At 37.3% G+C, this 72,089-nt stretch overlaps 1 protein-coding gene across 1 annotated transcript; it reads right to left on the bottom strand.

Annotated features, from left to right (window-relative positions):
- Nucleotides 1-8,168: 8,168 nt before the first annotated feature.
- HNMT (histamine N-methyltransferase) lies at nucleotides 8,169-56,568 on the bottom strand. The gene is made up of 7 exons (XM_066232757.1): nucleotides 56,454-56,568; nucleotides 56,147-56,293; nucleotides 47,450-47,502; nucleotides 32,442-32,549; nucleotides 30,632-30,762; nucleotides 27,134-27,227; nucleotides 8,169-8,954 (listed from the first exon to the last, which is right to left on the bottom strand). The coding sequence occupies exons 2-7, from the start codon at nucleotides 56,281-56,283 to the stop codon at nucleotides 8,599-8,601; spliced, it is 879 nt and encodes a 292-aa protein (XP_066088854.1). The 5' UTR covers nucleotides 56,284-56,293; nucleotides 56,454-56,568; the 3' UTR covers nucleotides 8,169-8,598.
- Nucleotides 56,569-72,089: the final 15,521 nt, after the last annotated feature.

Genomic DNA, 72,089 nt, shown 5'->3' on the forward strand with positions numbered 1-72,089 from the left:
TCTGTATTTTTCTGAAGTTGGAAACGGGGAGGCAGTCAGACAGACTCCTGCATGCGCCCAGCCGGGATCCACCCAGCATGCCCACCAGGGGGCAATGCTCTGCCCATCTGGGTCATCGCTCTGTTGCAACCAGAGCCATACTAGCACCTGAGGCAGAGGCCATAGAGCCATCCTTAGTGCCCAGGCCAACTTTGCTCCAATGGAGCCTTGGCTGTGGGAGGGGAAGAGAAAGAGACAGAGAGGAAGGAGAGGGGGAGGGGTGGAGAAGCAGATGGGCACTTCTCTTGTGTGCCCTGGCCAGGAATCGAACCCAGGACTACTGCATGCCAGGCCGATACTCTACCACTGAGCCAACCGGCCAGGGCTGCAATATCTTGATAAATAAGCCAAGTCTGCAATGACCTTGTGCTTTGCAATAAGTAGCATGGAACAACTGCCTCTTCTCCAGAACCCTGAGATTTATGTCCAGTCTGCCTGCACTGGAAACTAGAGAATGAACTCCTGAAACTCATTCATCAACACATGGAGAAAAAGGAATCACAGCATAAAAATGAAATTAATATGGAATTAGTTCGCAATGGGACATAAATAGAAGTACTGACATTTTCCTGCATCTTCTGTGTCAAATATCTTTGGAAAACTCACCCAGTTTAGACTTCAAATTGATGGCCCCTGTGATTTATTTCAACATTTTCTACCCAAGGCAGGTTGTTCACAAAGTCCTTCAAGTGTCATTAGGATGAGTCGGGAAACACAGACAATTCTTCAAGAGAATATGATCAGGGGAAAAAAACTGCTTATCGAGAATATTCACAACATGTCACTGCAGCCTCCAGAAGAGCACATCACTGTATTTATTAATCCATTGCTACAGAGATTACGGCAATCTGACGTGGAGCCCTAATGAATTTTTGGCACGTTTAGAAATTGTGACTGTTGTTGCCCAGGGAGCCTCTTAAATCAACCCCCCTTTTACTGCAGTCTCTTCATGGTGTATATCACAGTAAGAAATAGATTACAAAATCCGTAGCTTTAACTACTCCTACGTTAGATCGCGTACTATGGATGTATGTTGCACAGTGTATAAATCATGGGGGAGCTAGGATATGGAGACAGATAATTTAAACTTGAAATTGGTGATGCCTGGGTCTGGGTAGGAATAATAGAGATATACAAGCAAATGGATGGGAGAATCAAGGTTCTTGCGGTTAGATTAAAACAAACATTAGTGAAGCACAGTGTTTAGAAAAAGTTCTACTTCACCATTCAAGGAAAGGATTTTTTGCACTATACTTTAGCCCTACAATTGCTTCTTCTTGCCTTTGCAGATTCTTTTCAATTTGCAGATAGGCATTTGCGGGCAAAGGTAATTTAGGTCTATGAAGTGTTACTCTTAACTATAAGCTGCATCTAAGATGAAAGTCATAAATTTAACTTGCCCAAAATACAGACACACAATGTAAAGGCAGATGGCATAGGGTCCAGCTTACCTCCTGTTACACACTTGGTTTGAGGTGGGCTAAGCCATTTAACTTACCAGTTATCTCAGCTTCTTCACCACCATAATGGGATACAAACAACCAAACTTTTTTTTTTTTTTTTTTTACAGAGACAGAGAGTCAGAAAGAGGGATAGATAGGGACAGACAGACAGGAACGGACAAAGATGAGAAGCATCAATCATTAGTTTTTCATTGCGACACCTTAGTTGTTCATTGATTGCTTTCTTATATGTGCGTTGACAGGGGTGCTACAGCAGACCAAGTAACCCCTTGCTCGAACCAGCGACCTTGGGTCCAAGCTGGTGAGCTTTTGCTCAAACCAGATGAGCCCACGCTCAAGCTGGCGACCTCGAGGTCTCAAACCTGGGTCCTCTGCATCCCAGTCCGATGCTCTATCCACTGTGCCACCGCCTGGTCAGGAACAACCAATCTTTTAAACTCAGTAATAATAAAATGAAACCTATATACTATTCTAGCTAGGACATTTGGGAGGCAAGAGGCAGACACAAAGTTATCTCAAGAAAAAACATAATTTGTTTTTAGGATAGACTGGAATTGGAAATGACAAGGAGCATAATTTGAGACAGCCAACGCCCAACTCCTATTTAAAGGCTATGTGCTGTTATTCTGTCTGCAAATCAAACTCTGGTATCCTAGTGAGCTCCTCCCACATATGGGCCACAGAAGCAACTTTGGACTTGAATCTATCTCATGACCTTTCAGTTTAGCTACTATAAAAAGCAGTTCATCCTCCTGACTGTTTTCCAAATATGTCATTCTCATTCCTGCTTTCTTCCTCCTGAAATACCCTTTCCCCAACTCTTTGCCTGGCTTGCTTTTTCACTTCATTTAAAACCTCTGTTCAAATCTCACTTTTAAAAAAGATCTTCCCTGATCATTCCAACTAATATACCATCTGGTATTTTTCTCCTTGTCTACTTTTATTTTCTTAATGACTTTCACTGTCTCACTTTTTTTTTCTCTTAATTTGGTCTTTCTGTCCTCTTGATATTGGGTTGAGGTTAGGAACTTTGTTCTTTTTACTGCAGTACCACCCTTGCTTAGAACAATGCCTCACACAACCAATGTCGACTGAATATTTTATGAATAAGTGAGAGAATGAATGTCTGACTTCTCCAGATTTATAATTCCAAATTTCTAAGATAAGAAGTAAATGATGCATTTCATATGTACTGCTCACAAAAAATTAGGGTATATTTCAAAATGAATATGAAACAATAAAAAAAGAAGCATTTGATATTTTTTATTAAACAAGAACATCAGAAAAGCAAATGACAAGTCAAAGAAAGTTGATTATGCCAATGAGATGCAAAATCAACTTTTATTTCATTGGTGAAAATGCACTATACAAAAGGCTGAAAGTACTGGAGGATCTGCAGCTTCTCTGATCCCCTAATTTTTGTGAGCAGTGTATTTCAAAGGGAACCACATTGATCTAATGCTGGCCAGCCTATGAGGTGCCATTCTTATGTTAGTGGCCCCATCCATTTGTCTGTTGGGAGACAGATGAGATGGGATCACTTCACAACATCCAGAGCACAGGGTCTTGCAGTGTTAGGGGCAGACTCCTAAGTGGCCCAGCTGTATGCCACCTTGAGGTCTATGAAGTGCCGGCTCAGCTCTGATAGACACAGAGAGGCCGTATACCTTTAACTAAAACTGTCAAGGCCAAGAACAAGGTTGGCTTCTGTAGGTACTTTCTGGCTTCGGTCATAATTTCCCTTAATTTATTTTATCTGCTCTGAATCTTACATTGAATTTTTATAAATTAATAATAATCATAGTTAATACTTTTGAAATTCCTTAGGAGCCTCCTGCTACTTTATGAGACTATTTATGTAGTTTAAGTCCTGAAATCTCACAACCCTCCTCTGAAGTAGGTACTATGACTGACTACCTTCATTTTGAAAATAGAAGAAATGGGGGAATGGAGAGAAAATAAGTTGCCTGAGTCACTGAGGGCTGAGCAAGGAGAACTTAATTTCTTAGAAATAACATCCTGAGGGGATAAACACATGCAAATAAGCTCTTAGATTGTCAAAGTATTTTGGAGATGCTATTCTTAATAAACATTTAAAATATATCAACTATTCCTTTGGGTCTGTGAGGTTTACAGGCTTAAGATCTAGTATTCTCTATGACCTTTGCATCTGTTTTTGCATATGTACACCAGAAATTTTAAATATTTTACCCAAATTGACAGTTTTCAATAGAGATATTTGGCAATTTTTATAATACACAAATACCCAAGCCCAAAACACTGTGTCCCACTTTAAATAAGTTAAAGTTTATACTACTAAGGGCAACAGTTTTGTTAGGTTTCTTGAGCTATGTTTACAATAAGAATATAAACACATAGGTATAAAAGAGATGCTTGGAGGAGAATTCACTGAACACCCATTATTTAGCATCTTCCACATGCATGACACCATGTTAAACACTTGGAGATATACAGTGATGTATATGGACTGCAATGTTCCAAATTCATGTTGCAGATTTTTTTCCAAACCTCATTTAATGAACTTGAAGTCAGTATGTTACTGCCCTAATATTTTGCTGTATCATGCAGCCAGACCCAATAGTTGCATCTCTTGTATCAATATAGTATAACTTTCCACTAAATTGAAGCAAGGAAGAATTTTTTTATGCTTGTTTTTTATAGCTAAGGTCTGTATAGGGCCGAGGAAAAGCCATATTTACAAATGTGCAGCTATGAATTACTATTTGTTTTCTGTCTTTAAGTAGCATGTTAGTTCTACTATTGTTTTGTTTTGCACATGTGTTTTTTAAAAAGGACATAATTTGCTCTGTCAAGACTTGATTTCCATCTTTTTGGCAAAGTTGCTCAAGGTCACCATGGCCCATATTCATCAATCATGTGTGCTTCATGGATTTCCTCTGTCACTAGTACATATCAGTATGATTAATGGTTCAGGGTTCATATTTAGGAATCTGATTGAATAACTGTCGTTTTATTTGTAGGAACTTATAATTCAAAAAAACATTGATGGAGTTGTCCAAAAAAAGAGGGCAATGCAAGTCAGTTTTACTTCTTATAAACAATAAAGCTTACTCATTCATTAACACAAATAGGCTGTGCACTCCAGCATAGTACCTGAGCCTCAGCTATTAGACTAGAGAAGGACATTACCTCTGTGAGGAGACTCTCCTGCAGCATTAAGGAGAGTGCTGTAATGTGAGACTGTCTATCACACTGCGTTGCAGGCTTCCTTGCTGGAAGATATGGGTTCCTGAGGGCTTTCGCAAACCTAACTTTTATTTCTAACAGGGAGTAATAATTATTTATTTACTTTAAAAATATATTTATTTGTTAACTATAAAATTAATTATTTACTATTTTTATAAGAATTGTAGATGTTTCTTATTAAAAATAAAATAAAGAACAAGAAGTAAAAAGATTTACTGTTTTCTAGAAATTTAGTAAGGGATAAAAGGTACATTTTAAGTCAGTGGACCTTTTTTTTTAGATTTTATTTATTCATTTTTAGAGAGGAGAGAGAGAGAAAGGGGGCAGGAAAAGGAGGAATCAACTCCCATATGTCCTCTGACCAAGCAAGCCCAGGGTTTCGAACCAGAGACCTCAGTGTTCCAGTTCAACACTTTATCCAATGAGCCACCACAGGTCAGGCCAGTTGATTTTTTTCAAGTGAATTGAGATGATATAGGTGGCTTACCTTTTTGAGGGGCAACAGCTTGTTCTCAATCTCACATTAGTTTAATACATCAAAGATTTATATTTTAAATCTGAAACTATAAAATTATTATGATAAAGTAGGTTAATATCTCAAAATGGTTTTAGAAGACCTTTTAAAATATGTCAGAAACCCAGATATTTTTTTTTTTAAATAAATTTTTATTAATGGTAATGGGATGACATTAATAAATCAGGGTACATATATTCAAAGAAAACATGTCTAGGTTATTTTGTCATCAAATTATGTTGCAAACCCCTCGCCCAAAGTCAGATTGTCCTCCGCCACCCTCTATCTAGTTCTCTGTGCCCCTCCCCCTCCCCCTAACTCTCTCCCTCCCTCCCTCCCATGTCCTCCCTCCCCCCCCACCCTTGGTAACCACCACACTCTTGTCCATGTCTCTTAGTCTCATTTTTATGTTCCACCAATGTATGGAATCATGTAGTTCTTGTTTTTTTCTGATTTGCTTATTTCACTCCTTATAATGTTATCAAGATCCCACCATTTTGCTGTAAATGATCTGATGTCATCATTTCTTATGGCTGAGTAGTATTCCATAGTGTATATGTGCCACATCTTCTTTATCCAGTCTTCTATTGAAGGGCTTTTTGGTTGTTTCCATGTCTTGGCCACTGTGAACAGTGCTGCAATGAACATGGGGCTACATGTGTCTTCACGTATCAATGTTTCTGAGGTTTTGGGGTATATACCCAGTAGAGGGATTGCTGGGTCATAAGGTAGTTCTATTTGCAGTTTTTTGAGGAACCACCATACTTTCCTCCATAATGGTTGTACTACTTTACAGTCCCACCAACAGTGAATGAGGGTTCCTTTTTCTCCACAGCCTCTCCAACATTTGCTATTACCCGTCTTGTTGATAATAGCTAATCTAACAGGAGTGAGGTGGTATCTCATTGTAGTTTTGATTTGCATTTCTCTAATAACTAATGAAGCTGAGCATCTTTTCATATATCTGTTGGCCATTTGTATCTCTTCCTGGGAGAAGTGTCTGTTCATGTCCTCTTCCCATTTTTTTATTGGATTGTTTGTTTGTTTGTTGTTGAGTTTTATGAGTTCTTTGTAAATTTTGGATATTAGGCCCTTATCTGAGCTGTCGTTTGAAAATATCAGTTCCCATATAGTTGGCTGTCTGTTTATTTTGATATCAGTTTCTCTTGCTGAGCAAAAACTTTTAATTCTGATGTAGTCCCATTCATTTATCTTTGCCTTCACTTCTCTTGCCATTGGAGTCAAGTTCATAAAATGTTCTTTAAAACCCAGGTCCATGATTTTAGTACCTATGTCTTCTTCTATGTACTTTATTGTTTCAGGTCTTATATTTAGGTCTTTGATCCATTTTGAATTAATTTTAGTACACGGGGACAGGCTGTAGTCGAGTTTCATTCTTTTGCATGTGGCTTTCCAGTTTTCCCAACACCATTTGTTGAAGAGGCTTTCTTTTCTCCATTGTGTGTTGTTGGCCCCTTTATCAAAGATTATTTGACCATATATATGTGGTTTTATTTCTGGGCTTTCTATTCTGTTCCATTGGTCTGAGTGTCTATTTTTTTGCCAATACCATGCTGTTTTGATTATCGTGGCCCTATAATATAGTTTAAAGTCAGGTATTGTAATGCCCCCAGCTTCATTCTTTTTCCTTAGGATTGTTTTGGCTATTCGGGGTTTTTTATAGTTCCATATAAATCTGATGATTTTTTGTTCCATTTCTTTAAAAAATCTCATAGGGATTTTGATGGGAATTGCATTAAATTTGTATATTGCTTTGGGTAATATGGCCATTTTGATTATATTTATTCTTCCTATCCAAGAACAAGGAATATTTTTCCATCTCATTGTATCTTTTTCGATTTCCCTTAACAATGCTTTGTAATTTTCATTATATAGGTCCTTTACGTTCTTTGTTATGTTTATTCCTAGGTATTTTATTTTTTTTGTTGCAATCGTGAAGGGGATTATTTTTTTGAGTTCGTTTTCTAATATTTCATTGTTGGCATATAGAAAGGCTATGGACTTTTGTATGTTAATTTTGTATCCTGTGACCTTACTGTATTGGTTTATTGTTTCTAATAATCTTTTTGTGGAGTCCTTCGGGTTTTCGATGTATAGGATCATATCATCAGCAAAAAGTGATAGCTTTACTTCTTCTTTTCCGATATGGATGCCTTTTATTTCTTTGTCTTGTCTGATTGCTCTGGCCAGAACTTCTAGCACCACGTTGAATAAGAGTGGAGAGAGTGGACAACCCTGTCTTGTTCCTGATTTAAGGTAGAAAGTCCTCAGTTTTATGCCGTTTAATAGGATGTTGGCTGATGGTTTATCATATATAGAAACCCAGATATTAAAAAAGAAAAAAAATATCTTGATTGAATAAAATAGAAAAAATTCAGTATATAAGAAAAAAAAACACTATGAAAATCATAGATGAGCCTGACCAGGAGGTGGCGCAGTGGATGGAGCATCGGACTGGGATGCAGAAGACCCAGGTTCAAGACCCCGAGGTCGCCAGCTTGACGCGGGCTCATCTGGCTTGAGCAAAAGCTTGCAAGCTTGGACCCAGGGTCGCTGGCTTGAGTGGGGGGGGGGTTGCTCAGTCTGCTGAGGGCCCATGGTGAGGGCACATGTGAGAAAGCAATCAATGAGCAACTAAGATGTTGAAATGAAAAACTGATGATTGATGCTTCTCATCTCTCTCCGTTCCTGTCTGTCTGTTCCTATCTGTCCCTCTCTCTGTTTTTGTAAAAAAAAAAAAAAAAAAGAAAAAGAAATAAAATCAGACTAAAAAGAAAACAAAATAAGAGACAATGGCAACATATGACATTTAGGATATTATAAAATATCCTAAATGTGTTTACTTTTAACAATCAATAAAAATTTGATAGAAACTACAACAGAAGAATGTAAAAGACAAATACTTCATAAAAGGGGAAAAATCAATAAACATATGCTTTATTAGTGTTCAAAGTAACAATCAGCACATATTTTTCTAGTATTTAAAGAATCCATAATACAGTCTTTTTAGTGTTCTGGGAAATCCCACTAAAATCAACAAATGGAAAGGATTTTGTTGTCAATAGCCAGTGAAACTTAGTAGTCTAATTTTTCCAGCTCAGGTGATCTTTAGCCTGCAATGTGGTCTCTTTGCCTAGAGAAGAAATGGGATAAGACCAGCAATATCATATATGATTGTATGTAGAAGTCCAAGAATGTATTGGAAATCTCTAAATTTTACATATGAGACAATGCTCTATTCATATTATAAAATGTATTTGTAATTTTAATACAAAAAGAAATGATCAACATTGTTTAAAATATAATTTTTGAATATATTCTCTTGATTATTATTTATGCTTCCACTACTATGAAACTCAAATTATTATTAAAAAGAACTTTTCCATCTTTCTTTACACTGAATTCAGGCTCTTGCAGATCTTTTACAATTTCTGCTCTGAGATCACCTGGTGCTGTTGTATTAAAGTGGCAGGTTTCTGTCAAAAAATCCAAAAGCAAGTCTCCATTTTCATTGCCATCAATAAAACAGTCAGATATATCCATGGTGGACAGAAAGTCGTAACACTCATACTGAAGTCCCATCTTGTCCAGCATCTGAGTGAGATCAGTCGATGTGATATACAGGCAGAGGTCATCCCGGGGTAAGCGGGATCCATATTTTTTCCATAGCTTGCCCCAGCTACTGGTTCCTGTGAGACAGAACAAAAGTCATGCATTCATTTATTCTTTCTTTCATTTACCCACTCTGCCTGGCAATACATTAGGTACTTGGGATAAAGGAATCAATTAAAAAAATAAAATCTTGCCTTTGTGTAGCTTAATTCAAGGAGTGAAGGGTTTGGGGTAAGGATAAAGTTAATAAATAAATTGTATATCAAATATTGCTAAGTGCTAATGAAAAACAAAGCAGAGCAAAGAATAAAAAGGGTCAAAGAGTTGAATGGGTTGCTATTTTATATAAGCTGGTCATAGACAGTCTCTCTTACTATGTGACATTTGAGCACAGACATGACAAGCCACATAGCTGTACCAGAGAGAAGGTTACTCCAAGATGAGGAAAGAATAACTGAAAAGGACCTGAGGCAGAAACATGTCTGGCATGCTTAGGAGCTAGCTAGCAAGCCAGTGATATTGGAATTGAGTGGACAAGGAAAGTGGTAGAGATGGGAAGCCACTGAGGTGCTGACTCAGAAACTTCTGGACTGATGGACATATTCTCCATCTTCATTGTCATGTATGGTAGCCACTTGTGGCTATGGAACCTTTTAATTGTGGCTAGTGTGACTGAGGAAATGCATTTTGTTATATTTCATCTTAAGTCATTTAAATTTAAATTTCAATAGCCAAATGTGGCTTCCATATTGAACAATAGAGTTACTTATCCTGATTTGCATTTTACTAAGGTCACTTTGGCGGCACAGATAAGCATCAAGTATAGGGGCATAAGGACAGAAGAAGGAAGAACAGTAAGAAGGCTACTGTAATAACCTGGGTGACAGATGATGATAACTTGGACCAGTGAGCTTGGAGGTGCTGAGAAATGGTTGGATATTTTATATCTTACACTACTAGATTCATTTCCATTGACCAACAATTTGGATACTAAGTGTGAGTAAAAAAAAAAAAAAGTCAGTGATGATCTCACTAATTTTTGTCCAAGCACCTAAAAAGAGAGAACTGCCTTTATTAGAAATGAAAAAAATGAGAGGAGCAGTTTTAAAAAATCATCAGGCATGATTTTAGAAATGTAAATTTGATCAAACTTGATCATGATGTATTATTTTTTTAAATGTATTGTTATATTTGGTTTGCTATTATTTTAAGACTTTTGCATCTGTATTCATTAGAGATATTGGTCTGTAGTTTTCTTTTTTGTGTTGTCCTTGCTAAGTTTTGGTGTCAGGGTTATGTTGGCCTCATACAATATATTATGAAGTATTGCCTCTTCTTTAATTTTTTTGGAAGACTTTGAGAAGGCTATGTACCAAATCATTAGTGTAGCCATCTGGTCCTGGATTTTTATTTTTTTAGGAGGTTTTTGGTAGTTGTTTCTATATCTTCACTGCTTACTGGTCTATTTAGGTTTTCTACTTCTTTGTGCCTCACTCTAGGAAGACTATAGTTCTAGAAACTTATCCATTTCTTCTAGATTGTTGAATTTGGTGGCATATAATCTTTCATGATATTCTAGTATGATCCTTCATATATCTATGATATCTGTGTTAATTTCTCCTCTTTCATTTCATATTTTGTCTATATGAGTCCTTCCTTTTTTTTCCTTAATGAGTCTGGCCAGGGGTTTGTCAATTTTATCAATTTTGTCAAAGAACCAACTTGGGAGTACAAGGATGGTTCAACATATGCAAATCTTTCAACGTGATACACCTCATCAACAAAACAGGAGACAAAAACCATATGATCCTATCAACAGATGAAGAAAAGGCATTTGAAAAGTTACAACATCACTTATGATTAAAACACTCAATAAAATGGGTATAGAAGGAAAGTACCTCAACATAATAAAGGCCATATATGACAACCCCTCCCTCAATACCATACTAAATGGTAAAAAACTAAATACCCTTCCTCTAAAATCAGGAACAAGACAAAGCTGCCCACTCTCTCCGCTCTTATTCAACACAGTACTGGAAGTTTAGTCAGAGCAATAAGGCACAAGAAAGAAATTAAAGGTATCCATATCAGGAAAGAAGAAGTAAAGGTATCACTTTTTGGAGATGACATGATTCTGTATATAGAAAACACCAAAGATGCCACCAAAAAACCATTAGAAACAATAAAGAAACACAATAAAATCACAGGATACAAAATCAATATACAAAAGTCTGCTGCTTTCCTATATGCCAACAACAAAACTTCAGAAAATGAACTGAATAAAACAATTCCTTGTATAATAGCAGCAACAACAAAGTACCTAGGAATAAACTTAACAAAGGATGTGAAGGACCTATATACTGAAAACTACAAAGCATTACTAAAAGAAATTGAAAAAGACACATTGAAATGAAAAAATATTCCATGTTCATTGATCAAAAGAATCAACATAGTAAAAACGGCCATATTACCCAAAGCAATATACAAATTTAATGCAATCATTAGTAAAATCCCAATGTCATATTTTAAATAAATAGAACAAAAATTCACCAGATTTGTATGGAACCATAAAAGACCTCAAATAGCCAAAGCAATCCTGACAAAAAAGAATAAAGCTGGAGGTATCATACTACCTGGTTTCAAATAATACTAGAGAGCCATGATAATCAAAGCAGCATGGTATTGGCAGAAAAACAGACATAAAGACTAGTGGAAAAGAATCAAGAGCCCAGAAATGAAACCACTTACATATAAGCAATCATCTTTGACAAAGAAGCCAAAAGCACACAATAGAAAAAAGAAAGCCTCTTTAATAAATGGTGCCGACAAAATTGAAAAGCCACATGCAAAAGAATTAAACTTGACTACATCTTGTCCTCATGCACAAACATTAATTAAAAATGGATCAAAGACCTAAATATAAGTTCTGAAATAATAAATTACTTAGAAGAAAATATATGTACTAAACTTTGGACCTTGGCCGTAAAGAACATTTTATGAACTTGACCCTAAAGGCAAGGGAAGTAAAGGCAAAAATAAATAAATGGGACTATCTTAAACTATGATTCTTCTGCAGAGGAAAAGAAACTGACCACAAAACAGAAAGGCAGCCAACCAAATGGGAGTTGATATTCACAAACAACAGTTCTGACAAGGGATTAATATCCCAAATATATAAAGAACTCACGAAGCTCAACAACAAACAACCAAACAATCCAATTAAAAAATGGAGAGAAGATCTGAACAGACATTTCTCTCATGAATAGATATATGAAGAGATGCTCATCTTCACTAGCTATTAGTGAAATGCACATCAAAACTACAATGAGATACCTCCTCTCACCTGTTAGATAGGCTGTTATCAAGAAGACAGTTAATAACATGTGCTGGAAAGGCAGAGGAAAAAAAATCCTCATTCACTCCTGATGGGAATGTAAACTGGTAGAAAGTATGGTGGGTCCTCAATAAATTAAGAATAGAGCTACCGTATAACCCAGCAATCCCTCTACTGAGTGGCTATCCGAAAAACTAAAAAACATTGGTATGTGAAGACACATGCACATTCATTGTGTTCATTTGCAGCATTACTCATGGTGGCCAAGACATGAAAACAACCAAACATTTCCTCAATAGAGGGTTGGATAAAGAAGATACACTACATATATGCAATGGGATATTACTCAGCCATAAGAAATGATGATAGATTGCCATTTATGACAACATGGATGGATCTTGAGAACATTGTACTAAGTGAAATAAGTAAATCCAAAAAAAGCCAAGAACTATATGATTTCACACATAAGTGGGATATAAAACAGAGACTCGTGGACATAGATAAAAATGAAGGGGTTACCAGGGGGAGAGGGGCTGGGAGGAGGGGAGTAAAGAGGGACAAATATATGATGACAGAAAATGATTTCACTTCGGGTGATGGGCACACAACATAATCAACATTTTAAATGCAATAGAGATGTTTACCTGAAACTTATGTGTTCTTATGGACCAACATCACACAATTAAATTTAATTCCCCAACTCACCCCTAAAAAGTTATCACTAAAGCCTGACTGATTGAGTGTGAAGCCTAGTTTTTCCTCTTCTAACTTTTTTTTTTTTTTTACAGAGACAGAGAGAATCAGAGAGAGGAATAGATAGTGACAGACAGACAGGAACAGAGAGAGATGAGAAGCATCAATTATCAGTTTTTCGTTGTGATACCTTAGTTGTTCATTGATTGCTTTCTCATATGTGCCTTGACCGTGGGGCTACAGCAGACCAAGTAACCCCTTGCTCAAGCCTGTGACCTGGGGGTCCAAGCTGGTGAGCTTTGCTCAAACCAGATTAGCCTGCGCTCAAACTGGCAACCTCAGGGTCTCAAACCTGGGTCTTCTGCATCCCAGTCCAATGCTTTATCCACTGTGCCACCACCTGGTCAGGCCTCTTACTAACTTTTTGAAACTGCACTTCAGTTTCATTAACTGTTAAACAAGAATAATAATAGAATCTATTCACAGAATTTCTGGAAAGATAAACTGAGTTAAAAAAGTAAAGCACCACAAGCATCCCAAGATGGCCAACTTGGAGGATCGGGTGTCGGATGAAGAGAAGATCATTCTGGATTGCCTGTAGCTACAAGAAGGTTGCTAAAGGCCAGTCAAAAGCAGTGACTCCCACTGGTCTTCACCAGTTTCCAGCCATGGAGGTCCAGGGCTGGTACATCCAGTGGCCAGATACAGAGAGAATCAGCTCAAGACCTAACAACCATAGTTAGAGTGGTATCTAAAGGAAAGGCTCCTCACACTTGACCCAGCTAAGGCATAGAAAATGTTGTTACAAACAGCAAAAAGAGTAGTAGCAGCAGACAAGTAGCCTACAGCGGATTACAAATAGCTGAATTCATCCCAGGAAGATTTAGAAATTTCACAACTGAAAGCTGGAGTCAGACAACAACAACCCTATACTCAGCTACACAAACAACATATTTGAATGAGCAGTCTATATAGAGACAAAATGGGAAGACAGAGAAGTGCAATTCAAATGAACCAACAAGAGAAATCTCCAGAAAAAGAAGAGAATAAAATGGAAATAACTAAGATGCCAGATGCAGAGTTTAGAATAATGATTGTTAGGATGCTCAAGAATCTTAGAGCAACCATAGATAGACAACATGAACACCTAAACAAAGAGATATCTGGCATCAAAGAGGACACTGAAATCATAAAAAAGAATCAGGCAGAAATGACAAACACAATTTCAGAAATGAAGACTACACTAGAAGGAATGAAAAGCAGGCAAGATGAAAGAGAGGACTGAATCAGCAATTTAGAGGACAAGATAAGCAAAAGCACAGAAGCAGAACAGCAAAAAAAAAAGGAGGATCAAAATGTCTGAGAAAGCTCTAAGACAGCTCTGTGACAATAAGAAAAGAAACAACTTCCGCTTCATAGGGGTTCCTGAAGAAGAAGAGAAAGAACAAGGGATAGAGAACCTGATTGAAGAAATTATAGATGAAAAAATGTCTGAATTTGATGCAGGAAAAAGTTACACAAGTTCAAGAAGCACAGAGAATTAAAAGGAGCCCAAATGAGCCTACACAAGATACATCATAATTAAAATACCAAAGCTAAGAAATAAGAAAGAATATTAAAAGCTGCAAGAGAAAAGCAGTCAATCACCTACAAAGGAGTCCCCAAAAGGATGATATCCGACTTCTCAACAAAAACACTTGAGGCGAGAAGGGAATGGCAAGAAATATTCAAATTAATGCAGAACAAGAGCCTACAACCAAGACTTCTTTATCCAGCAAGGCTATCATTTAAAATAGGAGAAATAAAAAGCTTCCCATACAAAAACAAAAAACAAAAAAACCCTCAAGTAATTTATTACAACCAAACCAATGATGTAAGAAATGTTAAGGGTCCTGTTGTAAACAGAACAAGGGGGGAGCGGGGAATCTACTAGTAAAAGAGGAATGTAGCCCTGGCCGGTTGGCTCAGCAGTAGAGCGTCGGCCTAGCGTGCGGAGGACCCGGGTTCGATTCCTGGCCAGGGCACATAGGAGAAGCGCCCATTTGCTTCTCCACCCCTCCGCCGCGCTTTCCTCTCTGTCTCTCTCTTCCCCTCCTGCAGCCAAGGCTCCATTGGAGCAAAGATGGCCCAGGCGCTGGGCATGGCTCTGTGGCCTCTGCCTCAGGCGCTAGAGTGGCTCTGGTCGCAATATGGCGACGCCCAGGATGGGCAGAGCATCGCCCCCTGGGGGGCAGAGCACCGCCCCTGGTGGGCGTGCCGGGTGGATCCCGGTCGGGCGCATGCGGGAGTCTGTCTGACTGTCTCTCCCTGTTTCCAGCTTCAGAAAAATGAAGAAAAAAAAAAAAGAGGAATGTAGATTTAAGATTTTAGAGATGCATCCAAATTGGAAAAGAAGAAGTAAAACTATCATTATTTGCTGATGATATGATACTGTACATAGAAAATCTTAAAGTCTCAGTCAAAAAACTACTGGACCTGATAAATGAGTTCAGCAAGGTGGCAGGATATAAAATTAATATTCAGAAATCAGTGGCATTTTTATGCACCAACAATGAACTGTCTGAAAGAGAAATTAAGAAAACCCCTTCACTATTGCAACAACAACAAAGAAAGTACCGAGGAGTAAATTTAACCAAGGAGATTAAAGACTTGTACTCGGAAAATTATAAAACATTAATAAGAGAAATCAAGGAAGATACAAACAAGTGGAAGCATATACCATGTTCAAGGATAAGAAGAATAAATTAAGCATTATTAAAATGTCTATATTACCTAAAGCAACTTATAAATTCAATGCAATTTCCATTAAAATACCAATGACATACTTCAAAGATATATACTAGAATAAATATTCCAAAAATTTATAGGGAACCAAAAAAGAACATGAATAGCCTCAGCAATCTAGAAGAAGAAGAATAAAGTTAGAGGTATCACACTTCCTGATATCAAGTTATACTACAAGGCCATTGTACTTAAAACAGCTTGATACTGGCATAAGAATAGGCATACAGATCAATGGAACAGAACAGAGAACCCAGAAATAAACCCACACCTTTATGGACAACTGATATTTGACAAAGGAGGTATGAGCATACAATGGAGTAAAGACAGTCTCTTTAACAAGTGGTGTTAGGAAAATTGGAGAGCTACTTGCAAAATAATAAAAGTAGACCACCAACTTACACCATTCACAGAAATAAACTCAAAATGGATAAAAGAATTAATGTAATTCATGAAACCCTAAGCATCTTAGAAGAAAACATAGGCAGTAAGCTCACCAACATCTCTCACAACAATATATTTGCTGATTTATCTCCACGGGCAAGTGAAATAAAAGACAGGATGAACAAATGGGACTATATCAAACTAAAAATCTTTTGCACAGCTAACGACAATATGAACAAAATAAAAAGATAAACCACACAATGGGATAACATATTTGAAAATATGTCTGATAAGGGGTTAATAACCAAAATTTATAAAGAACATAAAAACTCTACACCAGTGATATAATCCAATCAAAAATGGGCAAAAGAAATGTATAGACACTTCAAACGGGACATACACATGCCCACTAGCAAAAGAAAAAATGTTCAACATCACTAATCATTAGAGAAATGCAAATTAAAATCACATGAGATATCACCACACACCAGTCAGAATGACACTCATTAACAAAACAAAACATAATAAGTGCTGGCAAGGCTGTGGAGTAAAGGGAACCCTCCTGCACTGCTGGTGGGAATGCAGACTGGTGCAACCACTGCAGAAAACGGTATGGAGACTCCTCAAAAAATTAAAAATGGAACTGCCTTTTGACCCAGCCATCCCACTTTTAGGTATATATCCTAAGAATACCAAATCACTGATTCAAAAGAAGAAATGCACCCCCATGTTTATGTCAGCATTGTTTACAATAGCCAAGATCTAGAAACAGCCCAAGTGTCTGTCAGTGGACGAGTGGATTAAAAAGCTGTAGTACATATACACAATGGAATACTATGGGGCCATGAAAAAGAAGGAAATACTACCTTTTGTGACAACATGGATGGACCTGGAAACTATTATGTTAAGTGAAATAAGCCAGGTAAGAAATAAAAATATCATATACCTCACTCATATGAGGAATCCAAAGAACAATGTGAACTGAGGAACAGAATAGAGACAGAGGAGGGATCAAAGGGACCAGTGGGAAAGGGGATGAGAGGATGAGATTAGAGAAGGAAAATAGATTGGTGCAATTATATATACATAACACAGCATTATAGAGAACAGAAAAGCAAATCCTGGAGGGAAGGGGGGAGTGTGTTTGGGGGAGGGGGACAAGGGGATTGTTGAGGGGAATTCAGGGATGGGGAGGATGTATTCGGTGGGACACTTGAATCTCTGTAAACACAATAAATTTAAATAAATAAAAAAAAAATCATAAAAAAAAGTAAAGCACCTGGAACCATGACTGGCACATAGTAAACACTGTTGAAGTATTAGATAATGAAGTTGGACTTAGCCAAAGCATATAAAAAAAAACCCTACATTTTCTATGAACTTCCAGACTTAAAAGTGAAGATTTCAAAGGTTTGATTTTTTTTCAGTTCCCAAACATCTTTTATGATCTAATAAAAGTAAATGAGACTCCAGAAAAGTAAACAAACAAGACACACCCATATAGTTGTGCATATAGTCACAAATTGTGCAAAGACTCCTGACCCTCATCTCTGAACTAGGCTAAAGTTTCCATTTTAACTCAAAAGCATACTATCCCAAGCAAGTAGTAAATATATATAAATGGACTATTTCAGGGGTCGGGAACCTTTTTGGCTGAGAAAGCCATGAATGCCACACATTTTAAAATGTAATTCTGTGAGAGCCATACAATATGTTTAACACTAAATACAAGTAAATGTGTGCATTTTATGTAAGACCAACACTTTTAAAGTACAATAAGTCTCTGAATTCTTTTTAATAACATTGTTATGCTGTTGCTAACCAATGATGAATAAAGTACTTCTTACCATTAATGAGACTTTTGGTGCTGCATGGTTTTGCTGATGGCTTTGTAGTCTGGTTGATAAGTGGTGAGGTTAAGTTTCATGCAGGCGTTGAGACTTCCATCCATTAAACGTGATTGTAGGTTGGTCTTAATGTGCTTTAGTTGTAAGAAAGACTGCTCACATGCATACGTAGAGCCAAACATTGTCAGTACAGCAATACTCACATGCTGCAGTGTGTGGTATATGAAGGGAAGCACATTTTAAGTTTTGACAATCAGCTGGTCCATGGGTTGAAGTTTTTTCATTTCTCCCCACTTGTGTTTGCTCGCCAACTCTGCTTGCTGTTGTGCGAGTCTTTCCAAATCTTCATTCAGTGGACTTGAACTTATTCACTCACATGTCTGAGGCCTTCAGGTCAGCAGCTTGTAGCTCAAAATCTCTGACAGAGACACCGGGGATGTAACTCAGGTCGGTGCTGTCCACTGCACACTCATGTGAATGGGAGATGAACTTAAAAAGATGTGTACTCATGAAATTCTCCAAAGCACGCTTTGAATGACTGCAGGAGATTTGATGTGAAGCTCGCTAGCAGCTGGAGATCAAGATGTTGAGCAGGGTCACTTGCTGTGCATACATCTTTAAACTTTCCCAGTTTTTCAAAGTGTAGTAAACGACCTGTTTCAGTGTCAGCGATGAAGAGTTCCAGCTTGCTTTCAAATGCAAACACTGCTTGTTGAAGGGATAAGCGTGTATTTCCAACGCCTTGCATTTTCACATTGAGCTGGTTCAGATGTTCAGTTATGTCCACGAGATAGTAGAACTTCAGGAGCCACTCAGTGTTAGCTAACTCAGGACGCTCGACATTTCTCATTTCAAGAAAAGTCCAGATTTTGCTCAGACAAGCCATGAAATGGCTGAGCACCTTCCCTCCTGACAACCAAAGCACATGCTGTGCAGAAGCAGACCAGGATAATTATTCCCAACTTCATCCAGCAGTGTTTTAAATTGGCAATCATTTAAAGCTCGGGCAACAATAACGTTGACCAGCTGAATGACCAGTGACATCACCTCACCAAGCTGCTCACCACACATCTGAGCACAAAGCGCCCCTGATGTAGGATGCAGTGAAAACTTAGGATGGGTCTCTTCTCATGTTTACGAAGAAGCACTATGAATCCTCTGTTTTTCTCCACAATGCACGGAGCACCATCAGTACACACCGAAATAAGTTTATCCATCAGTAGATTTTTTTCTTTAGTGAACTCAGTAAAAGACTTGAATAAATCCTCCCTTCTTGTTGTCTCTTTCATAGGCAAAACAGCAAGACTTTCCTCACGTAGTGTATCACCGACAGCATACCTTGCAATCACGCTGAACTGGGATAAATGGCTTACATCAGTTGACTCATCCAAAGAGAGAAAAGAATGGTGCTGCATTTATGTCCTTCACTGTGTTGTCTCAATTTGATTTGCCATCATGATGGTACGATCATGAACAGTTCCTGCCGACAGAGGCATGTCTTTTTTTTTTTTCTTTTTTTTTTTCTTTTTTCTGAAGGGCATGTCTTTTATTCATTTGATTATCTTGTCTTTATCCAAAAAGTTGTCAAAAAGTTCATTGGCAACATCAAGCATGAATGTGTTGGCATACTCTCCATCTGTGAATGGCTTTCCATTTCTCACAATTGCTAAAGCACCAGCAAAGGTAGCTGAATTCCAGTCACCTTGTTGGGTCCAAACATGGACTAGCTTGCACTCTGCACAGTAGTTCTTGACATGCTTTCTTCCTGCTGTCCCCTGCTGGATATTTCGATGCAAGTGTAGTATGGCATATGTTGAAGTGCTGCTTTATATTTGACTGTTTCATCGATGCAATTTTATCATTGCATATTAGACACACTGCAGAACCTGCTCTCTCCACAAAGGCGAATTCCTCTGTCCATTCCTGCTGAAAAGTATGATACTCCTCATCCTTTTTTCTTTTAGCCATCTTCTTCGTCAAAAGGGTTTCTGCAATTAGCTAGCTGACTACTTGATTAAAAGGAGGGAAGTTTACTTCCTGACCTCACAATGACCTGTGTACATTTACACATTATCCAATAAAAATTTGGTGTTGTCCCAGAGGACAGCTGTGATTGGCTCCAGCCAACCGCAACCATGAACATGAGTGGTAGGAAATGAATGGATTGTAATACATGAGACTGTTTTATATTTTTAACGTTATTAATTTTTTTTATTAAAGATTTGCCTGCGAGCCAGATGCAGCCATCAAAAGAGCCACATCTGGCTCACAAGCTATAGGTTCCCAACCCCTGGCCTAGATCCCTGGTTGGCTCACGAGCCACATACAGCTCTTGAGTGTGGCTCTTTCACAAAATACCATATGCAGGTGTTACCTTGATAAGGAATATACCTACCTATATAGTTTAAGTTTAAAAAATTTGGCTCTCAAAAGAAATTTCAATTGTTGTACTGTTGATATTTGGCTCTGTTGACTAATGAATTTGCTGACCACTGGCCTAGATAAATAACATTCCACTTATATTTCAGAAGAGGAAGTGATAACTGCAGAATATGCTCTAGAAATTGGATTGAATCAGGAAAATTCAACCTCAGTTCAACAAAAATAAATGGTCTTGAGTGCATACTGAAAGATCTTTCATTCTAAATACAGTGATTATCTTCCCAAATAAAAATTTTCCCAAATACAAGATTTTATAAGAAAATAAATATTTCAGAGCTTGAGCAGAGGCTCTGTTATCATTATTTTCTTAACCAGGCAGGGACAACAGAACAAAACAGTAATTGCAGAAAATTTGCTAGTGTCAGTGTTCTGTGACTGTTCCATTTCTGAGCTGAGCAATTATACACTTTCTGACTGGTACATTATCATAATGGCTTTCTATAGGCACAACATATAGTGTTACTTTTGTTTTCAACATGATGTAAACCAGGTCCTCTTTTCCCAATATATTAATAATAGCACACCATAATTTGCCTCCTTTCTTACTCAGGTAAGGAGAGGGAAGGACAGGAAACTATAATGATCTCCTTCTGGATAATCTCCCTTACTCAAATAGATTGCATTTTAGTTAGCAACTCATTCAACTAGTACCTGGCTACTAATTTACAGGAAAACATGTCACTGACATCATTTTAATGTGTGATACATCTCTTTTTTTTTTATTTCTCCTCTTTTTACTTCTCAATCAAATCTTTTTATCTTCATAATCAGGAACTTCTGTTTGTTATAAGTATATGAATGTTTACTGAGCTGGGCTAGATCTGTAATGGATACTTAGGAACACAGAGGAAAGCCTCTCTTACTGAAGCAACATGTATTCTAATAGGCTGCCCTACAAATACTGTCATTTTATTCTGATTTTAATTTTTCTGACTTTTCCTAACTAGTTCCGCTTGCCCACCCACCATTGCTTTTGTCCATCTATTTCAGTGCGCACTGTGTGTACGAATATGTGTATCTTCTTTATTGTCTTTTATTTCTCTTTATTAAAGCTATCTTCAAATCTCCAGAACTTTTTGTGTTATAGGATTCCATATCAATCATGCAGTAAAAAACATAGCTTTTTTTTTTTTTGGAAAAACATTCAGAATTAGTTGTAGTTTGGATATCTTTTTTTTTTCTTTACTCTTTTTTTTAAATTATTTATTTATTTATTTATTTATTTATTCATTCATTCATTTTTAGAGAGGAAAGAGAGAGGGCGAGAGAGAGACAGAGAGAGAATACTGGGGAGGAGCTGAAGCATCAACTCCCATATGTGCCTTGACCAGGCAAGCCCAGGGTTTCGAACCGGCGACCTCAGCATTTCCAGGTCGACACTTTATCCACTGCACCACCACAGGTCAGGCTAGTTTGGATATCTTAAAGGAGAAATAATAGGCAATATTCTGTTCAATTTAAACACATTTGCTGGGTGTCTTCTAGGTGCCAAAGGCTTTGCAAAGATCTGGGACTAGAGATAAGAGGCAGAGCCCTTGCTCTCATGCAGTAAACGCTCCTTAGATTCTCCTTAGGCAGCTGGTAGGAAACTGAACACACTTCTGAAAGTGTTTACTTGTCTGAATCCCCCATTAAATTAGAGCCTTTTAAAGGCAAGGAAAAAGTACCTTTTGCAACCTTCAGAGCCTAGCAGTTACTGACTATAGGAACTCAGTATAAACTGGATGAACCAAATCTACACAATGACTATCCTGTGCAGCCAACACAGAACTGAGTCCAGTCTGTATTTTGAATATGGCTGAATACACATAGCTCTTTAGCCAAGCTAGGTACTTTGCGTAATTAAATCTAAAAACTGACCCTATATTTCATTATCTTATAATCTAATAAATTATGAAAATGTGGATCTATATAGTCCTCAAATAACCGAGTAATTCAACTATTCAGAGAAATAACTGGTCAGTTCAGTAATAGGTCAGTGTCTGACTGAGATGGACAGGCAAGGACCTCAGTTGTGACATTTAAGATGACCATGAGCAAGATGTTAATCCAGACATACCTTTATCTGCCTAGATAAGACATTGGCTGGATGAGAGCTCTTATTTAATTTAATGACAAATTTTAATTTAGGCTTTCTGAATCTGTCTTCATACAACAAGCACTCAGTTTTCTGTGTAGCTACGAATGACAACATTGCTCTTAAAGGAATATACAAACAAGTAACTTCCAGGAATTATCAAGGGGATTCTATTTAGAAAGTGACTGTGAGAAACCCGATAAAAACAGAGCTTAATGTGAACCATTTCGGCGTAGGTGTTCCAAGTTTTACAGCAATATTTAAATTTAAGGAATATTTTCATTGGACAAGTACAGAGAAGGGAGGTATTGAGAATCACATTTTGGGCTGCAAAGGCTGTTTAGGACCATAGCTTTATATAGGAGTGAGGAGGGAAGTTGACTAGGCCCCTCGGATAAATGGGAGAGCTTTCTCAAACTTGTTTACTAGCCACAGAACAGTCTGGCAGATAGGGATTTGAAGTGAAAATAAAAAAAAAGATTAGTAATAAAAATGTGGATCAATCCAATACATATTGATGGACAATGATATAAGAGAAATCTGATTAGAAATTTCTCATGATTAAATTTGTTTCTACTGTTGGAAAGTGATCATGACTATTTTTCTAAAAGCTGACCCCATACATCTATATTGGCTTTATAAATACAATAAAGCAACCACTGCTCTTTTTTATAAAGGAAACTGCAGCCACGTCTATACACTTCTATACACTGAGGGGGCAACAGAATTTATCTTGGGGAATATATTGTTATTAAGACAAGTCTGTAAGTGCACAGATTTATAGAGGTGAGAGAGAGCAAAAGGGAGTTTTCTCTATGTAATAAATAAGATGTGTGAATGCGGGAAGTGCAGGAGTTGGTACCTTAACAAGAGTACTGAGCTAAGAGGATATGTGTGAGGTCTGAGAGAAGTTATGAGTAGGTGCAAGGGAAGTGGGTTCCACTTCCCACTTCACTGAGCCTGCTTTAGTTTTCACATTTCTTGATGGCAATAAACTATGGACTATATTAACTTACTCATGATATAGACAGCAGAATTCTATATCCTATCCATAAGGGCACCTAGTCAATTCTCAGTACTGCTCATGAGAGTTTCTAAACCTTAGGCTGGCTTTTTCTTATGGGTAGACATTTACTCATAGAAAGCTGCTTTTTTGACACTCCAATACTTAACTTCTAAAAATAATTAAGAATAAACCAAATATAAGTAAGCATGGATCTTTTATGGATATCAGTGGGGAACAAAATTTTTGTTGCATCCACAAAACACTTGTTCTTACCTAATTCAGGTGTGCTGATCTCAAATCTGACATTCATTTTTCTCTGTAAGCTACAGTTTTTTTGCAATACAAGATTTTAGGTTTTCATCTTATTGTAAAATTTTCAACATTTAATTTAACATAATGAAGTAGAATGTCTTCTTGGGCATCATCTTTGTGAAAATATAATAATTTATATAATGCAGTAAATACACTAATATATAATATACTAAAAGATATGACTGCATCAGAATTTGTCTACAGTTTCGAAATAGAACATATTAAACACTTATTTTAATCATAAAATTTGTGCAAAACTTACTTAAATTCTATGCAGGCAAAAATTTGCATTTGTAGCTCTTGTGTACTTGTTGAGGACAATCTCGTTTGATGCTCCAGCAGTAGTTTGCTCATCACTAACAGCTCCAAGATTTTCAGGAAACTTATTAAAGTGACTGTTCAGGAAGTGAATCTTAAAGCTCATGTTACATCCAATGTTGCGGAAAGCCAACAGCATCCTTTGAACCAGAAGTTTATAGTTTTCTGCTTTTTTGTTGCCAAGGAAGTTCTTTTTAACTGCCACAAAAGACTGCCATGCTGCTTTCTACTCCATATTCATCTTCCTGGCAAATTCTTCGTTATGTATGAGGGTTTTAATTTGAGGTCCATTGAATACACCTACTTTTACCTTCTTGAAAGACAAGGCAGAAAAAAGCAGAAATAATATGTTGAAAGCATTCAATTTCTCTATTCAAAGCCTGAACAAACTGCTTCATTAAGCCAAGTTTGATGTGAAGTGGAGCAAAAACGATCCTGTCTCAATTAACTACAGGTTCATTCACAATATTTTTCATCCCTACTTCCAGAGTTTCACATTTTGACCACTCCTGTGTCCAGTGTTTCTCCCGAGCTCAGCTGTCACACAAACACAGAAAGCAAGGATACTTTGTGAAACCTCTCTGTTGTCCTAGCAGGAAATTTACCATTTTAAGATCCACACAAATGATCCAGTTATGCTCCTCATACTTCAGAAAGTTGAGGACAATTTTTATGTCATTATAATCTTCTCACAGATGAGTTGAATAACCAATTGGAACCGCTGCATAAACATTACCATTGTGTAGAAGAACAAATTTCAGACTCCACTTAGAGCTGTCAAGAAAGAGCCACCATTCTGTTGGACTGTAAGTGGTAATACCTAGCTGGCCGAGAAGACTACTGATATCATGACAATAAATAAAGTCTTTGTCTTCAAAAAAAAAAGTCCACAAAAACTTGTTCAGGCTTCCTGAAATGGGATGCTTTAGCTGACTGGTAAAATACAATCTTTTCTTGAAGCCTGGAGGCTAATAACTCAGCTGTTTTCTTTAATAGGCTCAAATCTCTTACTAAGTCATTCAATTCAGGTTGGCTAAACTGCTGAGGGGTTAATGACTGCTTGGCATCAGAAGAAGACCCTTCAGATTCTACAACCATTATTCATGCATCTTATCAAAATATACTTGATCACCAAGTTCACTTTCTTCATCCTTAGAAGAAATAAAACCATTGAAAACTGGAACCAGGAGTGTCTCAGAGTGTGGGATAGGTCATATTGCTGAAGAAATATTGGGATATGAGATCATATGCCATTTTTTCTTGCCGATGCCCTTTGTAGGATCAGACAGAAATAACAGTCACTGCTGTGGTCCTTAGGTTTATGCCAAACTATGGGAATGCCAAAAGGCATTCCTTTGCATTTTCCTTTTGTCCAGTCATGAAGCATTTTCTCACAATTATGACACACAATATGAGGAGCCCAATTCTTGTGTGATCGCCAAGGGGAACTTGAAAATAGGCAATATATGCACGTGTCACAAATGATGAAATATTGCACCTTTGACATTGAAGTGTGTAACAGTCACATATATAACAGAAGGTGTCAGGACTATTCTTACATTTACGCCTACTCGAAGAAGCCATTATTCAATCTTAAAATAAAATAAGATGTTGTTTTTATCAGATAATATTTTTTTTACATTTAAAAACAACTACAACTATGTAAAAGTGATGTTTGTAAAACATCAATTGCCTTGTGGTTATGTTCAATCCAAGAGTCGTTGCCCTTTAACTACAATTTTAAAACCAATGCATACCATTAACTGTAACAAAGATAAATTAAAATTGCATAAAAACTCGAGCATGCACCAAAAATTGGATTTCAGATTTGGAATCAGCGATGCAGAAATATATAGAAACAGTTCTAAAACTTCATGCAACAGAAAATGAAAAAAAAATTGTTCTCCAGTGTATTCAATATGTTCTAAAATCAAACACATGACTTCTGGATGGATTTGTTTTTGTCAGCAATAGTTTTTCTGTTTTGATATAGCTATCAAAAATAGATGGCCTTCCATGTTGGTAACCAAGTTTACTTTTGCATTCCTAAATGCAGAACAAAGTGCTTTACCTACTTATCCTAATTTAGAGAGAGATTAGCAAGAAGCACTCAAGTTCCATAAGCATTTCTAAATGGGAAGACAGAACTCTTCTATCTAAATGATTATTTTAACTAACCTGAGATAAAAATAGTATATCAAATGGTCCCTTGGTGAAGAGGTTGTATACAGGAGCTCTCATCTACCATCTACCAAAATCCCACATGAGGTCAAAAGCATGATTAAGGATAACAACTATGTCTGTCCTCCTTAAAGTTACCATTCATATTTAAGGAAAAATGAATTCTGAGACATAGGGTTTTTTGAATACAGGGTTAGTATTAGTTTAGAAAGATAGAAACTGTTGTATAACTCCAATCAACCTGCCTAGACCTGCATGAACAGTCCATAAAGACTGATGAATGAAAGAAGTTATGAATTAATGAATTCAACAATGTCAGTGTTTCATTTGTCAATGTGTTTACTTATGCTCTCTGTGTGGTACTTATCATAACTCTGGAAGCAACACAAGGGGATCAAATGAGAGAAAAGTGAAACAAAATACAACAAAATAAGTGAACTATTTATAATAGTTCATAGAGAAAACCTACAACAAACAACGTTGATAATGGCTCTAAAAATGCAAATTAGCCAAATATGATAGCATTCCAAATATTTAAACCTTTTATTAATTATTAATAAACATCACAGAGCGGAAAGAGACAGTCAAGGGACAAAAAGGAAGTAAATAGAAATATTTATTATTTTAGGTCTCAATTAAAAAATTACTAGCATTTGTATTTGCTCTATGTTTTATAAAAAAGAATTTATATATAGATAACAACAACATCAAATTAACAAATTTTCTCAGGATAAAGAAGTAAATAGACATTTAATTTCACTAGATGCCCTAAATTGGGAGCTGTTGTGAAGGACTTTCCTAACAAGGCCTTCAAACACATGCATCCACACATATATGCATGATTGTTGTTTTAAAATTGAGACCAAGTAAAAATAACTTACCTGACACAATAATAATAAGAATCTTAGCATTGGTAGCTAAGAGACTATGGAAGAATTTCAGGGTAGCTGGGATGTCTTTTACATAATACAGCACCTAGAAATAAAAGAAAAGAGAAATGAGACACTTTCTATGTCAGCATCTTTGTGTGCTTACACTAGCTACTCACTAGAAAGTTTGATTTTTAAGTTGAGTAGATTTTACTGAACAAAAACACTTAAGAAATTTAAATATTAAAGATGTTATATGGAGAGATAGAATAATAATGTGAGAAAATTTTTGAGGAAAGAGAAACTGTTATTTGCTCAACTAGAGCCAAATGGTTTTAAATTTACTCTTTCTGGCTTTACTAACACAAACATCTATGGCTGTAAACACTTAGTGTCCACTCTTCATGGAGGCAATGATTCTATACTTACTCTATATATTGTGAATTTTAGTTCTTCTGGGAGAAAATGATGCTGGCACCATAAACACAAGCTCCATTTCATGGAATGTTGTTTTAAGTTAAGCCCTTTGTACTAGCATCACCATTTGCTCACAGATGCTTTTTATTAAATCACAGAAGATGTGACAGGCTCTGATGTTGACAGGTTCTCTACAAAAGTACTAGATAAAGCATGAGAATACATGCATGGTCACAAGGTGCTAGGAGTCAGTCCACCCATATTTAAGCATCTCTGGACCATCTCCGTTGAATTGCAGGGAGAAACCTTTATACCTAACAGACAGAATACATTGGCAGTGGGAATTTTTCCCTGAAGGCTTATATCCTTAGAATGTACCTCATAGACACTTATTTCGTTTCCTTTTTTTTTTTTTCTGAAGTGAAAAGTGGGGAGGTGGACAGAGAGACTTCTGTATGTGCCCAACCAAAATCCACCCAGCGAGCCCACTAGGGGGTGATGCTCTACCCATCTGGGGTGTTGCTCCATTGCAATCGGAGTCATTCTAGCACTTGAGGCAGAGGCCATGGAGCCATCCTCAGCACCCAGGCCAACACTGCTCCAATGGAGCCTTGGCTGCGGGAGGGGAAGAGAGAGACAGAGAGGAAGGAGAGGGGAGGGTGGAGAGGCAGATGGGCACTTCTCCTGTGTGCCAGGAATCGAACCTGGGACTCCTGCATGCCAGGCCAATGGTCTACCACTGAGCCAACTGGCCAGGGCTTTAGACACTTATTTCTTATATCTCATCCTCATCTCTCTTGGCTAATAATTCTATATTCTATGTAGATTCCCATGAGAGAATTTATTGCATAAAGCAAAACCAACTTATATGCCCCTCTCACTTGAGTAATAAAATAAAATGGACCTGCACATGGTCTATGCCAGGGGTCGGGAACCTTTTTGGTTGAGAGTGCCATGAACGCCACATATTTTAAAATGTAATTCCGTGAGAGCTATAAAACGACCCCGTACAACAATGTACACTACACATTATCCAATAAAAATTTGGTGTTGTCCCGGAGGACAGCTGTGATTGGCTCCAGCCACCTGCAACCATGAACATTAGCAGTAGGAAATGAATGAATTGTTAATACATGAGAAGGTTTTATATTTTTAACATTATTGTTTATTTTTATTAAAGATTTGTCTGCAAGCTAGATGCAGCCATCAAAAGAGCCACATCTGGCTCGTCAGCCATAGGTTCCCAACCCCTGGTCTATGCTGTCTCAGCAACCATATTTGGTATTATGTAATTCCATAAGATTCACCAATGGGACCATACTTAGATAGGTTCCAGACATAGTGAATCCACAAGATGGTTAAAATCTATGACATAGCCTGGTGAAAAAAGTGGAGCATCCACAGCAGATGCTATAAAATTGGACCTGATAGACAATGAGATTCTCAGTAGTTGACTGTGAATATTAAGTGGACAGAATGTATGATAGTGTTAAGACTATGAGGAACAATGAAGAGATAGAGACATAGTACAGAAAAATGCAGAGCACACAGGGAATAAGAGAGGAATGGAGTAACACTGCAGAGGAAGCAGAGTTGCTGTAAGAAAAACCAAACATGGAAGTGTTAAGAGAAATGGAAGAATGACCTCTGAAGCTGCAAAATTTCATAACAGAGTGGGTACAGAGTACAAATGGAGGGACTGGCTTTTGGTGAAAGGAAGACATGATGGATACAGTTGCAGCTTTGTTTGTAAATGTGGAGGGTAAAGAAAGATGAGTTTCCATCTTATGGTTTCTCTTTTTCTTATTCAGTATGAAGTGAGGCCATCAGTTGGGGGTGAGTGGTGGAGAAAGGGGTTGGAAGAGGTGTAAGGACAGAGAGAGAAGTATGAAATCACTGTATAAGGGGATGGGAAGTGTGTGTCTCTAATAGAGAAATTATCACAGGCTTGCCGGGCACTCCCATACACATAAATGAGTTTGTCAGCTAATAGAGCAGAGATGTAGGACTTCCTAAATATACCAATCTTGGAGTCATTTTTTTCTTTAATATTTAATTTCTTTTAAGTTTATTCCTTTGAGGTAATTATACTTGTGGACTATAGAAAATAAGAAACATCATGTTGTTAATTGTGGTATTTCTAAAATATAAACATCTTCAGCCTGACCAATGGTGGTGCAGGTGATAGAACATTAACCTGGAATGCTGAGGTCCCTGGTTCGAAACCCCAAGGTTGCCAGATTGAGCACAGGGTCGCTGGCTTGAGCATAGGGATCATCAACATGATCTCAAGGTCTCTGGCTTGAAGCCCAAGGTCTCCATCTTGAGCCCAAAGTCACTTGCTTGAGCTTAAAGTTGATCAAGGGCTCAATGGCTCACCTTGAACTCCCCAGTCAAGGCACGCATGAGAAGCAATCAATGAACAACTAAAGTGAAGCAACTACAAGTTGATGCTTCTCATCTCTCTCCTCCCTCCCTCTCTCTCCCTTCCTTATGGATGCCTATACTCCCTATGCTATCTAGAAATATCAGGGGAAATATGTCCCTGCCCCATACCATCTACTGAATGGTCATCTGTTTTCCAAGAAATACACTATCTATCTAGACCACAGAAATAAATTCCTACTGAATGACTAACTGATATTAACAAAACTTCATTAACCTAAGGATACATCTAATTTTCCCCTTTTGTCATGTGCACACTAGCCAGGTCATCAACAAAAGGCAAAAGTGGGAGGATTCAGAAAAGCTCTGAGACATTGCTCCATCCAGACCATTAGAGCTGCAAGAGAACTGTGCTAGGAAATGCTACACTATACTGTCCTCAAATCTACCCAAGAACTTTCAGTCCTAGGTAAACTAATTAAGCCAACATTGAAAAAAATCAATAACTCTGGAAGTATTTTGAATAGAGAAAAGTGCCTTTTAAAATGTTACAGAGAATTCTTAGTATTATCAACATCTTTACCCGCAATTTGAATGTGCTCACTTATAAAATCAGAAATCGGATTCTCATTTTTCTCATCAGGCTCTCTTCATACATATTTCTGAAAATCGCCTTACTGAATATATATAATAACAAATATTTCTTACCTGAACCATATGAATAAAGTCCCACTTCTGAAGTTCCTTTTTCTCTATCATTCTGTTTTGATATTCGGATGCTGTCTCGTTATGCCAAGCAAACTTTATGTTCTTGAGATTTGATGACTTGGCTACTAACTCTAAAATCCAGAAAAGAGGTAGCACACCATCAATTTTAAATGCAAATTCCATTTTCATTTAGAATTTTAATGCAATCAATGTTATATACATACCAAATATAAAACACATTTTTCTTTTTTATGGAGCTATGGAAAACCAGAGAGTTCATCATGATTTTTTAATAGCATTAAATAAAATTAGAAAGGAAACAGTCAATAAGAAATAATTATGAGGACCCTGATCAAACATAGGTTATATTATCTCAGTATTAACAGAGAATCAACTGGTGGTTTTTATTGATGAAAAACTGATAAAAAAAACAGGTGATATTATTTTGTAACCCAGAAGTCAGCAAATCACAGCTCATGAGCCATATCTGACCCAATACCTATTTTTAAATGAACTGCAAGCTAAAAACATACATACTATTTTGCCCTGTCAGATAGCTCAGTTGGTTGGAGCATCATCCAAAGAGCAGAGGTTGCTGGTTCAGTCCTGGTCAGGGCACATACAGAATGATTTTTCTTTCTCTCTCTTTCTCTCTCCCTTCTTCTCTTTATAATCAATATACATTTAATAAAATAAAATAAAAACATTATTTTACTTTCTGACTTTGTGCTTCTCTTTCATATCTCACACTATTACTCTTTCTTTCTCTTTCTTTCTTTTCTTTCTTTCTTTCTTTCTTTCTCTTTCCTCCCTCTCTCCCTCCCTCCCTTTCTCCCCCCTTGCTTTCTTCCTCTTTTCTTTCTTCTTCCCTCCCTCCCTCCCTTCCTTCCTTTCTTCTTTTCTAAGTGAGATACGGGGAGATAGTGAGACAGGCTTCCGACTTCCACATTTGCCCTGACCAGGATCCACTTGGCAACCCACGTCCAGGGCTGATGTTCATGCTTGAATCAATCGATCCATCCTCAGTGCCTGGGGTAATGGTCAAACCAATCGAGCCATGGGCTAAGGGAAAGGGAAGAGAGTGAGAAGGGGGAGAGAGGGGAGGAGAGAAGCAGATGATCAGATGATCACTTCTCTTGTGTCCCCTGCTGGGAATCGACCCAGGATGTCCATACACTGGGCCCACGCTCTATCCACTGTGCAAACTGGCCAGGGCCACCATGACACTTTTAAATGAACAAAATCAAAAGAAAAATATCATTTTGTTATATGAGAAAACAATATCAAATTTGAGTTTTACTGTTTATAAAGAAAATTTTATTGGAACATACACACAGTTATTAGTTAACGTGTTATTTATGATTGCTTATAGTGTTACTGTGGCAGAGTTGAGAGTTGTGACAGAGAATTTATAGCCTTCTAAATTTAAAATATTTACTACTATGTCCTTTTTCAGAAAAAGTTTGCAGATTTCTACTGTAACCTAATAAACATAAGCTCTTTAAGGATGGGAATTCTGATTAAATACTTCTAAATGAATTATTAATTCTGTCTCTAAGAATTAATTTTAAAAATAATAGTTGATGACCAGTGAATAGATGGAAAGTCAATAAATAAATGAGTTTAATTATTCACTGTTCATATTCTGAGGTGTTTAGTTATCCCTGCCAAACAAATTAATTAAGTTCTTCTAATAAGCTTACAAAGAACATATCATAGTAATAATGCTTTTAATGAATAAAGGGACAAATATGAGATGAAAAGCATTTTGAGAATGAATTTGACATAGAGCACCATGGGTTACAGGTACCTTTGTACTTGGCAATTTGTTCAGCACTCGGTTCAACAACTTCATTGTTGATATGAATTCCTGAGTATTGAGCCTGCACTTTGGAGAGAATCTGAAGATCAATTTCACCTAGAATACAAGCATAGGAAACAGATCACATCAGTCCAGAAAGAAATGGTTAAGAATAATATGAGCTAGTTTATTTGTCTTAGATTTACTAAGAAAGCCCAACATATATAAGGAATAATGCTCAATTGTTGCCCAGTATTGTCTGATGCAGAATAGCTAGGTTGTAAGTGGAATAATAATGTAATTTGAGGAGGGCTATGATTGCTATTCATTCATTCATTCATTCATTTATGTAACATCTGTTTAATATCTATTATTGTATTACATTAAGTCTAGGATGCCATTGATTATAGGATGCATTCTACCCTTTCTTTTGTATCACTAAGTCAGGAAAAAAAAACACTTTCAACTATGATTTTAAGGTATCATTAACTGGAAAATGTATCCTAATTTCATAGATATTAAAATATGAAAAAATGCACCTTAGAATAAAAAAGACTAGCTTGACTGGGTGGGGGTGCAGTGGATAGAGTGTTGGCCTGGGACACTGAAGACCCAGGTTGAAAACCCCAAGGTGGCCAACTTGAGCACAGGCTCATCAGCTTGAGCGCAGGGTTGCCAGCTTGAGCATGGTATCACAGACATGACCTCACGGTCGCTGGTTTGAGCCCAAAGGTCGCTGGCTTGAGCAAGGGGTCACTCATCTGGAGCGCCCCGGTCAAGGCACATATTAGAAGCAGTCAATGAACAACTAAAGTGCTGCAACTATAAGTTGATGCTTCTCATCTCTCTCCCTTCCTCTCTCTTTCTCTTTCTCTCAATAAAAAAAAAAAAAAAGTCTGTCCAGACAGTGGCGTAGTGGATAGTATCAGACTTGGACATGGAGGACCCAGGTTCAAGACCCGGAGGTCACCAGCTTGAGCGTGGGCTCATCTGCTTTGAGCAAAGCTCACCAGCTTGGACCCAAGGTCGCTGGCTTGAGCAAGGGGTTACTCGGTCTGCTGTAGCACCCCAGTCAATCTGCTGTAGCACCCCAGTCAAGGGACATATGAGAAAGCAATCAATGAACAACTAAGGTGCCACAATGAAAAATTGATGCTTCTCATCTCTCTCCCTTCCTGTCTGCCCCTATCTGTCCCTCTCTCCATCTCTCTCTCTGTCTCTGTCTCTCTCACACACACACACACACACACACACACACACACACACACACACAGTAATAAACAAGGCTAGGCCAGAAAAATTTAAAAAATATGTCAGGTAAAAAAAAGATACAAAAATATGTCAGACATCTATTTTCATAAAACACCATGGTAAAGGAAGAGATAGACATGGAAAGAACCACGATGGGGTTGGGCTGTGGCAGGAAGAGGAAAGGAAATGGTGAGGGAAAGGACATGAAGAGAGGCCAGAGAGATAGAAAGATTCATGGAGAAAGATCACCCCTGAGCTCTGTATCACGAGTAAGTGGCACTTAGCCCATAGACTTTTGGGGAAATGAGGACTTCCCCAAGGTAGAGAGGACAGGAAGATGGAGGCATAAAGTCAGGAAACAGCGGAGTACGTGGCACTACTGGCAGTACAGAGTTTTGAAATATTGGACAAAGCACAGCCTTCAAGAAAGAGGTGATACTGGAGAAATAAATGCACAGGAGGTTTTAGAACAGATATTTATTCATTAATTCATGCATCAACTATTAATTGATTGTTTACTATGTGCCAGACACTGCACTAGGTTCTAGCAAATGATAAAAACAGATATAAATACCTGATCTGATGAAAATTTAACCTGTGATTGCATGAGAAAGATGGTGTTAAGTTGAATGGACTTGCGTCCCAGCCTTGTTTTTCTCGCTTACTAGGAATATATGACCTTTGGCACTTTGCTTTACCTTTCCAAGCTGTATTCTCTTCATCATGAATATATCAATGATGGCACATAATTTATCGGTTGTGAGGTTATATAAAGCAAGACATATATGGCACATTGCAAGATAGACTTGGCATCCAATAAATGTTAGCTATTTTTTAAATTAATATTACTAAATTTCTCTCTTTAAAAATCTCTTCTCTTCCTATCACTGATGCCTCCAACTTAAGTTTGGCACTTTTACTCTCTTAGGTTGTGATATTAACACCTTCACTAAAGCAGACCTATGGGCTGGTATACGTTTTGACATAAATTACATTAACAGACCTTTTCAAGGTTAGATATGGCAGGCAACACAAGCACAAATCATAAGACTGGGAGTTCTGGAAGAAAGGAGAGGAGGAAGATAAAGAACAAAACATGCTGATGTAGGAAAAGAAAGTAATATAATGACATAATGAGACCCCAAGTAATGGTAATAGGAGATGGGGGGGGGGAGAAGGAGTGGGACGGAAGCTGTGACAGAGGATGGAGGAGCCTATGTGACAGTTTCCTCTGGAGCTGACCCCACCAACACGAGACATTTCATTTCTTCCTTATTAATTCTAGCTGCCATTCATTGGCCAGCTACTATTTGTCAAACATTATACTTGGGACTTTCTTGAATATCTCATTTAATCCTGACCACAATACTATTCTAAACTCTACAAGATTATTCCCAACCAGAAATGGTGATTTGAATAATTTGACACTTGGGGGATAATAATATGCCTAACTATGTCATACTAAAAAATAGGAAGATACCAAATACTAAAAAGATATAGGAAGTTTTTATTCTTCTCTTCAGTAACTATTTTTGAAGGGTAAATAAAATGACTAAGGCAAAGGCTGCTAAGAAAAGCTGTATAAAAAAATGTGTGTGTGTGTGTGTGTGTGTATCTAACCTCTTAAGTTTTATTTATGATAGTAGTTTGTAAACAGTACCTCACCCATGAGTAATTTAATTATTTTTTAAATTTAGGAATTAATTTAGATAATAGCCACTCTAACTAGTGTGAGGTGGTATCTCGTAGTTTTGATGTGCATTTCTCTAATAGCTAACAGAGATAAGTGTCTTTTCATGTATCTGTTGGCCATTCGTATGTCTTCTTGGTAGAACTGTCTATTCAGACCCTCCCCCATTTTTTAATTGGATGTTTGCTTGTTTGTTGCTGAGCTCTGTGAGTTCCTTATATACTTTGGATATTAACACCTTATCAGAGCTGTTGTTTGTAAATATCTCCTGTTTGGTTGGCAGCCTTTTTGTTTTGTTGTCAGTTTTCTTTTGCTGTGAAAAGCTTTTTAGTTTAATATAGTCCCATTAATTTATTTTTGCCTTTACTTCCCTTGCCTTTGGGGTCAAGTTCATAAAATGTTCTTTACAGCAAAGGTCCATAAGTTTAGTACCTATGTTTTCTTCTAAGTAATTTATTGTTTCAGATCTTATATTTAGGTCTTTGACCCATTTTTAATTAATGTTTGTGCATGAGGACAAGGTGTAGCCAAGTTTTGGGGATTTTTGCATGTGGCTTTCCACCACTTATTGAAGGGCTTTTTCTTCTCCATTGTGTGCTTTGGCTCCTCTGTCAAAGATTATTTGCCTATATATATGTGGTTTGATTTCTGGGCTCTTGATTCTTTTCCACTGGTTAGTATGTCTGTTTTTCTACTAATACCATGCTATTTTGCCTATCATGCCTCTGTAGTATATAATTTGCAGTCAGGTATAATACTCCGGCTTCATTCCTTTTTTTCAGGATTGCTTTGGCTATTGGGGTTTTTAATGGTTTCATACAAATCAGGTGATTATTTATTCTATTTTTTTCTTTTCTTTTTTTTTTTAAATTAAGTGAGAGGTGCGAGGCAGAGAGACAGACTCCTGCATGCTCCCCAACCGGGATCCACCTGGCAAGGCCCCCTACCAGGTGATGCTCTGCCCATCTAGGACTGCTGTTCCATTGCTCAGAAACCAAGCTATTTTAGTGCCTGAGGCAAGGCCATAGAGTTATCTTCCACACCCAGGGCCAACTCACTCAACCATTAGAACCATGTCTGTGGGAGAAGAAGAAGAGAGAGAGAGAAAATGGGAAGGAGAAAGGGTGGAAAAGCAAATGGGTCTCTTCTCCTGTGTGCCCTATCCAGGAACTAAACCTGGGACTTACACATGCCGAGCAGACGCTCTACCACTGAGCCAACAGGCCAGGGCCTGTTCTATTCTTTAAAACATGACATTGGGATTTTAATGGGCATTGCATTAAATTAGTATATTGCATTGGGTAATATGGCCATTTTAATTATGTTAATTCTTCCAATCCCTGAAAAGATATTTGATAGACAATTCAGAAAAAATAAAATTTTACTTTAACGTTTTTAATTTATAAAATTTAAATGTGTTGATAGTTAAATGCTAGCTACTTCAACTTATACATAGAGAGATAAATAATATGCATATAATATTGTAATATTTCTACTATATTGAGCTACCCGTAAAGAAGTGCTAACATTCTCCTACCTTGTTTGCCAATGACAAGATTTACCAGATGAAACTACTTGAACTGACAAAGACAGTCTAGGGCAGTGGTTCTCAAAGTGTGTACCAGGGCACACTGGTGCACCCTAGATTTCCAGGTGCACCCTATGGTATTTCTGAGAAATATGAGCCTGTAGGGGACCAAAAAACCAACAGGGTTTTTGGAGTTTAGAGTTTTGGGAGATAGAGGTTGTGGGGAATTGGCTATAAGCTGACAGTCAGCCCAACCCCCCACCTCACTTGCCTGATTAGGTTGCAAAAGGCTGTTAAGCTGTGGTGCTGGATTGTTTACACTACCCCCCATGTTCCCCAGAAAGACTGGAGGCAAGTTTCCTCCATCCTTTGTTTGATGTAAAGTTAAGATGATATGTATGGTGGAGGTTTGGATTGATGATTAAACATTAGAAATTGTCTCTTAAAGCTTTTTGGATTTCTAAAGAAGAAGAATATGTGGCAATATCTACAAAACTTTGAACATTTTACAATTTTCAACATCCTATTTATGTGAATTAGGATTTTCTACCCTCAATACAATTAAGAGTAAAAAGAGAGGAATTCTTCATTGTATTGATGAGGAAATGAGAGTTTGCCTTTCAAATATATGCCCAAACATTGAAGAAATTGCTAGGACACATCAGGCTCACGTTTCTCATAAACACAAGAATGAAAAAACTTAACACATTCATGCTGGGACCTGCCAAATTTACTAAATCTTACTAAGAATGTATCTATCTATCTATCTATCTATACATATATATATAGCTTTTTTATCTTTTTTTTTCTTTTTAACCCCTCTTTTTTATGAATTTTAAAAAGCATAACTCAAAAATGTAACAAAAAAATTTTAATGTCAGAATAAATTTAATTTTGCCATATTTCATTTAATTACCATAAAAGCATGCTTGAACTTTATATATTTTTTCATTAATATTTGACTTAATCATTATAACATATTTCTCAGAAATTTGTATATAGTGCATCTATAATTATTTGTAGGATTTTATTTTTAAATGTGCCCCGACTTCAGAAACTTTGAGAACCACTAATCACATAATTGGTGAGCTCATCAATATCAGTGTACCCGTGCTGGCTCTAGCACTCTCTCCCTTACTCACTGGCTCTGTCTCTCTCTCCCTCCAAGAACCCTCACAGTCTTCCCTGAGCTTCATTCACTACATTGGCCCACTACATTAACAGTGCTTAAAATGTAAATGTTACTGAGGATGGTTATTAGCCACAATCTAGTGTAAGTAGAGAGTCTCTAGAGCCTGCTGTCCTTCTGGAATAAGAAGGAAGAAATAATCAACAGAACACTTCAAGAACAGACAGACAGCAGACAGCTACCATCCTTCCCATCACCATCATCCTCAACCCCTCATTGGGCCAACGTGCCCTTGGAGCAGGCATGGGGAAGCTCTATCTGTAGAAAAGCTAGCTACAGCACAGATGAGGTGGCTCTGAAAGCACTTCTTCAGGTATGATACGATTACAGGGGAGTCAAGCATGGCCACTGACACCAGTCTGTCATGAAAACATGCCTCAGGACAGTGTTTTGGGCATCAGTATAGCTGGAGGAGCTGCCAGACCCAGTGAGTCTGTGCTTGACCATCACCTCTCATTAACTAGGAAATCACTGTTTGCATTGGGTTCATTTGTCCTGTGCTTGTATATAAAATTAATATTACATAAAACCTGGGACGCCTGGCCTGTGGTGGCGCAGTGAATAAAGGGTCAACCTAGAATGCTCAGGCTGCTGGTTCGAAACCCTGGGCTTGCCTGGTCAAGGCACATGTGGGAGTTGATGCTTCCTGCTCCTCCCCCTCCTCTCTTCCTTCTCTCTCGCTTCTCTAAAATGAATAAATAAAATTTAAAAAAAAACCAAAAAAAAAACCTGGGACACAGATAGAAGTTTCAGGTAGAAAATAACTACTACTAGAGAAAAAAAAAAGTTAATGTTTGATTTATTTTCCCTAAGGTTATTTTTTATATATTTTTTTATTTTACTTTTTTTCTCTTGAGCAAATAATTTTCTTCAGTTTACACAGGTGAGGTCATTTTATACATATATTATTTTGACTTTTTGACTTTCTCACTTGAGAGTTAAACCACGAATATGTCAAAATTTATCTGAATATTATTTGTAGTGGCCATGCTATTTTCTAAAAATATGTGCAACAATTGATTTAATTATTAACCTTTTTTAAATTCATTAAGAGGAGGAAAGGCAGAGAGATAGACTCCCACATGCGCCTTGACCAGGATCCACCCAGCGAAGTTCACTAGGGGGCGATGTCTACCCATCTGGAGCATTGCTCTGTTGCTTAGCAACCAAGCTCTTCTTAGTTCAGGAGGCCAAAGCCATGGAACCATCCTCAGCACCTGGGGCCAACTCGCTCCAATCAAGCCATGACTGCAGGAGGAGAGAGAGAGAGAGAGAGAGAAAGAGAGAGAGAGAGAGAGAGAAGCAAGAGGGGGTGGGTGGAGAAACAGATGGGCACTGTTCCTGTGTGCTCTGACCAAGAATTAAACCCAGGACATATACACTGTGGGCCAATGCTCTACCACTGAGCCAACAGGCCAGGGTCTAATTATTAACCTTTTATAAATATATTAAATGTATAAAAGTATACATTTATATATAGTTTTAAGTACAGTTTTAAATATTTATGCTTAATTTTAAGTTTATTTTCCTATTATAAGGAGCTTAACAATGAACCATAAATTTTTATGCAAAAAAAAAATCCTTAATATTTTTCAGATTAATTCCAAGAACCCGCATTAATAGTTAGAATGGGATGCCTGATCTTGGGTGATACAGGCAAAAAAACCCCAAAACCCTGGATTGTGCCAGGTGCTGAGAAAGGATCCAGGCTGAAGAACTAGAGCACATTCATAGAGACTCTCTGGGTAGGCAAGACCAGTCCAACTGCTGGAGCCCACCGGGGTGGGGGCTGGGGTCCAGAGCAGGTGGGGGGTGGGATGTCCGGAAGTCAGGGGGAGGGGCTGGAGCAGCAGTTGGGGCTATGGTGAAACAGCAAGGGAGTGGCTCTTTACCAAGTGTGTCAATATTTTAACCAATAGCAGGACCAAGTTTTTGGGCATTAGAATATCAGAACTGTTCTGTGATATACAATTGCACATTATTTTCAGGAACACCTTGCTTCCTTTCGTGTGCTTATCTTTTGTATGGGAATGCTTTCATATCACTAGAACCTCATCACTTCTGCACACTGGCTTTTTAAATCTCAAGTTGTTCTCAGTAAATATTTGAACATTATATAGTTTCTTTATATATATTTTGTAGTAAATATATTTTAGCACAAACTGTTACATCATTTTCATCAGTCTGTGACTGTTAATAGACACTTACTCAGAGGACCCTGGGCACTGACCCCAGTCTCTATAACCCCAAAGCCACTGTGGCATTTATTATGAGGTTCAGTAGGTGTCAAGTGAGGATGACAACAGACCCCTTACAACCAGGTTGCATGAGTGTATTAAGTCACAAAGGTGTTTTTTTAATTTTTATTTATTTTTTACAGAGACAGAGAGTGAGTCAGAGAGAGAGATAGACAGGGACAGACTCTGGGAACGGAGAGAGATGATAAGCATCAATCATTAGTTTTTCATTGCGCATTGCAACACCTTAGTTGTTCATTGATTGCTTTCTCGTATATGCCTTGACCGCAGGCCTTCAGCAGACCGAGTAACCCCTTGCTGGAGCCAGGGACCTTGGGTCCAAGCTGGTGGGCTTTTTGCTCAAACCAGATGAGCCCGTGCTCAAGCTGGCGAGCTCGGGGTCTCGAACCTGGGTCCTCTGCATCCCAGTCTGACGCTCTATCCACTGAGCCACTACCGGGTCAGGCTTAAGTCACAAAGTTTTATCCAACAGCATATGTCAAGTGGAAGCTTATTCACTGAGACACTGTGTCCTAAACTGGCACAAGAACTGGCAAGATACAAATTTTTCCTTCAGCAAAATTACAGATAACCACATGCCAGGGACTTTTGATTACATTGCAAATAATTAAAACTGTGCATGAAAAACACTCAAATGTTAACAACAACAGAGAGAATATGAATCTGCCAAATTTTTTTGCCAAGTTTACCATACTTAAGCCATTAATGCATTCTTATTAATTCTAAGGCTGTACAACTGAGTTTGTTTTTCTAAGTATACAGTCATTTAATCTGCAAATAATGATAGATTTGTCTTTACTCTGCCCATTAGCCCAGGTTTTCCTGTTTCAAGTCTTATTGAATTTGCCAATAGAATATTGTTGACTCTGGTTTTGATGACAATGGGTCTGATGTTATAGCAACAGATTCAGTTCTCTCAAATCGAAAATGTATCTATCTGTCTTTAACAATATTTTCATGTTCACTGAAAGTTTTGTTTTTTTGTTTTTGTTTTTTTGTTTGTTTGTTTTTTTCATTTTTCTGAAGCTGGAAACAGGGAGAGACAGTCAGACAGACTCCCGCATGCGCCCAACCGGGATCCACCCGGCACGCCCACCAGGGGCGATGCTCTGCCCACCAGGGGGCGATGCTCTGCCCATCCTGGGCGTCGCCATATTGCGACCAGAGCCACTCTAGCGCCTGGGGCAGAGGCCACAGAGCCATCCCCAGCGCTCGGGCCATCTTTGCTCCAATGGAGCCTTGGCTGCGGGAGGGGAAGAGAGAGACAGAGAGGGAAAGCGCGGCGGAGGGGTGGAGAAGCAAATGGGCGCTTCTCCTGTGTGCCCTGGCCGGGAATCGAACCCGGGTCCTCCTCACGCTAGGCCGACGCTCTACCGCTGAGCCAACCCGCCAGGGCCACTGAAAGTTTTAAATGCAATACAATGACATAAACTATTTTAGTGTTGAAATATATGTAGAGAATAGTTTATTTTTAAATAATATATACTGCTCACAAAAATTAGGGGATATTTCAAAATGAATATGAAGCAATAAAAAAAAGCATTTGATTTTTTATTAAACAAGAATATCAGAAAAGCAAATGACAAGTCAAAGAAAGTTCAATTATGCAAATGAAATGCAAAATTAACTTTTATTTTATTGGTGAAAATGCACTATACAAAAGGCTGAAAGTACTGGAGTATCTGCATGTTCCCTGATCCCCTAATTTTTGTGAGCAGTGTAGTTATAAATGCCTTTATATCTGAAGCTCCAAACTGATTACCTGAAATAGTCCTAAATTCTGTTATATTAGTAAAATGCTAGCGTAGATATCTAACAATCGAGTAATTGCTAGTATGCTGCACATAGTAAAACAGTTCGTACTTATTTCAAGTTATAAGCAATTAGAATGAAGACTGAAAATTGTCTGCACATCTAGAAGTCCCATATAAACTCCACTTCCTCAATATAACCAAAAATAGTATTAGCCACACCACTATGGAAGAATGCCTACTTCTTTCTAGAAGGTTACACAGAAAATCATACATTTTTTTTAAACTAAAGACATGTTCAACAGCCTAGCCACCAAAACACTCAGTGGCCAAGTGTCTTCCATAGCATGTCTAAAAAGTACACTGCTCACAAAAACCAGGGGGTATTTCAAAACGAATAGGAAGCTATAAAGCATCCTCTAATTTTTGTGAGCAGTATCTTTTTCCAGACTGTGCTGACATTTCTAGAGCAACAGAGAGAGCTCTATACCGCCCAAGATGCGTGTTTTTCATTCTGGACAGGTAACCTCTAACTCTGAACCACCAAATCTCTCTCTTTCACCACTGGACCTTTAGGGGCAAATATCTATAATTTGATCAACAGAAAATATTTTAAAATGACAACAGACACATTCAAATTCTTATTTTCTGGGCAAAAATTCCTTCCATTCTTATATTTCGCCAATCATCGTAATGTGGTGATATAGATTGTTAGCTTACTCTGAACACTAGAAAATATAAAGTTCGCTACTTACCCCCTCCTAGCTGCTGAAGTGGACACGCTGGCTCTTTCAGTTCCTGCTCTAATTATTTGTTTCACGTCTATCTAACTAGCTTAGAAAACTAAACCTTTGTGTAACCTTAACATGTCATTTATGAAAAGAGAGAAGATTAATAATTTGATAAGGTTAGATTTTCAAAGAGTTGGTCATTACTGAATATCTAATCTTTCCTTTGCTAAGTTAAAAATTAAATGTTCCATTATTTAGTACAATTTGTTGAACTGGACTAAATCAGGAGCCCTGAATTTTGTTCTGCCTTGGTGGCTCTCAGTTTTATTTATAAAATGAGGGTGTTAATGGTTTCAAACTCTATTTTAACCTCTGTAGGAATGCTGGTGTCCATATGTTGTAGAAAAGAAAACCATCTAACATCTGTCAACATAATGTCAGAAAAATTGTGAACAACAAAATTGTTATGAGAGAGTTTAAACCAACTGTGTTTCATATGTGAGTTGCTTCAGTGGATTAAGAAACTATCTATAGATATATATATATATGCTATTATATAAGGCATGGCAATTGAGATGATACACAATAGATTAATAAGTAGAAAGCTGGATAAAATAAGATTGAGTTATAGTCCCATCTAACCCTTATAAAACTTTCTGGCATTGGACAGAACTGAACAGTGCAGCAGATAAAATGATTCTCCTTTAAGCAAAGTCCAGAGCAAGGAGAACACACTGGCCACACTACCTTCTGAAACATTTTTCTAGGCATAAGTGTATGCACTAGAAATTTATAGCATTCTTCCTTACCAAAAAGAGCCTGGGATTCTTTTTCTCTGTGTACCATAGGCGACACTCTTTAAAAGCTGAATAATAATGGAGCTCCACTGAATAGCTTCAATTTGGAACCGTCAGTGTCAAAGATAGACCAAAAAGCATAATCTATGAGGTTTAGAATATCATACAATTGCTCTTATTATCTAAAAAACAATGATGAAATGAACTTGACACGAATACTTCAAGTCCTTGAATAAGGCAATCTCAGCTGCTCATTTTATTTCATTAAAACTCATAGCACACAACTTTATACTTCCCAGTTTGACTTCTGGTCTGTATGTCTGTTCATGATTTGCTTTTCTCTTGATATTCTGTCTTTTTTGGGTTTCACATGTTTATTTCATACATTTTCCTGTGTACTCTATGAATGGCAATGCTATTTATCATTTGTATTTTATTGATATGGAAGATTACTTAAAGATGACATTAAAAAGTTTGCCACTGACTTCCTTTCTTTTGTGCTGCTTAGCCCTAATTTTCTCTTGGCTTCTAACCTGAATTTCCCAATACTTCTTCAAATATCTTACATTCTTTCTCAATTGTGAAACCTCTCTCCACACAAACATCCACCTTTACAGAGAGCCAAGAGACAAAAAGGGTACTTACGCACCCCTGCATGTTTCTGAAAAGGAAATCAAATAGGCTACCAAAGCGCAATGATCATTAAGAGATATAAAAGCTATGATTTCATGTGGGAAGGTGTTTAGTTTATTTGCTCTTTGTATGTTTCTTCATTGTTGTGGGAAAAGTGGTAGCACCATTATGAATTCAGAGAGAATATTTAAAACAAAGATATGTGGAATATGACCTGTAGATGTCTGGGCAAAAAGGAAGAGAAGATCCAGGAGGTAAAATGAGAGAGCAGTGTAAGATAAGACTGAAGTAGAACTGAGTTAGATGCATTATAGGAGCTAATCCAAAGGTATCAGACAGGGCCAATGAGTTTGTCTGCCAGGGAATGGAAATCAGTGACAGATTTGGAAGGATACGTAAGCCACAGGATGATGCAAAAGTCTCAGACACAATGTAGAATGAGGAACTTCTAAGATCACTTCTCTAAGGCAAGCACAGGAATTTTCTCACTGATGTTGTTCTTCTACAAGGTACTTACAGTTAGGCAATGGCAGGTTATCAGATGAGCATCTCCCTGGTGCATGTGAACACTCAAACTAACTGAGTGAGGTGCCTTCTCCCCCCAGAACTCTTCTGTGCCAGGGACATCTAGATCTAAGCATTTAAAATACATTGGTTTTGATTTTATGTAGCTTACTCCAACAGTGAAAGCTAGGTACCTATAGCTTGAATTTCTCTTTGAGCTCTTATATTTCTGGCCAATTTCTTATGAAGAGTGCCCTTAATGAGCACCCATATCCTCCCCAAGGCAGAGCCTGTTTTGAGTACAATGTTTAGGCTCAGTCAGAGAACTACTATTGTTCCCTTTGTTTTGAGAAATTCTCTATATTAGCTCATATATCTACCTTTATGTAAGAAATCATGGTGTAGGCCAAATCTTTTCTCCAGATAGCTTATAAGTATCTGGATAAATTTACATAAGAAGTTCAATTAACTTTATATTATAAGGTCAATTAACTTGGCCATGATAAAATTCTTTAATTACTTTTCCTTGTAGGGCGTAGGACTTCTATTCTTGTCCAAGTATAAGTGACACTATCAAATGATAGCATCATTGCCTGTTGGTTGCCTGAAACTCATATGCAAAACACACTGGAAGTGACAAGTGACTATCTTGGTTAAATGAATTAACAGGACACTACAAGCAACTTTTAACTCTTATAATCCTTAGGACTTAAACTACCCATAAGCAATAATAGATTATTTTAGTTCAAACACTCTATAAGATCATTCATGACAAGATGCTTTATTATTTCTCCTTATTCTTTTCTATTTTATGGTGAAAGATGATAATAAAATAAAATGATTATAACGGTTAGTTCTTATTATATTATATTACAGTGTAATTTATGAGAAATGAACAAATAATGACATGAAAAGTAGCTATACCATTTAAGTTTCCTTGGTTTCTTTGTATGAGCCAACAAGTTACTCATTCATGTGTTGCCTAAACGCCTATACTTAAGAGACTCAAGAAATTTCAACTTGTTACTATGTAACATCCACTTATTACCAAGTGGTAATAAATACTAAGCAATGATTGTTTCAAAAGAAAACAGTAAAGAAAGACAAAGGGAGGAAAGGAGGGATCAAGGAAAGGAGGGAGGAACCAAGAAAAGGAGGGAGAGACCAAGGAAAGAAGGGAGGGATATAAAAATAATATATTTGACAGCATTTTATATATAATATATTAACTCAGGCCTCCAGATGAGGAGCAACTTAAAAATGAAGCAACCAACTCAGGAGTTTGATATGAGGCTAAGTCTGGTGATGAAATTTTTTCTTTTGTTTTTGCAAAAAGGATCAGCTCCCACCTTATAGGAGCAGTAACAATGTGCAAACCATTTCACAAATGCTATCTATATAATTCTCCCTACCACTTTATGAGGTATGATACACTGTTCCCATTTTACTGATAAGAAAACTGAAGCCTATGTTTCAGCCAAGGTCACACATTTCATTGGTGCCAGAGTCAGAAACTATATCCACGTCAATCTGCCTTTCCAACTTCCCATTTTTCTCTAAGATAAAACAGCACTGGCGTGAAGAGTAGCGATGCTATGAAAAGCTCATGAAAGGCAACTGTGAGTGTACTGAATTCTTAGAAGGCAGTTTTGGAATTGAATTGGAGGAAGGGAATGGTTTACGCAAGTGCAATTCAAAGAGTAGGGCCACAAGAGGGTAAATGAATGATGTCATGAAGCATATGTGCCTTTTCAATGAACGGAGCTATGCATTTATTTACATCCCAGTGTGTGCTTTCTATCTCCTGTGGGCTGGCAACAGTTTGCAAAACAGCAACCAGTCCACAAACCACATTTTAAGAGGAACAAGCTTAAGAAATGCCTTATGAATTTTTTCTTTTCTGTGAATAGTTAAGTATATTTGGATAAAAGTTAACCAAATATATTCTATATGTCTTTGTACTTATGAAAAAAGAAAGCTACATCTTATCCACATTGTAGATCAGGGGTCCCCAAACTACGGCATGTGGGCCGCATGCGGCCCTTGAGGCCATTTATCTGGCCCCTGCCGCACTTCACTGATGGTCAGTGAGAGGAGCACAGGATGCAGATGCAAAGCACGATGGCGCTCACATACAGTACTACTTCCGGTGACGCATCTCGACTCTGGAAGCTTGTCATATCACTTGTTCCAGCTAGCAGTGACAAATATGGAACCGGACATTGACCATCTCATTAGCCAAAAGTAGGCCCATAGTTCCCATTGAAATACTGGTCAGTTTGTTGATTTAAATTTACTTGTTCTTTATTTTAAATATTGTATTTGTTCCTGTTTTGTTTTTTTACTTTAAAATAAGATATGTGCAGTGTGTATAGGGATTTGTTCATTTTTTTTCATTTGTTCAATTTTTTTTTTATAGTCCAGCCCTCCAATGGTCTGAGGAACAGTTAACTGGCCCCCTGTGTAAAAAGTTTGGGGACCCCTGTTGTAGATAGTAATAAAAGCTGATGTCCTAAACCCTATCAATCTATGGAGACATTTATCTTAGTTGAAGTGGCATTGATCTTACTGGTTTTAATAAGTGAACCTCTTCCAAAAGTAGCTTTTCTAAAGAATGAACAAAATTGCCATCAAACAGCATGACATGTGGAGTGAAATATAAATTTTAAAATGTGTTAATCATACCTGCACCTCCGCCAATGCTTAGAATCTTAATTTCTGATTTTCTATCTCCAATCCTGAAAAAAAAAAGTAGTTTAAGAAAAATGTGCTAGGTGCTCAGGAAAATCTGATTAAGTCTAGTTGAGGCCCTGGCCAGTTTGCTTAGTGGACAGAGCATCGGCCCAGCATATGGACAACCCAAGTTTGATTCCTGGTCAGGGCACACAAGGGAATATCCTTCTGCCCTTCTCTCTCTCTTCTCCTACTGCAACTAGTGGCTTGATTGGTTCTAGCCTGGCCAGGTGCTAAGGATAGCATAAGTCTCAGGTGCTAAAAATAGGCTGGTTGATTTGAGCATTGGCCTCAGATGGGCGTTGCTGGGTGGATCCCAGTCAGTGCGCATGCAGGAGTCTGTCTTACTATCTCCCCTCTTCTCGGAAGGAAGGAAGGAAGGAAGGAAGGAAGGAAGGAAGGAAGAAAGAAAGAAAGAAAGAAAGAAAGAAAGAAAGAAAGAAAGAAAGAAAGAAAGAAAAGAAAGAAAAGTCTAGTTGAAGAGAACAGCCTAAAATTAGAGTGACAGAACTAGGCCAACATAATGATTCAAATTATTTAATTATATTGCTGTCTTTCGAAATACAATCTTGAACTGGCAGGCTTTTAGAAACACACTATAAACATCACAGAGGTAGATAAATGATTTGTTGAGAATTTATTTGGAAAATAAGAACAGAAGAAGTGAGTCCTGGAGTCCTGGGTTATAATGAGTCATGCTCTATATATGGGGAAAGGCTGGGGTGATTTATACTAGCTCTATGATATCTGCCTGCTTTCTTTTTTTCATGCTTCTTTTTAACAAACAGGTGTCTATTAAATTTATTCTATGCCTATTCTAGGCATTGAAACTATAAAACTGAATAAGACACTACTTTGCTCTCAAAGTGAAATGTGAGATAAGGAAGCCTGACAAATAGCTCTAATACCAGAAATGGAGTGGAATTGATGGCTTGGAGAACAACACTATGACTTGCTTTAGGATGATGTAAGGGGGTCAAAAAAAAGTATGAGTGCACCACGACTGCCAAATTTCCAGCAAGGGTGACATGGTAAAGCATGGCGCCAAAGAGGAAACTGGAGAATATAGCTGGACAGCAAGTTCATGTTTTGTCAGGGCTTTTTGTTTGTTCTTTTTTTGTTTTGTTATATTTTCTTTTGATAAATCTGAAATTAACAGATATTTGAATATGCAAGCTTTAATCTGGATGAAAGATGTGTTATATAAATAATGTATTCTGGAGAATTATTGTTATAAAGTAATCAAAAATAGGAAAGAAGATTCCATTATCCAAGGATATTGCAAGTAGAAGAGCAGTAGGATGACAAAGCAATACCAACTTTTTAAACTTACCAGAGGCCCTGGCCAGTTTGCTCAGTGGTAGAGCATCAGCCCAGGTATGGATGTACTGGGTGCAACTGCCAGTCAGGGCACACAGGAGAAGCGACCATCTGCTTCTCCACCCCTCCCCCACCCCCATCTTTCTTTCTCCCCCTCCCTTCTCTTCCTGCAACCATGGCTTGATTGGTTCAAGCATGTTGGTCCTGGGTGCTAAGGATGGCTCCGTGGAGCCTCCACCTCAGGCACTAAAAATAGCTGGGTTGAGAGCATGGCCCCAGATGGGCAGAGCATCAGATCGAGATGGGAGTTGCAAGGTGGGTCCTGATTGGGGCACATGCAGGAATCTGTCTTTCTATCACCCCTCCTCTCATTAGGAAAAGAAGAAAAAACAAAAAGGACAGAGAGGAAACAGCAAAGCTTGGAGATATGATAGGAGCATTAGAGAAGAAGAATGTCATCAGTAATGTCAGAGGTGGGAGGGTGTACTACTAAAAAATATATATAAAGGGAAAAATCTTTATTGAATTTGGTAATTGGCAATATAAATATATTTGATAATAGCAGTTTTAAAAGTAGGTTGTGAGCCAAAGTCAGATGTCATTGTAATTAAAAAGTGAACTTGATGAAAAGGAAAGAGATCTAGAGGGATTGCTGAAATAGGATGAGAGTAACAAGAAAAGGTGTGCCTGCTAGAGGGGAGACATGAATGAAGGATGTTTGTTTGTTGGGCTTTAAGGTAGCAAACAAGTCTGTTATTTGGCTAAAGTTAAAGAACCTGCACAGAGTGATAAGATGAAGACAGAGCTTAAAGTCAGGTTCCAAGGAAATTACAAAGTATAGAGTAAAAGACACCTATGGATGAGTTGCTTTCCTTAGTTCTAATTATCTTCCAACTCATAATCATAGCCTTAATATACCCATTCCTATCTATGTTCTTGGTTACTTTTTTTAAATGTGTGTATTTGTGGATAGAATAGCGAGACCATGAATCAGAGCATAAGGTTGAAATCCCAGTTTACTAATTTGTTATCCTGAGCAAGTTATTTAATTTTGCTGTGTATTTATTACCTATGAAACAGAATAATAACACCACCTACCTTATAGGATTGCAATAATGGCATCTAACAGAAGAGTTAGGAGAATTAAATTATTTAATTCATGTAAATCTCTAAGATATGTGTCTCCTCATGGCAAGCACACAACATATATTAGCAGTTGTTATTATTTCAGGCACAGCTAAGTGATTTAAATGAATTAACTCTTTGAAACTTTACAACTCCTCTGTGAGTTAGATAATATTATTATTTCATTTCATATATTATAATGATACCTAATAATTATTGGAAACTTACTGTTTTTCAGGCAAAGATCTAAATGCATTATATATAACAACAACAAAAACAAAACAAAAGAACACTTTGCTATTGATAGCTATAAAGTAACTCTATCCACCCTACTGTTCACCCCCAGAGAGGGGAATCTCAGTGAATAAACTTACGTATATTGGCACCTGAAAATATCCCAGCAAAGAGCTGAGTCCATATCCAATTGCTACAGCAAGCCACCCACTCAATGAACTCTTCCCTTCCATACACAAGGAGGATCTGGATCCCTTTTAAGTGCCTGATTATTTAATTTGATAGACAACCAAGGTTTATCAGGTAGTTTAAGAGCTCCACTAACATGAAAGACAGAAACCAAAACAAAACCAGAACTCAGAAGAAACATGCAGAGAACAGTGGAAAATTTTATTACAGATAAAAGAAGGTATCACATGTGTGAAAGATGAACAGGATGCTATAAAAAATAACATTTTTGAAAATTAAAAATATAATAGCAAATATGTAATACATTAAAGATAAAATTGTAGAAAACTGAAAATATAAGAAAATTAGAGCATCAATTCAGGAGGTATGGTGTTTGGTGAATACAAGTTCCAGAAAGAGAAAAGGAGAAGATAAGAATGATTTAAAAATATCAAAATTTCCCTGAAGGATCTGAATCCACCCAGGCAATACTAACAAGAAAGGGTGAAAAAGGCCTGCAGCACAACTCATTATCTTAAAATTTATAATACCAGCTTTAAGAGATCTTAAAAGCTTCTAAGTAGGGAAAACAAAAACAAACAAAACAACAAAAAGGTTATAAGGCAAAGATGACCAATTTGAGTGGTATTGGATTTCCCAACAGTAAATCTAGTAGCTAAAAGACAATGAAAGAATATTTTTAAATTTATAATATAACATCATTTCAGCACAGAGTCTTAAACCCAAAGTATCCAAAGATGAACATAAAGTAAAGGCATTTTTAAAGTTAAAAAGTCTCAAAGTCATTAGCTGAAGGGGAAAGAAGGGAGGGAGGGAGGGAGGGAGGGCATGAGATCCAGAATCAGAGAATCTAATATCAGAGAGAGAAGAGAATTTATAGAAGATGAAATAAATTCCCTTATCAATAATTGAAATAAATTCCTTATCAATCAATAGCAGGCCAAGAGTAAATCACCACACTGGGGAAAAAAAGAACAGAGAACTCCTGAAAAGATGTTCCCATGGAGGGAAAGTAACAGATTAATTATTTGATCTCCTGAAATGTACTGCTCACAAACATTAGGGAATATGTTATTGCTTCATATTAATTTTGAAATATCCCCTAATGTTTGTGAGCAGTATATATTGAAAGGAGGTTAATACTTGCTTTGGAGCATAAGTAATGATAGGTTCATAGAAAACTAAAGAAAGAAGCTAAAGTCAAGATAACAACTCTAGGAAAAACAAAAAGTTAGACATGAAATGAAATGAATTGTAGTATAATGCATTGTTCAACTATGAATATTATGTACACAGGCAAAATGTTATAAACACTCAAATTATTTAATCAAAAATTTTGACCTACATGATTGACATGATAGAGAATATGTGCATGGTTAGTTAGCTATTTTAACAGTGTGAATAATGAGTTTTTTTCATGCTTGCTAACCCCCCCAGGAGTGAGTTTTTTTTCAAAAAGTGAAATAGTTCAGCCTGACTAGGCAGTGGCATAGTGGATAGAGCATCAGACTGGGATGTGGAGGACCCAAGTTCAAGGCCCCGAGGTCACCAGCTTGAGCACGGCTTCATCTGGTTTGAGCAAAGCTCAAAGGTTGCTGGCTCGAGCAAGGGTTTACTTGGTCTGCTGAAGGACCACAATCAAGGCACATATGAGAAAGCAATCAATGAACAACCAAGGTGTCACAATGAAAAACTAATGATTGATGCTTCTCATCTCTCTCTGTTCCTCTCTGTCTATCCCTATCTATCCTTCTCTGACTCTCTCTCTGTCTCTGTAAAAAAAAAAAAAAAAAAAAAAAAAAAGAAAGAAATAGTTCATTTACAGTTTTATTAACTTAAAATCATGTTTGTTTGATAACAATTTATGAAACAAGAAGAACATACATTTGATTTTAAATTTGCCTTACACATTTTTAAAATAAATCAATCATACTCTGGATGGTCAGGAGGCATGAGGACATACATGATCATTTGTACTACTCCAAGGGTTAATACAGCAAACTTAGGAAAGAGAAGAATAACATATTATTAAGATTTAGTAAAGAAAATGCCATAAGAAACAACTTAAAGATTTCATTGTTGAAAGTGGTTACCAGGCCCTGGTGGGTTGGTTTAGTAGTAGAGCATCGACCTGGCCTGTGGAAGTCTCCAGTTTGAGTCCCAGTCAGGGCACACAGGAGAAGCAACCATCTGCTTCTCCTCCTCTCACCCTCCTGTTGGGCAGATCAAGTTATTTTTTCTCACACTATTGTTAAAGATGGGGCTGCCCACATGGATAGCTGTGGAGATAACATTAATGCCCTTCTTGCTTGAAAGGAGCATGGTTATGCTAATGTGTGTTGGGGGAGGGCTTTCTCACCAAAAGGTTTTAGAAGGAGAAGAATGATTTATGTTCTAGGAAAATCCCAAGGAGGCAGGGAAGCCACATGTAGAGGCAGCCAAATGGCGGATTAGGAGAAGGAGAAGCCAGTTTGTGGAAGAGAAGAAGATAGGGAACAGAGGTGAAGAAGGCTGGTGGGGCTTGTGCTTCTAGGAATACTCAGATGAGTCAGTGGTTTTGGGAGCCCTGAATGGAAAGGGAAGTGTTTTCCTATTGTGTGTATTTTCTCTCCCACCGGGTGTGAGCTAGGATTAAAGGAAAATGGAACACCAGTTTTCGGCTCAGTTGCCTCTTTACCATCTATCCAAGTCAAACCTGAACATGTGTTGGCCAGGTGGCTTTGATGGCAGCGTGAATACTGGCTATACACTCCTCTTCTTTCTCTCTCTGACTCTCTTTCTTTTCCCCTTCCACAGCTATGGCTCAAATGGTTTGAGCACATGGGCCCATGCACTGAGTATGGCACAATGGAACCTCCACCTCACGCACTAAAAATAGCTCAGTTGCTAGCATGGACAAAGCACTGGCCCCAGATAGAGAAGGCCAGGTGGATCCTGGTTGGGCATGCATGAGGGAGTCTGTCTCTGTATCTCCCCTCTTTTCACTTAAAAAAAGGAAAAAAAAGTGGTTGCCTCCAGGAAGAGAGGGAGTCAGGGCAAGGCTCCAGTAGTTTTATTTATGTATATATTTATTTATTTAGTTGTGTAAAGCCAGTAGCAACGGCCACCATCACAGCCACCGGGCCCATGCAGGCTCGGTTCGCATTTTATTAAGACAGACGGTAATGAAACAACAGAGCCAAGAACTGGTGGGTCATTAGCTTTAATCCTAGCTTGTATGCAGAAAGCAAGAAATACACATAGTGAGAAAACACTTCCCTTTCCATTCAGGGCTCCCAAAGCCACTGACTTATACAAGTTTCCTAGAATCAAAGGTTTCTACCTTACCAGCCTTATTCACCTCTGTTCCCCATCTCCTCTCTCCTCACAAACTCTGCACAAACTGGCTTCTCCTTCAGCACTCCGCCATCTTGGCTGCTTCTCCTCTCCTCCACGTGGCCTTTCTCTGCTCTCTTCCAGCATGGGCTCCTCTGCCCCATTTTATAGTGTAGAAATCAAAACCTTTAATCCAATATACAAACAAGGAAGTCTCTGATACAAAGTCACTTATCTGAGGCATAATGGGATTCTTCATGAGAGTGCACCACACCACATCATGCAACAGTCAAGGGTGTGGGGAAAAGCTTAGTTTTGAAAAGATCTCAGTATTAAAAGGGTGAGAAAGCATTAGTCTTAAAACTAAGCCTTAGGCTATAACAACCCTGACTGCTTCCAGGGGTCTCAAACTCACGCCGCATGCGGCCCACCGAACAATTTTGTGCGGCCCGCAGACTAATCCACGAAGTTCAAAATATTTTGGATAAAATTAAGTAAGCCTAGGGGCTTACTTGTATTTTTCATTTCTCTAGCATCCTAGCTAGATATTAGCTTAGTTAACAGCAGTTGTGATGCGAACTACAGTTTCTGGTCGTTTTGTGACACTGAGTAAACTGCATGTACGATTGTGCTTGTTGTACTGATTTTTTTTTGTTTTCAACTGCAGTGAGAAAAGTGTTGCGTAACAGTTGCCTTTTGTAGACCTAGTGCGGCCCGCCGAATGGCTGTGATCTTGCTCTGCAGCCCACATGCTGAGTTGAGTTTGAGACCCCTGGCTTACACTCTGTCCCCCACACCCAATGCAAACTATAAGGGAGCAAACAAATATATCATTTTTACAAACTTATTTGACCAACAAGCTGTTCTTATAAAATTTTTAGAACCATTTGACTTTTAAAAAAAGTTTTTTAAAATGACAAATAAATCAGGCAGGTTGAATACTTATATAACTTAAAAACAACTCTTAGCAATTTTAAAGGTCCTTCAGCTAAATCATATTCCAAACCCCACCTTCAGGAAAAAAATTACTTTTTAAATAAATGATACTTTTATTTAGATCATTTATAATTATATAGTACCACTACATATAATGCAAACTTCTTTATCTCTTTGAAAGTTCTCCACTCTTTCACTAATTCCACATTTGATATTTCCTACTGGACTGTATAAACCTTGCAAAGAAAGGTCATCATTTATTATGTTATATCCATCCATGTTGCCCCTTCAAACCAAACCGATGGCCAAAGAAAACCAAGTACCTGGATAAGCTATAGACATGAATAAAGACGCTTAGTTCTGCAAAAGAACTCACAAATTAACTCATTACTTTTCATTTAGAATTGAAAAAAAAGACCTAAGGAAGTAAACTAATTATTTACCAGATAAGTCTGTATTTATTGTCTACTTTGATTTTTTTTACATCATTATTGTATTACTTTTTAATTAATAAATTACATTATACTCTGCTTTTAAAAATCACATTTAAACTGTATGGCCACTGTAATTGAAAATGTTTTGAAATTTAAAAAACACATTTAAAAACTACTAAACCATCAAAAATAGAAAGGGTAATAGAATTACATGTACATCCAGCATGTCTGAATTTCAGGCCTATAATAGAGAAGAATTTCAGGCTTATAATAGAGAAAGCCTGCAAAAGATACAATTTCAGTTTCCTTTACTGTTGCTCATTGCATCTCCAGTCGTTTCTTTACAGTTTTCCATCATTATTTCTTGAAGCAGAATAAGTTACAACAATCCACCCCTAGATAAGTAATTTGATTATCTTTAGCATGTGGAATCTGTTCCTCTCATAATGCTTATCAGCCCTGGCACAAATTGAACACATTAATCACCAAACAAAGCAGTCTGCAAGAAGGATAGGAACTAGTGAGTTTCACTGATAAAAGGAAAACGCTTTTTCTTCTGGACCACCACACTGCTAATATTAAGTTGAAAGAAAGACAAAATATATTTTGGAGCGTGATAACTATAATGGATAAGAAAAATGAATTTAAATGGATATTAAGAGAACTGAGAGACACCCACTCACTACTAGGGAGCAAATAGTATTTGGTAATTATTTGTATTTGATTCTAAGGAATAGTAGCCTCCACTGGGGACGTTTTTGAATGAAAAATGTAGAGGAGAGCTGAAAAAAACGGAGCTCCAAGATTTGCATCTTATCTGTTCCAAGCTAACATGGAGTTGTGCCTTCACATGGTTAATGCTTCTATCTCTGTACAGCCGGAAATACCGCACACAAATAGGATCCTTTGACTGTTTAAAACAAATAACTGCAGCGTCACAAGAAAAGGAGCACAGTGGGCGAGGAGGCAGTGGAGCTGCTATCAGTAGCAGGTTCTTATCCCGGAGCCCAGCCTGCAGGGTTGGGCGCAACCCATCTATCACTGAAAAGAAAGCAGCGAGGGTTGTCCCTTACTCAAAAACGTTCTTTTTTGTTACCTTGCTATTATGCCTGGCAGCTTCTTGTCCATGAATTCCTGCATGCACTGATGTTCCGTGGAAGTGTTGAGAAACCTCCGAAAAGATTCAACATATCTGCTGTGATCAGAAAACAAGCTCCTCATGGAAGATGCCATATTTGGTTTTCTGAGGAAGACAGGGAGGGAGTGAAGGTTTAACTTCCCCTTTCCTTCTTTTCCCAGTTCCTTTTTTCTCTCCCCACCCCCACCAGTTCCTATCGAGAAAGAAAAAAAGCTTGCATTGAATTTCACAGGCAAGGGAAAGGGTGGTGTGCAAAGGTCTTTACCAAGTCAGTCTTTGTATGGGACTTTGCACTGATTCTTTAACCCCTGCATAGTTTTTCAGGAATTGCAGGTAGTAAAGCAACGCAGTAAATCCATTGCTGGAACTTGCTTTAAAACTCCCACAATTAAAACAAACATTCTAATCACTTCCTGTTTCGTCAGCAGCTGCCTGCTACTAAGTTCCCAGTTGGAAAAGCGGCTGCTTTCCTGTCCCAAGTTGACAAACACAATAAGCACGGCAGCTACTAAACTACAAAGCGCTTTCTGAAATTTAAAGCTGCTAGAAATTTTGGATACGTGACTGTCCTCACTTTCTTGATTTCTGTGAAGACTTTCATGCCTCATGTCCCTCGACAGTTGAATTTGAAGCTCATCTGTTGCCATTCTTCAAACGTTGATTCATTTGTTTTAATTTAGGAACTAGAACAAACCATCAGAGAAGACCAGAAAACTAGCTAGAAGGTCTCAGAAACCTATGGGGGTGGGGGTGGGGGGAGTAAAGCAGGGACAAATAGTAACAGAAGGAGACTCGACTTTGGGTGGTGAAAACACAATACAATGTACAGACGATGCATTACAGAATTATACACTTGAAACCTGTCTAATTTTATTAACCATTCACACCCCAATAAATTCAATAAAATTTTAAAAAATTAAAAAGAAATAAAAAGAAATTGGAATTGGTTACCTTTCTTTATTTTATTTTATTTTATTTTATTTTTCTCTTTGTTGATTTTAGCGAGAAAGAATCTGTTCCTATATGTGCCCCCACCGGGGATAGAAATAACAACCTATACCTGCACTTCAAGATGAAGCCCTGTAAAGCCAGTAGCCGCAGCCACCATCACAGCAGCCTGACCCATGCATGTTCACATTGGATTCGGACAGTCGGTAAAGAAACAATGGAGCCAAAAACTGATGGGCCATCATTTTTAATCCTCGCTTGCATCTGGTGGGCGAGTAAAAACACACACTGGGCTCCAAAACCCACTCACATTCAGTGCTCACAAAGCTACTGACTTATCCGAGTTTCCTAGAATCAAAGGTTTCTAGCTCACCAGACTTATTCACCTCTGTTCCCCATCTCCTTCCTAATCCCTGCACAAACTCTGCACAAACTGGCTTCTCACTCAGCAATCCATCATCTTGGCTGCTTCTCCTGGCTTCCTCCACGTGGCCTTACTCTGCTCTCCTCTCTACTCTCTCCTCTAATGATAATCTCAGGAACCAAGAGAGCAAGCTCCCGTTCTGCCTCCATTTTATAGTGTAGAAATCCAAACCTTTAATCCAATATACAAAAAGAGAAGTCTCTAATACAAAGTCACTTATCTGGGGCATGATGGGATTGCACCACCCCACATCAAAAGGGGTGGGAAAGGCTTAGTCCTAAAACCAAGCCCCAGGCTACAAGGATTCTGCCTGCCCACAGCCCACCCCCAACACACATTAATATCTCCTGGGTGATGGGCCTCTATGTGGGTAGCGCCATCTTTAACAAAGTGGGCATAATATATTTTATCTGCCCAACATGCCCCAACTAACGGAGTTATCTGGCCACGGTAAAGTTAGCTTTATTTTTTTAAAAAAAGGGGGAAAAACATAACCAAATTAAAGAATGATTATAATAGAATAAATCTCTACTAGATTTAATGGTAAAAAAAAATAGCACTTTTAAACCTTAATTACATTTAAAAACAAATTAAAATGACGTGCTAAACCCTACAATTTTCCTTTAAAAAAGAAAAAGACAAATAGCACAGCAAGTGAAAAAAAAAAAAGATTATCTTAAGCAGCGTGGAAGCAATGAGAATAGAGAGAAAATCCTTAATGAGACTTATGTGAAGATCCAATTGTTGGAAAGATCTGACAAGTGAGGCAGGTTATCGAAGTAGGAGAAGATTGGGTTTTAGTTAAAGGTAGGAACTTTTGAAGATGTGGACAAAAAAGAAGCCACATGCTGAACCTCACAAGCTCAGGGAAATCCTGCATGGTGGTCTTGTAAACTCAGAGAACTAAAGTAAATACAGCCTTTATACCCATTCATCTACCGATGGGCACTCAGGCTGCTTCTGAATCCTGGCTATTGTAAATAACACTGCACATAAGAGTGCATATATTCTTTAGAATTAGTGTTTCCAATTTCTTTAGCTGTATTCCCAGAAGTGGAAATGCTGGGTCATAAGCCCTGTCCGTTTTTAATGTGTTTGAGGTAACGCCATACTGCTTTCCACAGTGGCTGCACCAGTGTGCATTCCCACCAGCAGCACATAAGGTTTCCCTTTTCTCCACACCCTCACCAACACTTGTTGCTTGATGACTTATTAATGATAGCCTTTCTGACAAATGTGAGGTGATATATCATTGTAGTTTTAACTGCATGTTTCTGATGATTAGTGACATTGAGCATCTTTTCATATGTCTATTGGCCATATATGTCTTCTTTGGAGAAGGATCTGGTAAAGTCCTTTGCCTATTTTTTTTAATTGGTTTGTTTGGGATTTTAGTGTTGATTTGTAAAAGGTTTTTTTTAAAATAAATTTTAGATATTAACCCTCTATCAGATTTATCCCATTTCAGTGGGTTTTCTTTTCAACTTTTTGAAGTATCTTTGGCTGTTCAAACAATATTTAGTTTGATGTAGTTGCATTTGTTTAGTTTTTTCTTTGTTTCCCTTGCCCAAGGAGCTATATCAGAAAAAAATATTGCAATGAGCTGTTCTAGGATTTTTATGGTTTCATGCTTTACATTAAAGTCTTTAGTCCATTTTGAGTTAATTCTTGTGTATGGGGTAAGAAGGTGGTTTAGTTTCATTTTTTGCACATTATCTGTCCAATTCTCTCAACACCATTTATTGAATAGAACTGTGGTTTTCAACCACCTGTTTGTGGACTGGTGCTGGTACACCAGAAATTTTGTGCCTGTCTGCAAAAGATTGAACCACCTTGATACTGTATGAAGATTATAGAGTTTATAATCATTGGGTATATAATCTTCATACAACATCAAGGTGGTTAACTCTTTCATAAACAGGCATAAAATTTCTAGTGCACTGGCAGTTGTAAACCACTAGAATTAGACTATTTATACTCCATATATGTCCTTTCTCAAATATTTATTGACCATAAAGGCATGGACTTATTTCTGGGCTCACTGTTCTGTTCTATTGATATGTATATCTATTTTTATGCTAGTACCATGCTATTTTGATTGTTATCACCTTGTGGTATAGTCTGACATTAAGTAGCATGATTCCTCCAACTTTGTTCTCTTTCTTAAGATCTCTGATGACATTTGGGGTCTTTTGTGGATCCAAATAATTTTCTGAAATATTTGTTCTAGTGTGTGAAATACATCATTAGTATCTTGATAGGAATTGTGTTGACTCTACAGGTTAGTTTGGGTAGTATGCATGGACATTTTAATGATGTTATTTCTCCATATCCATAAATATGGTATATGCTTTCATTTATTTGTATCTTCTTCAATTCCTTTCTTTAAAGTCTTATAATTATCTGAGTATAGGTCTTTTACATCTTGTTAAATTTATTCCGAGGTGTTTTTAAAATATAATTATAAATGGAATGGTTTTCTTAGTTTCCCTTTCTTATAGTTCATTACCAGTGTATAAAAATGCAAATGATTTCTAAATATTGATTTTGTATTCTGCTACTTACTAAATTCATTTATCAGTTCTAGTAGTTTTTTTTGTTTGTTTGTTTTTTAGTGGAAACTATAGGGTTCCCTGTATATGGTATCATGTCATCTCAAATAATGACAGTTTTACTTCTTTCTTTCCGACTTCATTGCTATGGCTAGAACTTCCGGCACTATATTGAATAAGAGTTGTGAAAGCAAATATCCCTGTCTTGTTCCAGATCTTAAAGAAAACACTTTTACTTTTTTCCCACTGCATACAATGTTGGCTGTGGGTTTATCATATATGGCTTTTATGATGTTGAGCTAGTGTAACATAGAATAAATATGCTTTATTACTGATATAGTAATCTTAGTCTGGGTAGCCAGAAAGTAAAGCTAAATGAGAATGTACTAGCAAAGTCAGTATATAAAATAATTTCTATAGAATGTTAAATATAATTTAATGCTCTTATAACCATGACTTAGTATTACCATTTTAGTGATCACAGCTATGTATTCTATAGCAAATATATAGTATATATTCAACCCTGTGTTTTCACATCTGGACAAAATCTTGCTACAGTTAGAAGGCCTGTTCTTTTCTGGCTGATGCACATCAAGGATTAGCATATGATTCAAAAATATAAGCATAAGGGGGAGCTACACCTCACCCCCATCCTTTTCATCACTCCCACTATACTGTTTCTCACTCAAGGCCAAGAGGACAAACTGACTGTAAGTTTGCATATATTACAGATGAGAAAACTATTATTCTGAGAGGTTAGGTCCTTTGCTCAGGACACCTAACTAGAAAGTTGCAGGATTTGACATATAATTGTAATCTACCAAATCTCAAAATCAGTACTCTTACAAGGCTTTGTATTCAGCCAAAATGTGCCTCCCTGTAACTTCTACAACAGTTCTCATATTTCTGGTTGCTTAAACTAAACAGAAGAATGATTCTAATTCATTCTTTTTATTACACCCATTGAAATTTTTGAAATAAGCTTAAAGAATAGCTGTACTTCCAAAGGTGTCTTTTTCATATTTCTTAGAGCATTTAGACTGCTATAACAAAAATAACAGACTGTGTGGCTAAACAACAAGCATTTAGTTCTAATTGTTCTGAAGGCTGAGAAGTCTAAAATCAAAGCAATGGCGAATTTGATGTCCTGTGACTGCCTGTTTCCTGATGCTTAGCCATTTTCTTACTGCTTCATCACCTGTTAAAAGAGGTAAGAAAGCTCTTAGGGAATATCTTTTATAAGAACTCTTAATCCCATTCATGAGTGCTGTATCCTCAGGACCTAATCCCCTTCCATAGGTCTCTCCCTCTTAATGGTACGGGTGTTCTGTGGGTCCAGGTATCCAAAGATTTGTGACCCATTGTAGGTTCTTGGCTTTATGCAGAAAAGAATTTAAATGCTAGCTAGCATAGAGTTTAAAGCAGAAGAGAATTTATTAATGAAGCAGTGGAATAGAGAATGGCCTACTTTACAGACAGAGCAGCCCCTTCTTAATGGAATTCACTTCTTTTACTGGGGCTCATTTAATTGAGGGGTAGGGCATTCCATAAGGGTGAGGGATATGCAGGATTTTTCTGAGACAGGGCTGAAGACTTCTCAGAAAAAGTGTGTAAACCATTTTGTGTCTTTTTTCCCTTTCTTTTGAATTTATTGGGGTGACAATGGTTAACAAAATTATACAGATATTTTCAGGTGCACAACTTTAGAGCACATTGTACACTGAATTGTGTGCTCAAAAAGGGAACCCTTGCACACTGTTGGTGGAATGCAGATGGGTGCAGTCACTGTAGAAAGCAGTATGGAGTTACCTCAAAAGAATTAAAACTGAAACTGCCTTTTGATCATGATTTCACTTCTGGGAATATATCCAAAAAACACAAAATACTAATTCAAAAGAGTATATGTACCCCTATATTCACTGCAGCATTATTATAAAACAATTTATAACAGCAATTTTGTGTTCTAATATGAATTTCCCATTTCCAATCATGGTGGATCAGGTTGTGTCATTTGGTATGCTAATATATTACAATAAGCATATAATGAAGCTAGGGATTACCATAAGGTGAAATTAGTTGCTATGTTGGATCAAGTTTGTCTTCCACTGGTTCTAAACTGTAAATCTGTTGAGGATTGGTCTTACCATCTCCGCGATAGTCTTTCTAGTTTTTATCAGTTGTAGCCATTCTGCCACATACTCTATCTCAACACCATCACATTAGGGGTTAAGATTTTAAAATATGATTTTGGGGATACACAAATGTTTAGTTCATAGTAGTTACCATTAGTGCATAATAGTTACTATTTCCTTTACAATATAGCTTTATATAATCAATTATGCTGGTATGGTTCCTTTAAAAATGGCATTTTGAAATAAACACAATATCCCAACATCTGCCTAACTAGTGTAGATTCTTACTGTTCATGCTTAGATGGACTAGTGTTTCCCAACAATGTTCTGGCCACCAAAGTTCTTTCAGATGTTACTAGGTGCTCTATTAAAAAATGGGTTTCCTGGTGATATAATATAGAAAGTACTGTATTCAATAGCTTCTTCTGAATAGTCATTATGCATATTAACCTATTAATGGTCCGTGAAACCTTTGTCACATGTAGCATTTTCCTAATTAGTCTTTAGCCCCCCAAAAACAAAAAAAAGAAAAAAGAGGAAATTTAAATTTGTTGCTTTCACTTGTCTAAATGCTGGTTTTAGCAATCACAAATTCTTTTTTAAATTGTATATAGAGTATCTCTTTCTCAATACGTAATGCATTTGGAATGTACCTGGGGATTAAAACATCTAGCTGGCTGCTTGGAATTATTAAATTTTGAACATAATTTCTTCCCATTTTTTTTTAATATTAGGGCAGTTGTCTAACACATCTATTATTTGCCATGACTGCTTGAGACTTACTCCCAATAATACTAATACTGCTTTAACAAATTATTTCAGTCCAGGTAAAATTATTTTAGGCCTTGAGAAATTGTATAATTAAGAATTCTTAGATATTGTCTTACCAATTTTGGGCTTCTGTACACTGTTATCTATCATTTATTAAGCTATTACTGTGTCAAAGTGCCTTCCATACAGTATCTCATTTAATACTACTAAACCCTCTGGGATGAAACTATTGATACCACTGAGCAAGACTCAGAGCAAATAAGTTGCATAAGATTATATAACTCATGTAAGAACAGTATGGCTTCAAATTCATGTTTTTTAACTCTGGAAACTGTTTTGTTTTTGTTTTTTAATTACATCATATTACTTGTCACTACTCTGTACTTTTCCAACATAAAGATTATTTTTCATGTTAGACAGGACTAGAACAAAGAAAAAAACAGAGTAATTCTGTGTACTTCCTATCACCAATTAGTATACAGTTGGCCCCTCATATCTGAAGGTTTTGCATCCACAAATTCAACCAACTGTTGATTTAAAATATTCAAAACTAAAAAATAATTATAGATCATTTCAAAAGCAAAACTTAAATTTTTCATACACTAAGCACTATGATAAATCCACTGAAATGAAATGATATGAATACTTATTCTTCTGTAGCCTATAATTCATATATAGGTAATATGTAAATACTATGACATTTTATGTAAGAGACTTGACTATCTATAGATTTTAATATCCCCAGGGGGTCCTGGAACAAGCCTCCATGAATATGTAAGGATGACTCTCATACTATTCATGCTGGACCGGAAAATAAGTTTTTCTTGTTTATTCTTATTGCTCTGTATGTGCTGTACAAAAAAAAAAAAAATTTTTAAAGAAAAAAGAAAAGAAAAACCTAAACAACTAAACAAAAGAGAAGAAATAATAGCATGATCCTAAAGATCCATTTCATTGTACAAAGTATTCTTCGCCTATCTTCCTCTACCCTGGTCCGTAGTATTCTTCACCTATCTTCTTCTAAACTGGTCCATAGTATTCTTCACCTATCTTCCTCTACCCTGGTCCGTAGTATTCTTCACCTATCTTCCTCTACCCTGGTCCGTAGTATTTTTCACCTATCTTTCTCTACCCTGGTCCATAGTATTCTTCACCTATCTTCTTCTAAACTGGTCCGTAGTATTCTTCACCTATCTTCCTCTACCCTGGTCCGTAGTATTCTTCACCTATCTTCTTCTACCCTGGTCCGTAGTATTCTTCACCTATCTTCCTCTACCCTGGTCCATAGTATTCTTCACCTATCTTCTTCTACCCTGGTCCGTAGTATTCTTCACCTATCTTCCTCTACCCTGGTCCATAGTATTCTTCACTTATCTCCCTCCACCCTGGTCCATAGTATTCTTCACTTATCTTCCTTTACCCTGGTCCATAGTATTCTTCACCTATCTTCTTCTACCCTGGTCCATAGTATTCTTCACCTATCTTCCTCTACCCTGGTCCATAGTATTCTGAGCACTGTTCTTATTGGTCTGGCTTTTTATCTTGAGTTATGTGCCCGAGAGCATAACATATATGTTTATGATAATGGCAGTATTGTTAAATTATATTAATCAAGTAATTAGAAGAATTCCATTTTATTTTCCCTTGACAAGAAAATGATACAAATTGATTAGTTCACTTGGTGTGCTTGGTTTATTTGAAAGTTAGCAATAGATTGACCAAATTGTGGTCTTGATGGGAGGTTTGAGATAGTACAGTAGTCCTTCTTATCCATGGGGGAGGGGGATATGTTATAAGATCCTAGTGAATGCCTGAAACCTATATATACTATATTTTTCTTATATATGCATACCTATGATCATGTTTAATTTATAAATTAGGTACAGTAAGAGATTAACAACAAGTAATAGTAAAATAATTATAATAATATACTGTAACAAAAGTTATAGGAATGGCTTTGGGGCCATTATTAAATGAAGTAGGAGCTACTTGAACACAAGCACTGCAATACTGTGACAGTCAATCCATAACCGGGATGGCTAAGTGACTAATGATGACTGGCATATGCAGTGTGAATATGCTGGACAAAAAGATAATTCACATCCCAGGCAGGACAGATCAAGATGGTGTGATATTTCATCAATATACTCAGAATGGTATGTAATTTAAAACGTAGTAATTGTTTATTTCTGAAATTTTACATTTAATATTTTTGGGCCATGGTTGACTACAGATAACTGAAACTGTAGAAAGTAAAACCATGCATAAGGACGAATAACTATAAATAAAATTCTAGAGCTTGACTAGGCTGGTAATTTCAGGCAATTATGATAGATATCAAGAATCTTACTTTCGCCTGACCAGGCGGTAGCGCAGTGGATACAGCATCAGACTGGGCTGCGGAGGACCCAGGTTCCAGGCCCCAAGGTCGCCAGCTTGAGCACGGGCTCATCTGGTTTGAGCAAAGCTCACCAGCTTGGACCCAAGGTCACTGGCTCGAGCAAGGGGTTAGTCAGTCTGCTGTGGCCCCGCAGTCAAGGCACATATGAGAAAGTAATCAATGAACAACTAAGGTGTTGAAACGAAAAACTAATGATTGATGCTTCTCATCTCTCTCTGTTCCTGTATGTCTGTCCCTGTCTATTACCTCTCTCTGACTTTCTCTGTATCTGTAAAAAAAAAAAAAAAAAAAAAAAAAAAAATCTTACTTTCAACAGGACATTTGGCTAAATTTTTGCACAAGTGTAGAAACATGCCAAGGAGACCTGAGTGCTATAAAAGCTTGGCCTCCTACTCAGTAAATGACATTGGGTAAATTATGCAACTGCTCTAAACTTCCCCCCATTTCCATTCTTTCACTATATATGTATATAAGTAGGAGGAATGAAGGTAGAATAGATGATCGTTTTTTTATTTTATTTTTATTTATTTTTTCTTTTTTACCAAGTGAGAGGAGGGAAGATAAACAGACTACCCCAATTTGGATCTATCCTGCAACCCCCATCTGGGACCGATGCTCCCCCATCTGGGACCGATGCTCTTCCCATCTGCGGCTGTGCTCCCAACTGTAGCACTTGAGACAGAAGCGCCACAGAGCTCAGTGCCCGGGGCTGATGCGCTCAAACTAATCAAGCCATGACTGCAGAAGGAGAAGAGAGAGAGAGAGAGAAAGAAAGAATGGGAGGGGTGGAGAAGCAGATGGTCGCTTCTTCTGTGTGCTCTGACCAACAATTGAACCTGGGACTTCCACACGCCAGGCCGATGCTCTACCACTGAGCCAACCAGCCAGAATCAGATTAGATGATCTTTCAGATTCCTTGAAATTCTACTTAATCTTTTATCTTAAAAAAAAAAGATAGATAACTGTGGGATTGTAAAACTTAAAATAGATATATTCATAACTAGTAGAGCCACTGTATCTAAAAACAATCAATCATAAATGATAACCTGAATATTCTGGATAAACTGTCCCTTAACTTTATATAAAATGTCACTAACCACATTTTATCACTGTAAGTTGGTTTAGCTTATACAACTGGTAATAATGCCATATGTCTTATTTTTTTAATAGCACAGTTGTGTTTTTTTTTTTTATAAATTTTTATTAATGTTAATGGGATGACATTACTAATTCAGGGTACATATATTCAAAGAAAACATGTCTAGGTTATCTTGTCATTAAATTATGTTGCATACCCCTCACCCAGAGTCAGATTGTCCTCTGTCACCCTCTGTCTAGTTTTCTCTGTGCCCCTCCCCCTCCCCCTAACTCTCTCCCTCCCTCCCTCCTGCGTCCTCCCTCCCCCCACCCCTGGTAACCACCACTCTCTTGTCCATGTCTCTTAGTCTCGTTTTTATGTTCCACCAATGTATGGAATCATGTAGTTCTTGTTTTTTTCTGATTTACTTATTTCACTCCGTATAATGTTATCAAGATCCCACCATTTTGCTGTAAATGATCTGATGTTATCATTTCTTATGGCTGAGTAGTATTCCATAGTGTATATGTGCCACATCTTCTTTATCCAGTCTTCTATTGAAGGGTTTTTTGGTTGTTTCCATGTCTTGGCCACTGTGAACAGTAGCACAGTTGTTTCAATTGCCCTTTATTAGCATGGAGTTTATAATGGTTTTGTTTTAATTAACTTAGAACAAAAAAAAAAAAAAGGCCCAAAGTAATTAGTTAGATAGGAGACTAAGAGAAATAATGCAGAAGAAATATTTGGGGAATAATTAGTTGACAGAGAAGAGGGTTGATAGGTAGATAAATAATGTTAAAAGCTATAGAAGAGTAACCGGTGATATTCTAGAGACATAAAGTTTATATAAAATGTTATGGATAGTGGCAAGTAATGAGACAAGGCAAAGAAGAAATAGTCTGAGAATTTAATCACCACTTAATAATAATAATAAAAAAAATTAAGTCACTAGAAAGGTCTAGATCCCTTTACAAAGATAGGGACTGGTAAGTATAGTATTTAGAACCTGGTAAGTTATCAGGGTCTGGACAGTCATTAAAAAAAATGAACAAACATATGAAAACTTTGAAAAAATACAATTTATCAAGTAAACTTTGCCTAGTACATGATACAGATTATCTCAGTTACTGCTTCAGTGACCCTCAGAAAGTCTAATATTGAATTAGGGATCTAGTGAAGGTTAATGGTTTATCTAAGAGAATTTTTTACAAAGACAGTGGTGATGCTAATCAACTTTCTCTGGCATGTGGTTCAGAGATAATGTTCTCAAGGATATGCTGGGCTAGAGTGTTCTCGCATCTGGGAAACCATGCTTTTGCATGATCAAGAGACTAAAAATTTAGCATTTACATATCCATGGAACCCAAGGATTACTTTTTAAAAAACTAAAGCATGATTTATATATACCAGAGGACAAAAATCTCAAGTATACAGGTTGAGAAAACTTTAGATATGTATAAATCCTAGAAGATGAACTTGTGTCAACAGTCAGTAGTACTGTCCTTCCACTTTAAATAGCCACTGTTCCGACTTTTTTCCTCATCAGTTAGTTTTTCCTGTTCTTCAAGTTCATATAAAAAAGCCATACAGAATGTATTCTTTTGTGTCTGACTTCTTTTGCTCATCTTATTTTTTTAAATTTACCTATACTTTTCTTTTTGGAGGGAAAACATCAGCAGTTCATTTTTTTATTGCTAGACATTATTATATTGTATAAATATTTATACCTTTAATCTCTCTTGTTTTTAATGTATGTTTGGGCTATTCCAATTTTTGGCTCTTATGAATAATTGGTGGAAACATTCCTATACATGTCTTTTGATGGGCATATGCACTTGTTTTTGTTACCATGAGTGAAATTATGTTATAAGATAAGCATATGTTTGGCTTTAGAAGGCATTGCATAAAAGTTTTGCAAATGTCCAAAATCACCAACAAAATATAAAGATATTAGTAACTTCAACTCATCAATTCATGGTATTGCCAGTTACTTTCGCTTTATGCTTTCCTGGGATATATAGCAGTATCTCTTTGTGGTTTCAATTAGCATTTTCCTCTGAGTAATGATTTTGAGTGTGTTTTCAAATACTTGTGGGTCATAAAAGATATATAGCCTTTTACAAAGGACTTGCTAAAGTCTTACACCCATTTTAAAGACTGTATTGTTTGTTTCTTTTCCTATTCACTTATATAAGATTTCTTTATATAGTTTAGATGAATCTTGTCATATATGTGTGTGTATTTACTAGCTTAAAATCAGCTGTGGTGGGAACACTTACACAATAAAAACTGGCAATTGCTATGAGTCGTAAGCAATTAGCAGCACACCACTGTTCTTAGTCTTGTGATTATTTGCAGAGCAGCTGTGGTGGCCTTGAACCTTCCTGTAAACGAACTGAGTTGTTGTAACGCAGCAGAGGCCCCTTTCTCCAGGTGTGACCTTTCAGAAAAGCCTGACCAGTCAAACTCTGGAAGAGGAGCTCCCACCTCCTAGCATCTCTGAATTTGTTGGTTGTACCCTTACTGTAATCTAGAGATTGATCTCAACATAGCTCCTACTTCTGCCACTAACTAGTATGACATTGAGCAGATTATTTATGTCCCTGAGTCTTCTTTTCTTATCGGTGAAATAGGAATAATAATATCTACTATATAATATCTTGTGAAGGTTAAATGAAATACTGTGTATAAAGTGCGCAGCATAGTACCTAGTATATATATAGCAATCTCTCTGGTGTGAGACAGACCTCTCTAGCCTTGGGTATCTTCATTTGTAAGATGAAAACAATAATGTTTTATGAGCCAGATTCCTGTCGAAATAGCAGAATCCATGTCAATGAGTCCAGAGAGAATTTTTAGTTTTGGGAACTAATTGTAAATATACTAGAAGAGCTGAAAGAGCAAACAGAGATGGAGAAGTAACCCACCAGGAATCTCCTATCACCTGTGGGGCTAGAAGGATAAGGAAGTTTATGGTATTATCAAAGTTTCAGGGCCTGGGCTACCTAGTGAGAACTAGAACAATGAAGGAGACAGACATTCTTGGAAGGGCTGCTTGAAACCTAAGGAAATGAGCTGAAATACCCAGTATCGCCCCTCCTCCTCCCCTCTCCTCTTTGTCAGTTTCCCCCTTACTAAATCTAACTGGAAACTACTGGGCAAGAAAGCATGGGCAATGTAACTTACAGGATTCAGTCCCCTGTAGTATTGGACAGAGCAGGGGAAGGACCAGAAATGGATCTGTCCCCAAGGCAGGTAATAACCAACACAAGTGCCATTATGTTAATTTATTGTGAGAGTTATTTTTTTTACGTATAAAACCCAGCATCTATAATCTATTAAATGCTCAATGAAAGCTATATAATCATAGTAAAATAGTGAAAATAAGAACTATTTTTACTGTATTATGCTATTATATTATTATATGGTAGTACATGGTACTGTTATAGTCATTATGATAGCTGCAGGGTCAAAGGAAGGCAATTATTCATGAAATCTTAAAAGCTGAGATGTTGGACTGTGTTCATTAACTCTCTCAGATCTTCAGGAAGATTGGCTTTGTTTTATGAGGAGGGTATTTGGTTGGATATTATTTTGGGGGGGAATCCCTCAGGGTTCAGTAAGCTCATCAGAAAGAACCATCAATGGGCTCCTGAGACTCCTCCAGCCTCTGAAAGTTGGAAAGCTGGCCACGGGGCAGGTCTGTAGGTGCTTTCCTCTGCCGGCACTCAGATGGACTCAGTGAGTAGTGTGTAGCCCCTGGATCTATGCTTCTGACTCGACTTGCTATCTCTTTGTGTGACTTTGAGCAAATACTTAACTCTGTTGGGCTTGCATCTCTTCAAATGTAAAAAACTTAATCACATCATGTCACTTCCAGTTCTAAAATTTTAATTACTTAGGTGTAAGCCTGTTACTCAGAGATGTGTCGAGTATTTTTAGGTTGGAAGTGGGATAACTCTTCTCAGAAATTTAGCACTCTTTATGCCTCCTCTCACTCTTTGGTACCTTCCCTTCCCTAAATTCAAAGCTATTTTCTACCTGACCTGTGGTGGTGCAGTGGATAAAGTGTCAACCTGGAATGCTGAGGTCACTGGTTTGAAACTCTGGGCTTGCCTGGTCAAGGCACATAAGAGAATCAATGCTTCCTGCTCCTTCCCCCCTTCTCTCTCTCTCCTCTCTACAATGAATAAATTAAAAAATCTCAAATCTATTTTCTATTTTTAAGCGTAGATTATATCATCATAATGCACTATTTGAAAAACAAAGGACATCATACTAATTACCCATATGCTCTCAGACAGTAGAAAAGAATTAAGATCTGTTTATTGATATGGCTAGTTAAAAAAAAAAGCATATATGTGTGTGTATATGTATGTTTTTATTATTTTTTATATAGGCACTAAGAGTTGTTGATACTTATCACACCTGAAGAACTAGCTCCTTTCCCAGGATGTTCTATAATCTGACATTATACATGGGGTGTCAGCCAGTATAAGTAGCTATAAGATGGCCTCCCATAAACACAATTGCTGTTACATTTAATAGGTATCAATAATGAATGCATTTTGTGCAGTCACTCTGAAATTTTCAGTCAGTAAACACATGATTAAAGAAGAAGGTAGAATATATAAAAAGTGCATATAAAACCTCTGTATTCTGCTAGTCTAAATAAATACTTCCATTTGTATAATTCTAGCATTAATGAAATACAGATTGGTTCAAAGATGATGAAATTGTCTAGAATTAACTTTATAACATTTAAAAATATAATTTGGAGAATTCTGAATACACTTGTGGGCTATCTTGCCTCTGAGATGTCATGCCATCAAAAAAAGTTAAAAAGCCACAGAATGATTTTTTCCCCACCAGTCCCTGCTCTTTTATAGTGCCTGCTTTTAGTTTGGATGCCAAAAGAAATGCTGAGTGGTATTTCAAAATTGGTTAAAACTTTTCACAATATTGGGCCCACATTAGTCCGATAATCACTAAAAAGCTCACCTTGTTTTCATAGTATTACTGCCAGAATCCTTTTTCTAAGGTTCATGTTATCGCCTCTTTATCTGTAGTCAGAGTAAAAGATGAATGCCTGTTGGAATTTGATTTGTTTGGGGAGGTCATTTTGTTTAATTTGATTTTAAAATACTAACTGCAATCTGGTATTGAGAAGAGATAGCTTGAACTCCTTAAAAACTTTGTCCAGAGAGATTTCCATAGTGAAAATGGAGGAAGAAGGGAAAGTAGATATGTTGATATTTAAGCAAATAATTTAAAAAAAATCTATAGAATCAACCAAAATTATGTATAAAAACTCAAATTGGAATTAGAATTCAAAGCCAGGTCCCGTGAACGCCGACCCTGCCTGCTGCTGCTGGATGGCACGCAGAGGGAAGAAGAAATGAGCTCCGGCTTTTTAGAAACTTAATTAAAAGTTATATCAAACCTGAGATTCTCTTGAAAGAATTCTTCCTTACTTTAATAAAGGCTGTTTCTCATTGAGAAGCAATTCTAATTTTATACCAGGATTGCAATTCTGCGCTGAAAAATGGCCTTTCTATGGTATCTTGTTCATTCTTTCAAGCACAATATATCCCC

This window comes from Saccopteryx bilineata, chromosome 5 (assembly GCF_036850765.1).
Source record: "Saccopteryx bilineata isolate mSacBil1 chromosome 5, mSacBil1_pri_phased_curated, whole genome shotgun sequence".
NCBI classification, from domain to species: domain Eukaryota; kingdom Metazoa; phylum Chordata; class Mammalia; order Chiroptera; family Emballonuridae; genus Saccopteryx; species Saccopteryx bilineata.

Excerpts from the sequence above, each read along its gene's own strand:
- HNMT (XM_066232757.1), bottom strand. The coding sequence starts at position 56,283 with ATGGCATCTTCCATGAGGAGCTTGTTTTCTGATCACAGCAGATATGTT. Across the intron at positions 47,503-56,146 it reads CTGCCAGGCATAATAGCAAG|GATTGGAGATAGAAAATCAG; the intron begins GTAACAAAAAAG and ends TTTTTTTTTCAG. Across the intron at positions 30,763-32,441 it reads ACAAATTGCCAAGTACAAAG|AGTTAGTAGCCAAGTCATCA; the intron begins GTACCTGTAACC and ends TCTGGATTTTAG.